Source organism: Thunnus thynnus, chromosome 2, assembly GCF_963924715.1.
Source record: "Thunnus thynnus chromosome 2, fThuThy2.1, whole genome shotgun sequence".
Classification (NCBI taxonomy): Eukaryota; Metazoa; Chordata; class Actinopteri; order Scombriformes; family Scombridae; genus Thunnus; species Thunnus thynnus.
In genome coordinates this window covers 17089608-17159522 of record NC_089518.1, presented here as the reverse complement: position 1 = coordinate 17159522, position 69915 = coordinate 17089608, and the positions used below count along the sequence as shown (strand labels likewise).

The following is a 69915-nucleotide window of genomic DNA, read 5'->3' as shown; positions in this document are numbered from 1 at the left end:
TGTTCCATGTCCTCCTTCCTCACTACATTGAACAATATCTTATAAAGCAAGAATGTCAAGAAAATTATTTTAAAATGAGTTTACAATGACTAAATATGAAGGAGAGACTGAAATCATTTGAGCGGAGGAGCTTGAGGGTGTGGACAACGAAAGGGATTGGGCGTGGGTTTAAGGGTTTTTGACCTAAAACAAGATACTGTGCTGAACCTGCTGTCTTGAATATTAAATGTCAAGCCCTTGACTTCTTTGGAATAACTTCTTGCATTTTAGTCATCCTGCATTAGCTGAATGACTGCAAACAAGCTTAAACACTTCTTGCTATTCATGGATATAACATAATATTTTTAGGCCATTGTTACTGCATGACCTTTAAACACAACACAAACCGCCCCTGACCAACACGACGTTCTGGCACCGTTTAACGATTCATAACACTTCACTCTACATTACAATGCAGACATCAGCTGAGGGTTTTGGATACTACTCAGCTCTGACTGTAATGATAACTTCATGGCCTGTAATTTGACATTCCCATGATGGAATAATGATGACTCACAGGTCACAAATATAATAATATCCACAGGCAAGCAATCAGTATTTTTAAACCCTTGGAATCTCATCTGGACAAGCACTTAAACATTCTGAATAACAAGAGGACAAGAGGAAATTAATCTCTACACAAGTCTGTTGTTTCCACTAAGGCATTACTTGGCTCATTCTACATAGACTTAACAATGCCAGAGGCTATTTCCCAAATTCACCTTTACATTTCACTCTCTGGCTCAGTTTTAACAAACGCTATGATGGATCTGCAGTAAAGGCGTCAACTCATGGCACATTTTAACACCATACAAAAGTGATAAACAGCTTACTCTATCTTGGTAATGATTCAATCAAGGAAAATAAACCACGACCACTGGAGAAACTTCAGATGCTCGTTTATTACCTACAAAGTCTCCCTGAACTATTAGAAGCAGTGATGTTATAAACTCCAATTTGTCTCTGCGTTATTGTCTGTCCCTGCACATAATAAATGCTCCCACTGACATACTCATAACCTAAACACATCTTCTTGTAGATGAAAGAGCCCCTGTGCCATGTCACTGTGCACCCCACTGATACACAAACAGGATCCATCTAGGGCCCCACTCTGTTCTGTCATTACAGCCCCACTGTGTGGCTTTCTGTGAAAAAAAAAAAAAAAAAAAACCCAAGGAAGGCCCCCTTTTTGTCCTGAGGCTGCTGATATGCATCCTGTGTGAGTGTGCACTCTATGACAGACAGATGAGAGCAAAAGTTGGAGGCACACAAAGGGAAAAAGAGAAGTATTTGTACTTTTTCCTTGAGCCACATCCCCAAGTGGATGTTCATCAGCCCTTTAACAACCTCATTGTTTGATCGGAAATAGCAATGTGTGGAGTCCAGAAGTGAATTCACTATAGACCAGCGTGAACGTGTGTTTATGTGTGTGTGAGTGCTCTCCTGAGAGACAAAAGATTAAAGACAGAGGGGTCAACAGGCATGAGGCAGAAGCCGACACACTTGTTGTGTCTGTGCCAGGAAGGACGGCTTCCTGACGCCACGGAGGTGAACTTACAGAAACTCTTAAGTATCTGGGTCGTGTGCTAGTTTGTTAATGTTTATTTGAAAGTGAGCATGAGCTGGAGATCAAAAAGGGTTAAAGAGGGTCATGAATCATGCCCCAGGGGAACCCAGGTGTAAGGCATTGACGCAAAATCATAAAAAAAATGTTCCTAGTATGTTCCAGCTCCATCCCCTGTTGTTTCTCCACAACACGCCACATGTCATCACTTGACCGTTGCTTCATCATTACATCCTATATGGTTACATGCTTTTACCACCCAGCTGCCTCAGTCTAAAAATCACTCAGCCTAACTTAGTATGACTTTAATGAGACATTAAACTGCATGCTGTCTCATAAATTTGTGCTATGTGTTTCCTCCTACCACAAGCAAATCCACAGAAAGCTAAGATAAAAATCCCCCCTCCAATAAATGGTGAAAGGATAAGAAGAGTGTGCACACCGTTACGTTACTGGTGCACACACACAAACACTTCTGAACATACGCAGGGCTCTATCATCTGATCCATTTAAAACACTGTGCTGTGGATTGTAGGGGATTTGTTTGAAGACTGTGTGCTGCCTTGGCACCCACCCCCAGAGGTGAAACGTGACACGGGAGAATCTGGCGTAGCACTTTGCTTTTCAGCCAACCACGGACCAAACCAGGCCAAGCAACAAATAACAGTTAAATGCTGCACTTAAGATTTTCCATTGAAAGAAACACGTGTTTATACATGTGTTTGAGTGACAGCAGCCTAACAGAAGACCAATAGCTATAATCCAATTTTTTCACTTAATGAGCATACAGAAAGTGTGAGCCCGCATGAACAGGATTACATCCTATGTCAAAATTCCAGTACTTGCCCTTTTTGGGAATAAGAACTGTGGACGTAAAATCTCCTGAATCACCACATTTTGCACAAATCCTGGAAACTCATCGACCCTAACCCTGTTATCCCGTACGTACATCCTTTCTTGGCAGAACAGCATACAGCGGAAACACAGGGGAAACAGGAAGAGAATTACATAGATACAATTCAAGGGAGCATCCCAAATGAAAAGAAAGATACATGAAAGACGACATTTTTACGGGGGGGATGGACCTGGAACAAAAAGCTTGTATTGTCAGTCCAAGTATTGCTGTTTCAAAGGTGGAGGGCCCTTACTTCAGTGGTTAAACGAAACACATAAACCTTCTTTATCAGCCCCTGGAGACCAGGAATAAACAAAACACTCCAAAAGACATGCAACAGACAACACACCATGGAGAACCAATACAAACTTTTAAAGAGCTGGCACATTCTGCAACACAGCTGAGCCTCAGATGCACTCATGCATATTTTAATACAGTTTAACAACACACACGCAGGCCAGGACAACGGCATACACCAATCTATGGAGGTGTATTTTCATCTGTATCGGATATGAGCACCTGTTATTATACACTGTTTTGTTGGACTCAGTTTATATGTAATTACTTATCTTTTAATTTCTATTGATATCAGTTTATGTTATTTACGACCCTGAAGAGAAACCAGTATATGAAATAATATACATATACAGTACAATGAAATAAGTTTCTAGCATAAAAGTTTGTACATCTCTTATATTCATAAACTGGAACTGTTATTTACCTGTATTTGAGGTCATGGACAAAGCTGCTGCCAAGCCTCTCTTCAATTGCCCTCTTGGTTTCATCCAGAAGACTTTTGACAGCAGAGTCTCCTACAGCCAGTGTCACAATGCGACCCGCCGGCAGGAACCGAAGCAGCTGGGTGAGCCGTCGACTGTCATTACGGGACTCATGTGTGTCATAGCGTTCAGAGAGCAGCACAGCAGCTGTGTCCTGGTCCACCACCCGCAGGTTGATGCCTCGGCTGAAGTTCCGCTGGAAGGCATAACCCCCTGTTGCCAGACCAGAGGCTGGAACACTTCGTGTCAGCAGAGACCAGGAAACTCTCTCAGTGCCGTGTAGCTCCAGAGTTCCGCCGCTCATGACGCCGATGAACTTGCGGCCCAGGCCAGGTATTTCAGGGACCGCCTTGTCGTCGGAGCGGCCCTCGAGGCCTATGGTGGCAAGAGAACGGTAGCGACATTTGGGCGCACCGATGTGAAGGGCTCCACCAGCTTCTATAAGAATGTGTCGTGTTTTCAATGTTATGTTTTTGGAGCCGTCAGCATTGTCTGCAAAAACTAGTCGACCTATGAGGGGTCAGAGGGAGACAAACATGAGTTCTTGCATGCTGTATGTTACATCCACACACACACATAAACTGTACTTAACCTGTGGAACAATGTCATGTTTAACAAATGAAGTGAATCCATCAATATGACAACTCAAAATGCTACTTAACACTTCATGCGCTTACCTCCTGACTGGATGGTTAGTGAATGGAAGGTGGCCGAAGCCTCTAATCTAAACAAGTCTCCCCTCCTGACAACCACAGCCTTCTCTGGTTGGTGGCCTGGATTCCAGTTACTCAGGGATGGATTGTGGTCCGGACAATTCTCTGGAAAGATGACCAATCAGTAACAAATCAGAGAACCTCATATACTGTACATGTCATTAAACAGCGATATACTGTACATAAATATATAGAGAGAGTATAAGCGGAAACAAACACATACAGCAACAGAGTGAACAGCAAAGGGATCAGGCAGGGCTCTCTGACATGCAAATCGTTTTTTTAAACGATAGCTGATAGGTGGAAAAAATCATAAAAATTTGAATCAGTGCTTTGTAACACTAACCGTCTAAAACGTCTCCATTTGTGAGACTAAGGACAAGAATGAGGGTGAGGAAGAAAGCACCCATCGACACTCCAAAACAGATCAGTGTGTTCTTTCTTTGCTGTAGGCTCTGAGCACGCTCCCGGCGCTGGTTCTCCTCTGACAGGCTGAAAGTGGCTTGTCGCTCCGGTGGCGGACCGTGAGGTTTTAGCGGTGGAGGCGGTGGAGCTTTGGCAGGTGGCGGCGAGCGGACCGGAGCCACTCGCCCGGGAACATAACCCGGAGACCGCTGGTGGTTGCCGTGGGGCGGAGCCACAAAAACTGGGAAGCGGCTAGGGCCATCACTTGTCGGCATGGTATATGTGTCTGCTACCTGAGAGGACAAAAAAATGAAAGAGGGTTAGGGCTAAAGAGAGACAGAAAGTAAGAGTCGAGAAAAAAATAAACATTCATTAACAATGTGTGTTTCAACAATGAGGTCTTTGAGGATGTTTCTTTCTTGGCATCCTCAGACAAATTTGGGATTTGTTGCTGCCAATGAGAAAAAGTGTAAGACTTTCAGTTGTCTCAGTAGTAATCACATCCAAAATGTTTCTTAGACAGTTTTTCAAGTTCTAGGACTTAGGGTTAGTAAAAGTTTTTGAATCATACACAGCATTTGTATTTTCCTACAATGGTGCCATAAGTTGGTAAAATAGGAAAATTAAGTCTTACGGGATGAGACGAGGGAGTGAAGGAAAAAGAGATCAGACTGAAGAGGTCAAAGAGAAGGAAGAAGACACTAAAAGAACACATAAAATGACAGTAAAAACAGTAGGAGGCGAAGAGAGAAAAAAGGACTGATTCTGTGGAAACAGGCAATAAGCCACCAAGCATCTTACTCATGGACTTCCAGGTAACAATGCTGGAAATCAGCCTTAAGTAGACTATTAATCTAATCCTCCAAAAACAGTCAACTTCTCCTTTGACTTCTTTCTCCTTTGGTCTGAACAGAGTGACACAGGGTGCTCTTGACCACAGTAACGAAGGAGCTTGTGAATAATGGATCGCAACATTCCTGAGACTATGTTAACACAGCCAAAACAGATGGCACCAATTACAGTAGGGAAGGAGTGCTGCAGCTCTAGTGTGTGCTGTGCTCCCTGTATATCACACAAATAGAGAAAGTAGTACTAACTGAGCTGCAGCCATGGAGACACACACACACACACACGCGCGTGCACAAAAAGGGTCATATAGACACACACCTGCACATATAAACACACAGAAGTAGAGGAAATGACACTGCAGAAAAAGGGCTTTAATGGCATTTTTCCTTTAAACAAACAGCCTGTACCACTATAGTGACATAACCTCTTGCTACTTTATGTCTTCATAAACAAAACGTCAGCAAGTTCAAGCCATAGGACTTCAACAATGACCCAGTCTTGTTAAAAGTCTTTAGATCACCCGGGTTGGTATCAACGCTTCACACACACGCAGTCCTGTGCCAACCCACAGAAACATGAAAACAAACCATTGTCTTGTCAAGCCAATTAGTCATCATTTTAGCCCAGAGGACAACAAACCTCTTCAACTCATAAACAAAGCAATATACAATCAAGGACTGCTCAACAAGGGCTCAGTCATTTATGTAGGCCACAATATAAGCTTGTGAATTATCCAATTTAGGGCTGAAACTAACCATTCTTGTCATTGTGGACTAATCTGATGATTATTTTCTTGAGTAATTGTTTTGTCTATTACCTTGAAAGTCACAAAACAGTAAGAAATGCCCAGTTTCCCAGAGAGCAGAATGATGTCTTGTTTTGTCCAATGTCTTGTTTTGTTTAGTGCAAACCCCTAAAATATTCAATTTTAAATGATATGAAACAGAAAAGCAGATAATCCTCACACTGGAGTTGCCAGTTTTTCCCCCATTACAATGTCTCTAAACCATTTTTTTTAGTTAAACTAATAATTTTCCATCTTATTCTAAACTGGAATGTCATCAACAAAGGCATGCAACTTACAGCTTCTCCTGGATGTTCTCACAGTCTGTGCCCTACATTGCACAGACTCAGTGCGACCGCTGTGATGGGATGAACCCTCAGGCATCATTTTTTATAACCCTATCTCAGGCTATGTTTTTATTCACATTCCTCACCATAAAAGGGCCAAGCCGCTCCTGCTCCTCTGGTACAAACTGACCTGTCAGACCATAAAGAGTTGTGGACTTACTCACCTTAGGGCTACTCAGCGTCTGGAAATTATACCGATCACCAGGCTGCACAGCACTTCGTGGACATGTAGTATTTCCTAACAATCAGGGAGTCATTACTCCCTCCCTCCCTCTCATATTGTTCTGATTTCAGAGCTACTGAATATCAAACAGATGTGAGGGAAACACTGGAGTCAAAGCGGGACAGACCATCACACATACCTAAGCTGTAAAATCATCATTTAGCTTCTTCAGAAATCGAAATTTGGCAGTGAAATCATCAGGAAGCCATGTGTTCGCTATAGTCATTGAAAAAACTATATGCTGAAGCAGCAGTGTCACAACTGTACTACACACTTACAGTAGTCAGAGTAACTAGTTACTGTAATTGTAATCTGTTAGTTACTGAGAAAAAACATGTAATTAAATTACGGTTACTAATTAAAATATTGTTGATTACAAAGGGGTTTATATGAATATATTCTTTTTGGTAAAAAGCTTATATGTAGAACATAACATTCATTCTGTCGCTTTACATCTTTCCTTGTAATTTTCTTTTTATTAAAATCACTATTTTAGAAGCTATGCAAAGATTTTTGCTCATTTTAAGTCTGTATATGACCTCAGAATTTTCTGTAATAAATAAGAGGTATTGAAAAAGAGTCATTCAGGAACCATTGTCAAAAAATGATGAACAGCACCATCCCTATTGTTAGTTCTGTCACCACTGAGCATGGAGTTGATAGTTGTGGACTTGGTTTGAGGTTATGCTTACATTTTTCCTTTACTGCGGTCAGTTTAATGTTTGTAATCTACATACTTGTGATTTGTTTTGGTGGTTGTGTTTTAAAATCAAAGCATTCCTGTCTTAAATTAAATTATACTGAACCTTTAATAACAGTCTGATAGTCATCATTGTTGAGTACTCTGTGCCTGTATTTAGGACTTTTCAGCTTTAATGCCCAATTTAAAACATTAGTTGTTGTTGTGGAAATGTAATCAGAAAGTAATCAAATATAATAAGTTACTTTACCTTGATGAAGTAATCAAAACATTACTCATTACATTTTTAACAAGGTAACTAGTAATCTGTAACCCATTACAATTCAAAAGTCACCTTCTCATCACTGATAGTAGTGTAGTGAGTACGTTAGCTCACATTAAGCGATATCAAGGTTAAACAGAGGTTAAAAGGTGGGGGGTTTTCATGACTTATGATGATTAATGGGCTTTTTTTGGTCACAGTTCCTCTTTCCACGCGACCTTTTCTTTACTATAAAGAAACACTTGCATATTTGAGAAGCAGTCCATCAGAGAAATGTCACCACAGAAGAGGAACCCTTGGGGATAATGTATAGTATAAGTTAGCTACGCACGAACTGATAACTATATAAGAATTATAGATAAACTATACTGTTTTTCATTTTGTTCATGCAAGCTAGCGTTAAAGTTACATTTTTTCACTTTTGACAGGATAGGTTATGGATGGGACACGTAGTTAGTTAGTTAGCAACAGACTGAAAACAACTTTTAGACACCAGATTAGGGCACAGACAAAACCCTCCCACAAACTTAGACTGTTTTCACTCGCTTAAAAAACCTATTGATAAGCCTTTTCACAAGAAAACAACCCACAAATCAATGGCTTCACCCGGTGAGACCTCTTATCACCTCCAACAGTTGACAGACAGACAGACACAGACACAATGTACACGGTCGTACCGTCGGTGAGACTGTCCTGCTCTTCTCCCGCTCTGTCCATTCGCTCCCTGCCGAGCCGTTAAAAACGTTGACCCGGTGTTGGTGGTGAGACGAATAACTTCTCACCCTCGCAGTTTGCTTTCCGTGTCCCTTTTTTATATACCTGTTCTTCACATGGTGTTTTTTTCTGCTGATGGGCTGTCGTCCGTCCGTCGGTCAGCCCCTCCGGTCCCACCGAGGGGGAGAAGCAGGCGCGGCTTGGAAGAGAGGAAGTGATGATGCGTTCACAGGTTGTCGGAAATAGCGGCAAATGGGACAGATGTAGCCTAAGATAGTGAAGAACACAAAATGATGATGATTATTATTATTAATGGTTGTAGTAGTGGTGGTGGTGGTGGTAGAAGTTGTCAGGGGCATTTCCAGGATGTTATTAAAGTCTGTTACTACAATCCTAAATCCGCCCTCCTAATTCATCCCTCCACCCTCATAAAATGTAATCCTGTTTCCAAACAAAAAGGCTTATTTATGTCTTTGGTTGGCCTAGTGGTCAAATTTAAATATAGCACAATCCTGAGGACATCACAATCCTGAGGACATCAGCACTAATGTCCTGGTAGCTGCAACAGTAGTAGTTGTGGTAGAGGTAGTAGTAGTAATAATTGTTGCCATCAACGTTGTAGTGGTAATGGCTAGTACATCTAGACTACCACTACAATGTGATCTGTTGATGTATTTTTATGTGAATAAATTATGTTGCGGTATACACAGCATGACACCAGAAGCTGCACATGTGATGTGGTGACTGTGGTGAGGGAATCTGTTAGTATTTTGAGAATGGGTACACCACCAACAACACCACTACAGGCCTCTCTTGATAGAAATGAGAGGAGTCCTAGAGTATACTGTTGTATGCCGTTGATTCCCTATCAACACATGACCTCAGAACAGTAATAACCTGTGAAATTAACCGTACAGGCTTAATGTGTGGATGTACCATAACAGAAATGGTATGTTCCTGTACAATGTGCACAAGCTTATTTTATCACTGTAATTCTGTAATTCTTACTCATATTATAAAGCAACTACTGAATTTGTAGTTTGTGGCCTGTGTGTTTTCTATTCTTAGGGATCTGAAGGTGAGACAGGCCCCACTTTTATTATGTGACTTAATATAAGAAGACAGGGATTTCCGAGGAGTCACTGAACGTGTCACCAGGAGCACTTCAGCAGCATGGATTGAGGGGAGGGGCTTAAATCTGAGCCACACTGCCGCCTGCTGGTGTTAAAGAGAAGATCACTAGGGGCAGGTAGCAGAGCCTTTACCTTGATATTGCCAAATTAGCTAAAGCTCTCCCTAGGCTGAATAAAAATGTTTAAGTTTAAATATTAAATACATGTAAGATGACAAACACAGTAACAGTTTTATGAGTGTGAGAAATAGACAGTCATAAACCTCTCCCATACCTTTCACATCTCTCATTTTAATTGGAGTCTCACTGCAGGATTTTCCCCACATCCTTCCTTGTAAGCTCTGTAATCTCCCATTCATCTCCTTATTTAATACTCTTACTGTCCCTGAGCCCAAGCAGCAGGGCTGACCTCTTGACCTGAAGCAGTATCAAGTTAACATTTCTCCCCTTCAATGGAGTCTGCTTTGAAATATCATCTCTTCAATTTGACCTAGGGAAAGTACCCTACTGTGTGCTTCCGAGCCAGAAAAACACACTGTGCAGAATACGCTTCTTTCTACAATGTTATCTAAATGAAGATGGCACAGTGCTATGAACAATAACAGTACCACAGCATACATCTTCAAATATTACCTCCCTCTGACAAATGTAATATGTGATGGAGGGCTGTTGTTTTGGATTTCATTAAATTGCACAGGTGTTTGATAATGTGTCCAAGTAGAATCTTACAATTCAGTGTTAAGGCAAACACTTGGTAATCCCTGTGAGTTAAAACCTGCATCACTCAGGACAGAAGAAGTGTTTTCTTGACAGTAAATATCAACCTACTTTGCTGTAATGTAGCCAAATTCAATCTCTGCCAATATAGAAGCACACTCTTGTCCCAGGATCATCAGCTCTCCTTCATCACAATAAGAGTCAGTCCCCATCATGTCTGCAGGAAGACTCCATTATACTGTATTGTTCAGTCTTGATCACATGTGAGGGCATGTGATTCCTTGTTGTCATGGCACAAGATGACCCTCCATGATCTTCATCTGTAATACAGACCTAAAATTAAGCAGCATAAAAAAAATGTTTCCCCCCAAAATCAAAAGTTCACTCACAAATTGAGTTGCTTCTCAAATACCATTTTTATTTTCTCTATCGACATTTGAATTACTATATTAATATTGTTATTACATATAAGTTCCTTCTGTATTGAAATATGCTGTACAAAAAAATCTAATCAAATCAGAGATGACATTAGTCAAGGTGACCATTATAAAGGTCATCTGAAAAGCCAAAATGATGGCCTACCTTGGTCTAACAGTTGTCATATCAAGAGTTAAAGAACTAGAGTTGAGAGATGATGACAAAAGCTTGTGAAAGACAAATAAAAATAACATCATGTCCAGTACAAATAGTATTTACAAAGTGAAAATGAAAGAAAGAATAACTTTGTTTTTAAGACAGAAATGAGTTGTGAAAAAAAAAGTAGTTTTCCATGACAAAATACAATCACCTGACAAACAACAGCTACCAATCCTGATGGATCTTGGTCAGTTTGACAAACGAGCATTGCTTCCTCTCAACCTGTAAGTAATCAGACCTGAAGGTTTACTGTAGCACCCATTGGCTTATTGGTCAATTGTCACTTAACATTATTAGACCCCTTATGTGAACACAGGCTCAAGTGTAATAAAAGGTATTTAAAATACCTATAGTAAAAGTGATTCATTGAGATTTCTTATGCAATTCTGTCTGTTATATTGGCCAAAAATAAAAGAGAAACTAGCCGTATGTGGCATGCAGTAGCACTTTGACATTTGCTTTTCAGGGTTATGAAAGAAACTTAATGGAGTCATCAGTACAATAAAAGTGCAGCTGGTTAATGCTTTGTTTTGCCTCACTCAGCATTTAAAGGGCAAATCAACAAAACAACAACGGATCCAGAAATACCATGCAGACAGAAAGATCAAGTTAAGACAAAAACAAAAGAGAAACACTCAGCCAGGGATGGAGGCCTTAAAATGCTGAGCAATGTATGCTGACACAACCCGTTGTCCCTGTACACATGTTGTGAGTGGTGTCTGTTCATTCTCAGCTCAAAGATACTAAAGAAAACAAAACTGCTTTTAAATAACTCAAAAACAAAACATTTTTATTTTTATTTTTTCAACTCACTGAACTGAAAACATATTAACACGGACCGCGTTAATCATGTTCACCGTTCAGTCCTGATTGGCATTAGTGGTATAAGTCTTGATCAGAGCACAAACAGTAGTTACATTTTTATCATATAAAAAGATACATCAAGAAAGATCTGATCCAAGTACATAAGCAAGATCTGTAATAATAACTATATTAGATTATTTAACTCAATATCTTCAGACCCAAAAGACAGAAATAACACTGTCAAAACTGGGCTTCAGAACAGTTACTATATCAAGGCGAATACTTGTTATTTTCAGAGAGGGGTCTGATATTGTGTCCATAAAACCGTCCAGCATTTATGGTAGTTTGCCTGAAAACATCAAGTTCATCATCATAAACAGCTTAGTGATACTGATCTTAAAGTAACCACAGTTGAAGGTAAACTCAGAAGTAAGAACTGTGGAAATGTTTTATGTGGCAACGACACCCTCACGTAATTTCTCAACGGTGTAAAGCTTCAGCCCTTCAACTGGCTACATGAGCCGCTGACTGAGCTCCATCTTGCATCATAATCTTGCGGATTGTAACATCAAATTGTAAGACTAAACAAAGAAGTAGAGAGCGGATACAGCTGTCAGAGGTTCGGAGATGTTTCTGGGTCTTATTTGTACAAAGTACACTTCTTTGTGAGTCTAAGTCTCTGTAATATATTATACTAAACATTTGGCAACACTGGCACAGCTAGATAATAAGTCAGTTTGTCTTGAGTTCTTCAGTGACAGCTGATACGTGCAAATATCATGTATAATATATAAAAATATAATAAACAAACAAACAAAAATAAACTCATGGTGACTGCAGTGTGGAGGACCAAACCTGACCTCAAAGTCAGATGGAGTTCAGCTGGGTTGGAGAGAGAGTCTGGTCCACTTTGGTCCAGTCCAGTTTAAAGCAAGGCTGTTTCTCTGAACCTCAAAAGCTTCGAGGGCCGATCAGAGGTCCCCCTTAAGAACAGTGGACCACGTCCTTCTCAAAAGGCAGCAAAAATATGACACACATACTCACACACGCTCTCTCATACACAGGTTGTACATAGTATGTTGTCTACTTTCTCTTGCATTCACACACTGAAGCACTGTGCAACGTGATAAAAAAAAAAAGAAAATCTAATAGCAAAAACAAAACAATGGGTTTCCAAAAGATGGGTGTTTTTTTTTTTTTTAATAAGTTCACAGCTGCAGCATGTGGAGTGGACGGTACTGACAGGCTCTCGTCCTGGGCGAACTGGAGCTCCAAGGAGAGGGGGGAGAGGTGATAATGAGAGAATCCTGCCACCAAAACTTCAGTACTACACAGACAAACACCACCTGCATCACTTCATGAAAAAAAAAGAAAACTGCACCCCCTGTCCATTATCCAGCCTCTCCTGACAAACCAATGCTTTCTTCTCTTCCTCCCTCTCCACCCCTTCCCCCCAGCTCCTCTACAAGTTGACCAGCTCATGTGCGACGAACTGTTTGAGTCTCTCCAGGTACTGTCCATAGAGCTCCACGTCATTGTGTCCGGCCCCCTCCACCCAGAGCGGCTCCACGGGGCGCTGGCAACGTTCGTACAGCGCCAGGCCGTGGGAGAAGTCGATGACCTCGTCCTCTGTACCGTGGATAACCAGCACCGGTGACGTCACCTTCGAAATCTTGTCGATGCTTTGGAGGAGAGAAGGAAACGACGGGTTATGTAGGGAAACACGTGAAGATAAAAGAGGAAAAATAAATGAGTGCTGTAATTATAAACCCCATCAATTAAAATTCACCAAGAACTAGTTCGCCAACTCCCACCAGAGGGAGCTACTGAGTCTATTTTTTTTTATTTTTTTTTAAGGGCTGTGACTCAATAAGAAAAAAAAAACACTTGGAATTGATTTGACATCTAAATTTATGGACCATTTTTACAAGTTTTGTGTGTGTGTGTTTTTTTCCTTGATGCAAGTTCATTCATACAGTGCTGTATTTTAAAAGCATGTGTACTCTGTTTATTTGTGCAGGGAGGCTGTGTGCCTTTCAGCGAATGCAATATGTGATACATTTAGCCTGGCCTTCACACATGCCATCTGTCTGTACAGTGCACTCACTTTGGGAAGGCGTCAAAGCAGTAGGTCTTCTTGGTGTCAGGGAAGGCCACTCTCATGCCAGAGGTGAGCGGGGAGTGGAGGACGACTGCGGCGCTCTCATAGCGAGAAGCCAGGTCCACCGAGGGCACGGTGCCAATGCTCTGACCGTACACGATCACGTTCTCTGGCCGAATGCCATACCTGCGAGAGAGAGACACAGAATGTGTGAATATCACATTTTCGGTGATCAGGAACAAGATGTTTACACTACTAGTATCCACCCATATTTAGATAATCTGTTTGCTCTACCAGACGCTGGCAGGCGTCCAGGTTGGCCTTTTTGATAATGATAAAGAGCAGCTTGGCTGGCAAAATTGAAAGAGGAAAGGTTGAAATGTGATTTTCATAGTAAAAGCACAAACCGGCTGCTCGCTTTAATCACGATGGTCCAGTTCTGCTTTTTACCCATCACATAGTACATTCACACTGTTAATTAGTGTCCAGTCATTCTCTCATTTCCCCTACACGCTGTTCTATAAGCAAACACAAACCTGTGTGCTCACTGAGACTTACTCATTCTCTATTATCGGATGAAACATCCTGCCTGACTCAGTGATTGTACGGCCTCCTGAAACAAGCACAAAGATGCGATACGGGCGAGGTTCTCACTTTTCAAAGCAGTCTAATAGAAGACCCCCCACTGGAGTACCGTGACTCCAAAAGGGGAGGAGGGGAACGAGAGCAAAATGAGCAGAAAGAGAGCAGAAGAGACACTGATACTAGATTGAGAGTGAGGGAGAAACGGAGAGAGAGAGAGGAATAAAAAGGGAAGACATTCCACAGCTGATTATAGAGAACGTGACCCACTCTAGCAAGCAGCTAGTCAGCTGACGACCTGAAACCTAGTCTGAGAACACTGCATCACTGTCTCTACCACTGTACTGCTGGATAGTGTATAGTAAACAGCTACAACCAGCCTGACAAAACCTCTGTACGCTATTATTAAAATTAGGAACACTAACATTACAGGCCTAACATTAAAGCCTCTGCCGCTGCAGTCTTATAATACACAGTGATGAACAATACATGAGCACCTGAAGTCTGACACATCCAACTGAGATGGATTATTATAATTTGGAACAACACACACAACCTATGCAGAAGTACTATGCAGTAATGTAGGCCTGCTACTATAAAGTGCCAAAAGACTTAACATATGCACAGGCACATCGACTTCAGACGGAGTATGGAAATGTACACACGCAGGCGCAGTCTTGCTAACAGATGTCATTAGTAGGAATATAGGACTTGTTTACCGTTGGTGTGTCAGTTGGCCTTCGCAGAGTATAAATAGGGGTGAAAATACTGGCATGGCATGGGAAAGTGTTACCGCAGACGTTTGGGTGATGCTGTGTTAACAGCACCATTAACTCTCAAGGTTGACTGAATATAATACACACAGCTTTCATGGGCTGAAAGCTTATCTCTCATTAAACAAAATAATGTAGCTGTTCGAGGGAGGTGAAGAACAGAGGGGGTGAGGCCAAAATCTCAAGTCTTTTTACAAACTGTTTCAAAAGTGACACCTTTGTCCTTTCTGATGTGGCCCAACAGCATTGAAAAAAAAACTCCCCAAAAAACTGATTCAAACATTTTATTTGCAGATAAATATACCATATACTGTGAAATTTCAAAAAGGTGCCATAGAACAAAGCCTAATTGATGTGAATGCAGAATTCATTTGTAGAGCTTCAAAAGTGTCTAGAAAACAGGCAGAGAGAGGTAGAAACACTTCATCCCAACAATTATCCACTTCCCTGATGACGAGCAGATAATTTCAATCCTACTTTTATATGTTTTTGTGTTAATTTGACAAAAACATATAAAAGTATGAAAGAAAAAGTTACTGACTCCTCTTTGGCTTTTTTGTAAAGTGAAGTCTGAATAACAAGGTTTAGGCTCAGCTAAAAGTAACAGGTAAATTAGGTGCTAACTCAGCTTAAGAACAGGGGACGTTCGATAAAATCCATCTCACTTCCTGCTGTTGGGAGCAGTGAACTCTGCTGAGAGGTAGACAGACAAAGACCAGAACAAGTAAAGCAGTCTGAGAGATGACTGCCATTTTGTTGGTTTAGGCATAGATGTTTCAATATGAACTCCTCCCAGGAGAGATGACAGTAAATTGCTTGGTTAGGGGGCTGTTTGGTTGTTTACTTTCCTTTTACTGCTCACAGGCAGCATTCGATCATTATACATTCAGAGTGTTTAATTTGCTCAACAGAGCACTGTAACGCTCCTGGCTGTCACCTGTTAACAAGAGTCACAGATTGGAGCTCTCGTCACTACAGATTATCACTTGTTTACTGTTATGAATATTTTTATCAGTGTAATGTTATCTGTTATCACCTTTAACTTATGCTTATCTAGTCAATGTTCTTCACTATATCAGGCCACTAAAGCCTGACCAATCCTGAGACACATAAACACCTCACCACATGGATGTCACAACAATATGAGGCTTATGCAGGGAGGGTAAATTGAAACCATTTGACAGGCTGATCCATCAGGTGACATGACATGATTTCCCCAAACATACATTGGCGTGGTTGTCTTATAGCACACAACCGATGTTATTATCCAGAGCAACTGGGCAAGTGGGAGTGTTCAGCTTGAGGACACACATAGAAACTCGATGAATATGACAAGGTCACTCTAAGCACTTTCCCACTGTGTTCTCTTGGCACTGTTGGAAGATCATTGTGGCTTTTTCCTCTCACACATCCAGAGAAGGCCATGCAAAGGAGGAAGACAACTGCAGCACAGATCTACAGCTGCACTCATGTTTAAACGGCACTACGACCAACCCCCCCCCCACCCCCCGGACCGGCTACCACAAGCCTACAATTTGCTCCTTTGCATTTCAGCTTGAATAGACCTCGCCGAGCCATTGCCAGCCATGCTCCATGGTTACACCCCTCCCCCCAAACCTTCATCAATTTAGTCTCCTGACACAAATCCAATCTATTATGCATCACATCCTCCCTCCTTCCCCTATTCTGTCTCTCGCTCCCTCTTGGCTGCCCACCTCTTGCTCCCCGAAGACCAAAAATATTCTCATCCCATAGCACTCACTATGACTAATAGATATTTGAAGATATCCTGAACATATGTACAGGCATTTTGCACAGATTAGTGTACCATCTGCACTACAGCGGGGGATCCTTCACTGAAGCCTTCAATGATCTGTTATTTTGTTTAGCGCCTATTACTCATTTCTTTCCATTCTATGTTTGTCCATTAAGATTTGTCTTAAGAGTGTATTTGTTACTCGATGCTTACACGCATTAAAAAAGCGAGTAAAAGTGAATTTAATATTAAGATATGAGGACAATAATTACAGTATATGATCTGCAAATGCTACTAAGCTCTGTTCCTGTTGTTCTGTGCTAAAGAGGGCAATCAGGTGAGCGATGGCGCTCCACCCAACAGACACTGCAGCCTTTGTCTACAGATATTTCGAGTCGAGTAAAGTACACAATTCATATACATGATGGATTGTCCATGTTTGAGAGAAGTTCTCTTCATCATTGAACACCTGAGTTGAAGGATGGCGTTCTGATTTGGATCAATATGATGATTGACCAGGAAGTGAGTATTCCCCGTTTGTTTTTATTGGCTGCAGTGTGGGAAGACCTTGGTCTGAAAGCTCATTGGAAATCGGTTGCTAGGCTACCACTCAATATTAGACTTGCAGGATTGACTGCTGGCCCGCCTCCATCGCAGAGGGCAAAGAAAATGATACAGTGAAACTCTGTCCAAGACACACACACACACACACACAGACACACACACACAGACACGCACACCTGACACATCCCCCCTGTCAGTATGTGTAATCCGTGGTATGCTGACTCACATTAAGTGAATCATATGACCCACTCCCTGCTCAGGTGAAGGGAGTGCCTCATCCACCGTGCCTCAACAAAAGAACGCGGGAGGAGCGTGTGTGTGTCTGCGTGCCAGGCTGAGCAGCTCTGGATAGACAGTAGTCAAACAGGTGGTTGCCTGCTGTCATATGACTATGGAATAAAGCGAAAGCATCCTACGCAAGTGTGTCAACACTCAAGAGAGGGTGAACTTTCTATCAGCTGAATCATAAGGGGAAAAAAGAGATTGAAAAACAGCAACAGAAGCAGAAAAAAAAAAAAAAAACAAGATCTGGTGTGCTCAAAATGTCAAATAATCAGAAAAAAAAAATACAGAGAGACACAGACAGCACTACAAGCAGAGAGAGAGAGTGAGAGAGAGATGCGAGGGCCTCTCTCTTCTTCAGGCTGTGCGTCTGATCTAACATGAGAGACTTGCACGAGGGGATGTAGGCTGCCGACTAATGCGAGGCCGTGCAGGGAGACCTTTTGATGTGATAAACACAATCTAGTTGATTCATGTTCAGCAAGGTCAAAAGACTGCTCCCTCTATCACACAATTATGAATTTGGTACAGACAGCTGAGTCAAAAAGGCAGATAATACATGATACAAGGGCCCTTATTTTTTTTTTACTAAGCTGTGTAGGTTCTGAATTAAAAGATTAACCACATACAAAAAGAGGCCAAGTGTGGAAGGAAACTAAATATTCAAAGAACAGTTAATGAGGTTACTTTCACATTTTCTGTTAATAAATCCCTCTGAGCTTGTTATTTTGTGTCCATGAATGAGCCATGAGTTTCTTTTTTTTAAAAATTTTGACAATTATCCCTGAATGGTTGATGAAACATCCTTAATTTCATTCTCTCTGTGTTGAGCTGATACTATGTCAGGTGTTTGGAGACTTTAGCAGAGTATCACCAACTAAAAAAGTTTGATGAGTGGCAAACATAAGAAGCTAGTGTTGATAATTCTGACAGCAGGGACATTGATATAGTATATAACTGGAGAGACAGAGCTCTCACGGAAAGATAAAGTGGCACGGACGTGGCAACAAAGGAAAAAGAGACTGTTACTGGTGATTGATGTATCCCAGCCACAAACTTTACATTTATCATTTGGTTAGACCAAAACAAGTATGCAAAATGGACTTTGAGAACAAACTTGTGGTCTTATCTTTATCATTTTCTATTTCTGGGTATGAGTAGGATAAATAAAATGTCCAGAGCAAGATATCCCTGTGCCTGGCCCCATCTCCAAAGTGCCTTGTGTGCCATAAAAGCAGCCATATCATGTCATTACATAATATTGCTGAAAGTCCTTTTTGAACCCTGTGATACTCTGTCAGTTCAATTTATTGCAAGTGTCTATATTGTGGTGTCTCCAATTGCCTGGATTTCTGTCGAGGTACAGTCTAACATCAAGCAGTTTTCTTTTGAGATCTCCGATCACCATCATTCTGACATTTATTCTTCTGAGCTCTCTCACTAAGGACTGAGTGGGATGAGGTTCCCGAAAGTAAACGTCACCACAGGTTGAGATTCAGACTCGGATCAGACATTCACAAATAAGTTGACTTTGCTAAGATGAATCATCTGCAGAAACAAAATCCTAAAACCTCGCATTGCCTCGGTATCTCCTGACCTGATCCTGGACAGTGACATTAAGACTGATAGACGCCTGTATAATTACAACTGTGTAAACACATAACAAGGCATTGCGAACGAGGAACAACGTCTTTACTGTGACAGCCAGAGGGAACTCAGTCTAACTTCGCTGAGGGGCTGATAACCATGAGACCACAAGGCACGGGACATACAGCATGCACACATGTTGAGGCTTCTTCAATATCAAGTTATTTCCCCGTTCCTGGAAGCCTCTTGTTTGATTCTGAAGAGGTATCCCCTGAGATTAACCTACAAAAGGCACCTGATACACAGTCTGAGACTGATGTAGGGCCGATACCTGCTCTGCTTCTTTTGATAAACAGAAGCAGAAGTGCGTGTTATAGCTATTACGAACGCAGAGGCTTCAGTTTCACCCCTGATCTAAGTGTAAAGGTTACGCTTGCCTGAGCAAATTAGGTAGTGCCGTATGGAGCTGGACTATGATCTTAGTGCTGTTATTCAAATTTCACTTACCCAGACAAACAAGACGTGAGTCAGGGGAACTTGTCTCAAACATGCACATGCAAAAATTTTTATCAAAACTATATGCCTAAGCTAACATTAAAACAGCTAACAGTAAGGTTTTGCATTTGCTGTTACCAATGACCTGGCCCGCACACAAATCACCAAGCATAATTTGATAAAGCGGATGTTCTGCACAGCTCAGATTAAATGAGATTTCTAAACTAATATTCTACACTGGTGGTCACGACTATGTGGGTGCAGGAGATTCCTTGGTGTATCCAAAAAAAAAAAAAAAAAAGCTGGAAAAGTAGAATAAAATGAGAAAAAACAAGAGCAGAACACAGTAGCCAAACACACACTGCAGTCCATTTGCATTTGAGAAGTGTGGTGACGTTATGGAAAGAAAAAAAAAAAAAGGAGAAGGGTTTCATGCTGTCCTGAAGGCCTGTCATATGCTTTGGTCTGCTGTCCTTTCAGATCCAACAACTAACTTGAAGCTTTGACAAAACTGTTTGTGTGGCAGCGTGGCGATGAAGCATTAAAACACAAGACGCATTAAGGTTTAAAACGCTGAAGCGAAGGAATGTCCTGGATCCTGCATACAAATGCACGTAGACAATGTCTGATCCCAAGAAAAGCTGGTTCTTCTTCACAGCAGTGGCCTATTTCCTGTATGCAGTACCTTTATGATCAAGAGTTTCCTGTTTAACTTGCCAGCTTCCTTATTTAAAAAGAAGACCAACTGGTATATTCTATAAACTGGAAATAGTGCTGACACAGGAACATTAACATTTTGTTACCAGCGGTCCCATCGATGTTCTCTATCACCACTTTTACATTTCTGCAATGCAACACTTGCATTTACCACAGAGAGAGTTTACACCCACGTCAGCGCTGACACAGGAGGAGCACTCCATGCTACGAGCCTACTTCTCCTTGTGATTGATTCACAGTACTTTGGCTCTTCTTGTCCAGCCTTTTTAATTTGCCTTGAGCTGATATTACCCCCTCTCTCCTCCTCCTCCTAGTCATTTGTTTGTCTTCCAGCAGGAAGTATACAAAAACAACCAGGCCTACTGGATGAACTTTTATTTTCCCCTCATCTACATAAACAAAAGGGCACAAACATGATGGACACATTATTTTCTCTCTCTCTCTCTCTCTCTCTCACACACACACACACACACACACACAGACACACCTTCCACTCCCCATCCAAATCCTGTCCTGTCAGAATAGGTGTGTAGCGCATGTGTCTCGCATACATACAGTACTGTGCACATGTTTTAGGCACTGAAACCAAGTATGCTTTCAAACATAATGCAATGAATAGTTTTTATTTATCAGTTAACTTCATAGGAAGTGTGATAAACTGAAAAAAACCTTTGTCAAGATACTTGGCAGACAGGTTGTCTCTGTTGCTGTTCATGTAACCCCAGACTGACTTGATGGTGTTGAGATTAGGACTCTGTATTCTTCTTGTCACTGCAGAAGTTCTTTATGAGTCTGGCTGTATGTTTGGGGTTGATGTCATGCTGCAGAATTTAAACATCTAAAAGTGCCTTAAATGTCAGCAGAGTACTGTATGTGAATGTATTACGGGTTTGCGGGACCCCCGATATAGATGCCCCTCTAGCAACCAGCTCAGAAGACAAATAGAAATACAAATAGAAAGAGGCAAGTTACAAAGGACAATAGAAGGAGATGACGAGAGTGTGGAAGTCGATACAGCAAAGGTTCTGATACATGTATGGAAGGAAGTGAGGGAGATGGTGTTGGACAGACTGGTGAACTTTGCTGATCCTGTGGTCCTTCCCCCTTATTTGGGAGAAAGGACTAAGGGATTTTTCAAAGACGCAACATCTATCCACCCATGCTGTCTTTTTTGTTGTCATTTCTTTTAATTTTATAGATTTTGGTATATCATGGAGGTAGAATAAGAACATATGTTTTCTATGAGTTTACTCTAAATCCATTTTTTCAACAATATGAATTAAAATGCTGTAGAAATATTCCTTTAGACAGTTGGTATCAGTGGTTAGACGGCAATGTTTAACCACTGATAAGCCCAGGTATCGACTTATTTCATTGTCATTACAGCCCTATAAAAACAGGTTACTTAATGCAGACACCACCAAATTGAAGTACTTAATAGCTGTTCACTACAAAACTAAATACATAACTACAGTAATCTGAAGGTGTGTCAGCTCAAAAATCACAGATACTGATAACCAATCAGCGGAAGACGATAAATGTATCAGTGAACTGATTTTTAGTCTATTCATAGCCTACAGAGCAATAAGATGCAGCGGAGCACCCACTCACACCTACACATGGTCGGCCAGCATAGTCCTAGAAACCACGCTCCCTCGTTATCGCCCACAGGAGCATCATGTCTTGCCTACTAAACTACCATTCTTCGTCATCTCCACCCATGATTTTATCAGGTCCGATCTATTCATCCATCCGCCCAGCTCCTTCTGTAGACTCTTCGCTTCATCTTCTCACTCTCACTTTTCCTGTTTCTCTGTGTTTCTGATTTAGTTCATCTACCTTGCTATCATTTCTCAAGTCTAACGATCAAATGAGCGTGGTTTTTTTCTGATTTTGTATCACATCTGCTTTTATTTCAGCGGTCCCCCATTTAATTTGGCACCGAGTGAAACGTCTTCGTAGCTGTGGACGTGCACAGCTTGAAAAAACAAGAACACTGGCCCATTGTTTTTATTCATAACATCATCTCTTGCTACCGATGCAAAGCTGTCAACCAGAATGACATGAATGGGGAGCTGCTATTAATATGAATCTTTTCTGACTGTTTACACAGCTGACAGTTTAATTTATGGCTTATAAGATGTAGACGAAAAATTACGACAGGCCTGAGTTAACCTGCTACACTATAAAGCCACTGAAATTATTGTAACACATCGTCCGGGAAGGTTTACACAATTTTTATTTTCACCTATTTACATCTGTGTTGAGTTACTTCCTCTTCCCCAATTTTAACAAACTTGATTACATAAAAACTACAATTATGCAATGTATTTGATAAGCGTAACTCAGTTAACGAAGCTTGGTGGTTGTCAAGCCTGATCTACATCACCATTTACGTTTTATCTGACTTCAAGTATTCCTGCTGTCACTGAGTGCCTCACACAGAGGAGCTACACTTGAGAGGCTCATATCTCCACTCCAAAGTAAATCAATATCAGGGTCTATGTGCTTTTCGGTTACTCTAATTTCAGCGCATTTATCTCTACAGATCAATCACTCTACAGGCTTTGCCAACATCTATGTACAAGTTCTCTCATCTCCCCTCCATCCATCCATCCATCCTCATCCTCATCATCATCATCATCTCTTCTTACCGTGACCGGAGTGCCTGCCAGGCGGCGTCGACATCAGCGTACAAGTTCTTCTCTGAGGGCTTCCCAGAACTGGCCCCGTAACCCGAGTAGTCGTAGGAGAAAACGTTGCAGTTGATCCGTGAACCCAGGCCGATGTAGAAGCTACTCATCTGGCCCAAGTCCACTGCGTTTCCGTGGGAGAATAGTAGTGTGTAACGGGCGTTGGGTGAGCAGCGGACAAACATGCAGGCAATCCGGTTCCCTCTCGAGGTGCGCGTCATGAAACACTCGATGGCGTCCTTCTCGCGGGCCGAGTACTGCCAGTCAGCACGCTCTGAGAGGTGAAGCGTCCATCGGCTGCCGCTCTCGTCGCACATGAGGCTGTAAGTAGGCTCTGGTGGCAGGAAGGCCAGCTTTGAGGCTATCTTGCTGGGGCACGGTGGACAGCAGAACAGGCAACATAGCTCGCTGAGGGATAAGTGGTTCATCCTTAAAACACTGCGATAAGAGAGTGAGAATGGTTAAAATAGAGACATAAATCCATGTCACAACTGTAGATATTGCTTTTGAGAGCTGAGAGTGAGTGAGAGAACAGAAATAGTCTTCTCAAAAGAGCATCTGGGCTCTCTAAAACAAGTGAAACACAAATTTGCCACACTAGCAGATTCATCACACGGAAAACACCACAAGAGCAGATGCATGCCACAGCACTCTTGAATGATGTTCTCTCTAAGCATTCACTTGTCTTTTGTAAAGTGAAAAAGCAGGGGTTTTCCGGGACTGCGGACAAAAGCCAGGCTGCTGCCTTTTTTAAAAAACACTATCAATTCCCCTCTCCGGAACGCATGGCCCTCTCCAGCCGGGATAATAAAAAAGATATAGCCCTGACCCTGATGAGTGTTTGTTCCCCGCCTGCCTCGAGGCTCCACAACCACTCAGACAGTATTGACTTAAAAGGGTTTCCCTCTTCTACCCTGCAGCTGGACCCCCACCCAAGGCAAACCTTTAGATATTCCAGGTGTCTTTGAATTGCAGCAGCCAGTACTGGAGATGTCAACAGAGCATCTTTTTGGTGACACCAAAACTGGTTGGTCAAGATGATAAAATGTCCTCCAGGAATGCAACGATTTATTCTCATTCATCATATTTCTTTAGCAACCACTTTGTAATTTGACCTGGCATAACTACACAAGCCTTTTTGAGTAGGGAGAAATGGATCATTATGTCATATTATGACAATGTGCTGTGGATTATATTTCCCACCATCACACATCCATACAAAGCACCTTTTCTCCGTTTTTTAGTCACTAAACTGCTAAAGCTCTTACAAGTTTCATGGGAACTGTGAGTAAACAGCTCATTTTAAATCCTGCCACAGATTCTTGATTAGATTGAGGGCTGGATGTGGCCACTCCAGGACTGTTAAAAGGCATTGCTGTGCAGGTTTGGTTTAATATTAGGAATTGCTGTCCCAAAATTGCTATTCTTTTGCTATAACTGCATTTTGCTACTTTCATTATACCCCCTACAAGCTTCCAAGGTGAAGCTGTAGAAGAGCATCCAAACAGCATGGTGTGTCCACTCAAAGTGGGAATAGTGTGTTTCTGGCCTATACCTGCAAGCGAAATTTCTGGTCTATAGAGCTGTTTTCCACTTTATTTTAGAGTCTTCCACATGCATTCTGGCAAACACTAGTCCAACCATCATGTGAGTTTTTTTCCAACACTGGCTTTCCCCTTTAAGACTATGAATGATTACTGTTGCCTGGTTCTGATCTCATCTATGAAAGTGGTAAATCTAAAGGAGAACTCTTGGTGGCCTCCCTCACCAGTAGTCATGAACAGACACTTTTTAAAACTACCTTTAGCAGACTTACAGCTGTTTCCATCTTTCATAATTGCCAATACTTTGAGAAATATTCAAAGCCTTGAAAATGTTGTGTATCATCCCTGTGAGTGGTATTTTTCAACAACTTCATAATGCATGTTTTTCAATGGAATCGTCCATTGCTTTATGATAAGTGAAAGAAAACTGGCTAACCAGCTTTTAGACCCTCCAGGTACAGGTATATTAAGACTTGTCACATCTCGAGTACACACAGGTGACGTTAATTCAGCTTAATTACCTGCCACTTATGTAAACAACTGGGTGTACCTGAGATAATTTAGAGTGACTGCTTTTTATAGCCACTTGTAATCTATGAATACTACTTCTGCAGGGTGCTGTCACAACCCTAAAGGAGCATACAGCAGTAAAATACATACATTTGCTTCCCATATTTCCCAAAATAGTCCATAATCTCCCAGCCATGGAGACAGAATGGTGCCACGCATCGATTTACTATAAAATGGTGGTGAAGGCAGCAGTGTATTTAAGGAGATCACATTGATTCCAAGCTGGTTTGTTAAGGTTGGATACAGTTTATTTCCAAGTGTGATGAGCCAATAAGTCAGCAATACTAAACATGCAAGTGTGCCTGTGTGTGTGTGTGTTTTTATGAAAACAGAGCAGAAAACTGATCGGTAACATTACCTGGACGGTGGCTGGACGTTTGTTTTGTTTTTCTATCTATTCTGAGCTGACAGTATTGGCAAACGTCGCCGTAGTCAGGTGTTATCTTCGCACCAAGCCAACTAATATATCTCCTTCTCGACGCCAGGAGATTCACAAGGTTATCCTCGGCCAGATTATCCTCTGTTCCGTGTGCTATGCGTTGGCGATGTCACTTGGAGTGTGTGTATCCCTGTTGGCAGCACAGTTGTAAGTTACTATAAGGCTGACTGCTTCGTCCTCCAGGTCCAGACAGCCTCTCAAACTGTCGTTTCTTTTTCTTCCGCTCGGTTTTCTCAACATATGGTCCTGAATGATAACGAGGTCGACTCATTCAAAACGTTAACATCTATATAGCTGCACAGCGACATGGATACATTCAATAAAGGTCTAAAAGAAACTAAATTCTTGTCTCACGTCCGTGGTGGCTTGCCAAAACTGTTCACAGCGGTATCTCTTTGCCTCTGAAACATCACCGCTTTCGTTGTGAAAATATCACTCAGCTTGTTATCTTGGCTTCTGCGGAAGGAGAGGCGGTGATTGGCCGCTTTACGGACCAATAGCGAAGAAGTTGCTGAAACGAGTCGACCAATCGTAAAACGTGTGGATATTTATGGGCGGCCCCTGTCAACTAGCGAATTGAACTAATGATTTTGATTGACGTTTAGGAAAACCAATCAGAGATTACTATTTCGGGACAACGTCCCAATCAGCACCGATCAAGGCGTTTCAATCAGTAACCGGTGACGTCATTGACATAATAACAATTTTATTTACGGTATTTGTTCATGCAGAAGCAGTGTGCGCAATACGTGTATTTTTTATTCTAATGAATTGTTTTTTATTTTTATTTATTTTAACCATCTTTGAGAAAAAGTGGAGGGTTCGTGTTTTGACCTCAATGACGTTTCATCTCTTTCCGGGTTAGCGCTTCTTCTGGCATGGTTGTTCCGAGTCTTCTACCTATGTACCATGTGTAACTAGAAATCAGAAAATAGGATGAGTTCTCAGAAAGGTAATGCATCTCGGTCGCGAGCCCAGAAGCATCAAAACACCGTCGCCTTCAAAAACGACAAATACGGAGCGACTGTGCAAGTAAAGGTGCGTGAACCGCCTTGATGTGATGTGTAGTCAGTCTGCTGAGGCACACGGCTCAACTACGTGACAGCAGTTTTGAAATTAAAGTTACATTGTATATTTCACACAGTTAATAAAGAGCTATTTTTTGTCAGTAGCCATGCTGCCACAACCTGTTGTTTTATCATCATGTTTCTGCTCATGTGATCTCAATTATAGAAAGCAAAATCGAAAATCCACGATGGGCTCTGCCAACACTGTAAAGATATTCTTGAGTGGAAAGTCAAGTACAACAAATACAAGACACTAACACAACCCCGAAAATGGTGAGTACACCTGGGTTTACACCCATTAATTAATTGCAGCTGCACTCCCATTTCTGTTCATGAATATCCCCACTAGGGCTGGGCTATATATTGATATTATTTCAATATCGTGATATGAGACGATATATGGTGTTAGATTTTGGATATTGTGATATGTGAGTGATAAGTGCAGTCTTTTCCTGGTTTTGAAACTATAATACGTAACTATTCTGCATTAAAATGTCTAAAAACAACTAGACCTATGTTATGTATTTTGTTGAGTTGTGTGCTTACATTATCTCAAATGTTTCCAACAATTTTCAAACCCAGAGAAATCAGTAATATTAGGCTAATCAATTGTTTCATTTGGTCGCCTGTCAATGGCGTCATACCCCCTCTACCAAAGAGCATACCTGCACAAGATAATACATCGGTATTATGGTTGCCCACCAGAAGAATAAATAAATTGACATAAATTAACTTTTATTCAGTTTCAAGCCACATTTTTATGATAAACCTTTTAGATCTTTGTCATTTTTAACTGTATCTTTTAACCTGATAAAGGATTTTAGTCATTGGACGTCTGGATCTTAAATTATCAGTGAAACAAGCTGAGAAAACGTTAGCAGCAGCTCGGCTAGCAGCCCGAGTTGTTTTTACCAGTTTTATTCCCAGTGTACGTTTGTTTTGGAGAGATGGAGACCTCTGCGGATTATTCGGCCCACGGTAAAAACCTGCTGAACATCTGTATCTTAAGTTATCAGAGAAGCAAGCTAAGCAAACGTTTACAGCAGCTCGGCTCGCAGCCCCTACCGGACGTCCTGTGTCCACGGAACAGCGTCGGAGATCACTGATTTTTAATGTGAAACTGCTTCATTCAGTGTTTTTACCTGTTTTAATCACCGGACCTGTTTGTTTTGGAGAGGAGGAGACCTCTGCAGATAATTTGGCTCCCGGTAAAAACATCCTGAATGATGGACACTGAAGTAATCCTGGGTAAACTGGTTGTTCAACAATAAAGACAACAACTCCCATGATCCCACGCTACTTCACACCGTCATCACGCTCCGCCTTTTGTTATTGTTTTGATTGAGAGACTCCTAGCGGCAGAAATGACATATTTTGCGTTTAAAGGCTGCATTACAGTAAAGTGATGTAATTTTCTGAACTGATTACTAATGATTATTTATCAAAAATCTCGTTGTGTAAATATTTTGTGAAAGCACAAATAGTCATCCCTACAAGATTTATATCAAGGTATTTGGTCAAAAAATATTGTGATATTTGATTTTATCCATATCAGCCAGCCCCAGCTCCCCACTCATTTGATCTGTCACAGTAAAGAAGAAAGTAATTGCTGCTGAACTGATTAATCATCAAAGCAACATCAACATGGAGTATAATTATGCTAATAAACTAGTTAATGCATTCATTCATTTAAGCAAGTTACAGGTTCACAACAGCCAAGATTTGCAACTTTTCCCGGATTCATACCATCATAAATTATTACATGAAGCTACTGGTCAGGTATAAGACATAAGAAATGTTACAGTATACTTTGAACTCCCAACAAAGAGGCAGACTTTGATTAAAAGACGCCACTGTAAATTTAAACCAGACTCATGCATGAATTTCCCTGCGACATACAGTACAGGTCAGAAGTTTGGACACACTTTCTCATTCAACTGAGGTGCCCGAACAATATGTTTAGGTGTGTCCATCAGTTGTGTACGTGCAGTGAAGTGTTGCTTCTTGGATTTGTTATTTCTGTTTTTATTTTGTGGGAAACAAACAACAGAGAGCTGCCTGTTTGTAGTTTGTCTCTGGTATGCAAATTGATGTGTGCTTGCATATTTTCATATTTCAGTGTCAAGTGTTCTCAGAAGAGTGTGAAGGATGCGTATCACATCATCTGTAAGCCCTGTTCTCTTCAGCTCGACATCTGCTGCAAGTGTGGAAAGAAAGAGGACATTGTTATTCCGTAAGCGCTGCTGTATTATTAAAAATATGTGTGTGCAAATGAATGTTAAGTCATTTTGCGTTCTGACCTTGCACACATTTTCACCTTTTCTGCTTACTGTTGAGGAAATCTTTCTCTGCTTAGTGTGGCCACGCTGTTCTTCTAATCGTATATGAATTAAATGATTCACAATGGTACATGTGTTCATTTTCTATAGGTTGGGTGGAAATATTATTATTTTTATTATGAAGTAAAAAGAAAAAAAGATTGTAATTTTCCTGACTGACTAGCACAAACAGTTAATTTTATTGCAAGTCTGCCATCTTGTGGACATGAGACACATTACAACATTTTTTATTTATTTATTTATTTATTTTAAATTGACTTTGGACTGATTGACAGCATTTTATCTTCAGTCTTTACATCTTCATTTAATTCCCCTCTCACATATTGTATGCATTTATTCTCATTATTTATTTATCTGCCTGATGACAAGATAACAGAACATAAATGTTTTTTTTCTTGTCTCTTGTAAGAGCACAAAAAAAGATAGCCGTTGACACCACCTCATGTTGTTTTTATGTCACTTTGCAGAGTTAACTCACACCTGGACAACACAGAGAAGGAAGAAGATGGAGAACAGAAAAGGAAAGGACGTGGACAAGGAAAGAAGGACGCGGATAACTTGGACAGTGATGATGATTATGATGATGATGATTTTGGTGACCTTGGAGATGATGATGAAGACTTTGACAGTGACTCAGGACCAAAGAAAACACAGAAGAACAAGTCTGCTGTACTTCCAGATGTGTCCCAAGTTAAGATTAAAGACTAAAGACAAAGAAAGGCTAATGTGCCAAGTGGACTTTTTCTGTTGTTTTTACATACAGTGTATACAAAAGAAGTTTGTGGTTCGTGATGTGACCATTCTCAAATGAACTAAAGCAAATTAACAACATTGCTGGATGATAAGTTAATGTCAACAACAGCTGAGCAAACAGAAGCTCCCAGATGATTCAGAAAGCTTTTGAATGATTGTACATCCTTTTTTTTATTTGAGTTGTCAAGCCTGTCAAGTGATGAATGGGCTGTATAATGTACTGTACATTCTCCAGTCCGTTCACAAGCAATACCAGTTAGATATATATATTCAGTATTTGAATGTACTGTAATAAAAACCTGCACGCTGTGTACATTCATTTAGATACATTTACCCAAGCTATTTATTCTTTTGACAATAATTGAACCAACAGAAGCCTTAAAGTCTTTTTTTAATTCTGATAAAGACAGTCATTTCAAAATGTTAGTCTGTTTGCACTGTTAATGGCTGCAGATCAATTAATCTACTCCGGTCTTTTCTCTCTAATGTTTGCTGTCCCTGATCTGAGAAGCACCTGCATATTACTGGAAGATACGGGGAGAACCCCTTTTAACTTAGAAGCAATCAAGTATCAGTGTCACTAAAAGGAAGAAGTGGAGGATTTGTAAAGAGTAGAAGTGAAGAAGAACAAGGAAGGAACAAGTGAAGACATTAGAACTGACAGTGAAATATTGACCACACTAACAGCAGCTCTACAGCAGCATATTTATTGTGGTAGATGAGATTTTCTGACATATGAAGTTTTTGGATCAACTAAATGTTGCAAAATATCACTATTTTAGGCCTGTCGCCCACCCCTTTTCCCTTTTGTCATTGCCTCTACACTAAACATAACTAAATTCAGTAAAAATATCAACTGATTTTCCTCAGAATAACTCATAAAGCTAATAACTGCATTTTTGGAGTAGGCTATATCTTGAATTCCTTCCTTAATATTAAAACTGGTGTGTAAAGCTGATATGTAATTTCCAGACAATGTACATCAAATATGGGCACAGTTCTGATTGTTGACTGTTGGTGTAGAAGTCTTTGAAAGTTCATTAAAAATCTGCTATATTTGTTCAAATTTCACCAAAATTTCTGCACACCATCTATAACCTACACATGTATTGTTTTCTCATCCCATCTGCACACTACTGCATGGCTGAGAGATTTTTCTGTTTGGTGCTGGAACAGTGTGTAATCCCAAATCTTTAGGGAAACCTTTTTGGCAGAAAGTTATCTTTGGACATGTGTAAGTTCTCGTTTTTCTTCATCCTCAGCCACCCTTGACACTTCCTGTCACTTGATAAGTTATTCACAGAAATGAGTCTTACATGTGTGCTGGTGTCAACCAAGATGAGTATGAGTTGTCATTCATCACATGGTTGATAAATTTAAAAGAATGTGACAATATTTCAGTCCTTACTCCCTCATATGTGGCATCAGGACATATGAATGGATTAATTTTTGAGTTCAGTGCCTGGTGTGATCCTCACATGTCTCCGCTCTCCTTTTACACTCATGACTTAACGCCGACCTGATATTGACCTGGTTTTGGAAATCCCCTAGTTTTTTCCAAGTAACAAGTTTACTTAAGTATCTGTTATTTTGAGTCAAAATTATCCAGATACCTATTCAACCTGCGGTCTGGAACAGACCCAATGAGTAATAACAAAACTAAAAGCCCAGTGGTGTTTGCTACATTAATGACACACCAACAATAAACTTACATCCTGTTACCAATGTTGATATAGCATCTAGCTTAGGTCCTATATAACAGTACTGCAATATATCTTACATTCATGAAGGTTATAGTGCTCAGTTTGTGTTGAAACTGTTTTAGTGAGGTGTGAACTTGGTTGGGTTCATTACAGAATGCTAAATATGGAAAAATATTTGACATGTAAAAAATCATCAGTGAAAAAAGACAATATAAAAAGAGAAATTAAGGATAAATTTGGTGGTTTTGCATTTTCCAGTCCTAATTTGTGGTTAGCAAACAGTTTTCAAGGTGAATTAGAGCATTTAAAGTAATATTATGAACATGACAAAAGACAATGATGGAATTATATGGGAAGAGAAATTTCATCTGTGGTTTGTGAAGGTATTATGTTAAATGTTTTCTAACCCCACTATACTGTGTGTTTTATTACTATACTGTGTCACTGCTGTGTCCTGCCCGTTGTTACCTTAAGATATAATATAAATCTAACCCAAACATTGAGAGGATATTCTCAGTGTTATTACCAATATAATACTTACCTCTGCACTTACCCCTATTATTACACTGTTCCCTCCTTGATTACTGTGTTATTATGAAGAAGTAAGGTGCCAGTTATGTCTACTGGGAAAGTCCCGGAACTATGACAACATTTCCCAAACGTGAAGTGACGCACGTGAGAAACTGACTAAAAGGAACACATAACAAACCAAAGAGAAACCCAGAAGAGACGTGCGTGTGCTGCCTGCCACGTATCCTTAAATGGCTCAGACTTCTAGCGGCGTTTGCGTCACATAGTAATTTCAAAATTCAAGTTCATTCACAAGAGGAAGTGCTCATATGCGCATGTTTCGACGTTAACCTGCCGTTGGCACTCCGAAAGACAGATGGTACATATTGTGCTTTAAGGTAATTTATTCATAGCCTATGCTGCTTAAATGCATTTTGAGGGCTAAAAGAATTAAATAAATATAATAAGTTGCTGCACAGTAAAGAAGTCGCAGATCCACTTGAACTTGAACCTTCTCTAAACTACTTATGAAATGATAGATGAGCTCTTTGATTAATTTTGGAGACACCACGGTTTTCTCTGCCCTCATTTTATCTGAGATTTAAGCAAGAGTGATGCGGAGTCACACTTTATTTATTTAATCTACAAAAAAGAAACGTTTGAAACATTTGCGCGTTTGGTGTCTCTGCACCTGGCCTGATGTTATTTCCCACCAAATAGCAACAGCTATTAAGTTTCTTGGTGCCCGAGGGGCAGCACCTTGACTGACACGTAATTTATGCTAATTGGTCACTATGATTGATTATTAAACCGACACAGTTCAAAGGCGCAGACAGTTCTCAACTGCCCAGCTGATACATCCGCATTTGAACACAAGCTGTAAGACAAAAGCAAAACCTTGACACGTTTCCAAGTACACCGCTGACGTGCGTTGATACAGGGAGAAGGCTACTTATCTTCTTAACCGATCCTGCAAAACCCTTACACACACCCCATATTTCTGCGCGCTCCCATTGGCTGTTGATTGTCATTTCAGTCAAGTGGATCATTGCGTCCCCCTGTGTCGTGGTGATCACAGTTCCCAGAAAACAAAACCCCGGTACGCTGTTGCTGCGACAGGTCTAACAGCCCGACTCCGACCTGATCTGGTGAAGGGATGGCAAACTCTAACAGACCCTCCACGACTACTGCGCACATCTTCAGAGGAACATTTATCCACGCGACCCAGCAAACAGCGGTGCAGATCCTGGAAGATGCGCTCCTGGGAGTGGATACGGAGGGAAAGGTTTGACTCTAAAATATCTAAAAACAAATCTAATAACGGGTTTTGGTATGATTGAGAAGTTGGCTGTTTAAAAAAACGTGGGCTCATCTACATATGCCTTTGGCTATAGTTTGATAAACATTTATAGATGTAGTTATTCCAAACGTTGCGCACTAACAATTTGGTATAAAAGACGTCAGAGTTGATCAAATGTGTGAATCAGTTTCATAATATCCTGTCTCCAACAGCTGTTGCTTTCACATTTTGGCCAACACTACGCCCTTTAACACAAACCTATCATTACAATCTTAAGTAGCCTCTTAAAATACAACAAGGGGGATTAAAATTCATAAAAACGTCGTTAAGCCATCCAAAGAAAAATTGTATTGGCTCCATACTCATACACAAGGAAGTCATAGACTGGTTATTAATGAATTAATTAATGATGTAGTGGATAGAGATATGAAAAGAACTGTGCATCAACACCCTCAGAGACATGCACACAAAAAGGTTTTATAACATTACATAAGGAAGACACCCAACTTGCTACAGAAGTTGTTCGTTTAGATAAAAATTAGATACAAGTACACATGTATGATGTTTTCAGCTCTCACAGCTTATTCTTTTTTTTTTTTTTTTTTTACATCCAAACACTCATCCACACACTGTAGTTGTAGTTTATTCATACAGCCTAACCATTAATTGATTTCCTTTCTGCCATTAGATTGCTTTCATTCGGAAAGGCGAAGAGCTAGACAAAGTGTCTCAGGCTTTTGGATTCAGCCCATCTGAAGTCACTCAGCTGACACAACAGTAAGTAGAATGTATAAATTATTTACTGGATATAATTTTCATTTACAGGGCTTGATACTTGTTGACTTCAATAAGTCAAAGACCTGTATTTTCTGCATCAACAATGATATTATATCTGTTACTCTACTATAAAATATCAGCATGCATCACTTTTTAATTTTTTTTTTTACAGTGGATCATTTAGAACAATTTAGGACATAAAAACAATATATTTTAACCATTTTCATGGCTTGCTGCACTGCAGTGAGTTCTTCATGCCAGGGATGGTGGACACCCACATCCATGCACCCCAGTACAGCTACATTGGCACAGCCCTGGACATGCCGTTACTGGAGTGGCTCAATACATACACCTTTCCGATGGAGTCACGCTTCAAGGACATGGACTTTGCCAGAAAAGTTTACAATCAAGTAGTGGTGAGTTTGCCAGCATTATGCCTTTTGAATTAAATACATACAGTTAGCCAAAACGGAGTCCTGTGGCACACTGCGAGAGGTTTGCTATGTTTATGATGGTAAACTATAGCTGATGGCATTACAAGCTGCCTCAGGAACAACTGGGAAAGTGAAAAATTCAATGACACAGCCTATTATTACACAGCCTGTGATTTGAGAACAATTCAGTGGCTTAACAACACATAGAGAAGAGAAAAAAATGTTGTCTTAATCCTGTAAAATGATCCCTGTGCTTTACAGAGAAGGACGCTGAGAAACGGAACAACCACTGCATGTTACTTTGCAACCATACATACAGATGCTTCTCTCCTGCTGGGCGACATTGCACGTAAGAAGTCCCACAATCAAAACACACACACACACACACACACACACACACACACACACACATTTTGATCCAATCATTTATATTGTTATTATTATTATTATTATTAGTGTATATTACAATGAACAGTGGATTGATTTGAAGTTGCCAGTTTGTATTAGTAACTAGTAAAAAGTGGGAGCTGCTCCTATGATAAACAGAAGAAAATACTAGTAATGTAAGTGTGTTCTGTAAATGTTATCTTTGTCAATAGAAACAGAGAGAGAGTCCTCAGTCAGCACTTGTGCCTTGTCTGTATACTCATTATTATAATCAAATCAGCAGCTCAATATATGATTCATGGGTCCATTTACTTTGTTTGACTGTGGTGCAGAATTTCCTGTAGGCTACTAACAGCGCTCCAATCAGCTGATATGTTTTTCTACCCTCTGTGGCTGTTTCCCTTTGCAGCTGGGTCAGAAACAGTCTTATTTTGTTCACCTTTATGCCTCGTCCTCATCACCTTGGTGTCATGTTACATATTACTGAGCACTCACATAAATACGTAACAATATAACCACACTGAATTGCACACTGGCTTTGGAAGCTTTACGCAGTCTTTTTGTGTGTTTAGGGTCATTGAACCTTCACCTTCATCCTGTTCTGAGCGGCTGTTTCATTTTGCTGAAAATCGTGGTTTTTCAGTGTGTGTGTTTGTGTGTGCGCATGGGTATATGTTAACTTTTTATTGTAAAAGACATCACAGTGAGAAGTAGAGAAACCTAGAAGAAGGCTGGTTTTCTGTAGTTCTAGTTCTAGCTCTAATACATGTATTTAAAATTTTCTCATGCAACAATCTTGTAAGGTCCAAAGTCTAAGGTCCTGGAGAAGTCTGATTTAAACGCACATGTTCTGCTGTACTTGACTGGAACTGTTTAATGACCTGCTGATCATGTTCAATATCTGTAACACCATACTGGTTGCAGCAGAATGCTATATATAGTACATAACTCACCATTCGTTTCATGGAGTTATGTTATAACTGGTGGACGTCACCCTCACATGCTCCCCCTACCAAGCAAAATCTGACATGAAATTCATATAAATATGACCAATGTATAGAATTAATGATAACTAGAAAAGGCTACATTTTCTGAATAACATTTAAGTGAACTCTTATGGGCTCTGCTGAAAAGCCCCAAAACACTTAAAATAGTTGAAATACCAAAACAGTTGAAGTCATAGTTCAAGTGGTATTCAAAATAGCAACACTGAAAGAAGCTGAAATAGCAGAGAAAATGTAAGACCTACAAAAGTTGAAGTCTAGTTGAAGTGTATGAAATTGAAGTGTTCATGTGCTCATGTATTATTAACCACCAAATCAGATATATTGGAGGCTTCAGAAGTGACGTAAATGTTGACATGAATGCTATTTACAAGTTGAAAATGATTAATTATCAAAATTTTGATATGACATGATCATAAGTTGAAGTTGGGCAGAACTACATTGGCAAACCTAATAATATGGTTATTTAACTCATAGTGTCATCATCTCAGCATTTTGGGTGACAATAAAATAATTTGAGTTGAGTCAAATGATATAAACCAGGATATCTTCTGTCTTACAGTAACACAGCCGTCTGATCTTTTGTTTGTTTGTTAACTCAGCATTTATTTATTTATTTTTTGGTACAAATAACAAACGTTCGCTATGGATTCAACAAGACACCAGAAACGTTCCACTGGGACACGGGACACAGACCTCTTTTACAGAGGCCATTTTGATATGTTACAGCAGGAAAAGTGCAGGTATAACTAATAGTGTGAATTAGTACTGCATTCCACTTAGGCTTGTGGTAGTGAAGTCCTCATGGAACAGACATTAGTTCCACCTGGGGTTTTTCTGCTACAACATGACACAGCATTTCTGCAGTGAAAAATGTCATTATCACATGTTGACTTCATCATGTAGTTCATGCTGAGCTCTCCTGCTCTTCCTCATCCCAAAACTGCTCTATAATGTGTGTCAATTAGTTGGTTCCTCTGGAAATTAGAAGATTAATCTCCATTAAACTGCAAATACCACTGAAATGAAAATTACTTTAAGGCAGCATCATTGAAAGCCTTCTTATAGAGAGGTCCTTTGTCAGTATTTCAAGATTTTTGGAGACATTTCAGATGATATTGAGTTTATGTCTATATTCTTCCCTAAAGCTCCTACACCTCCACCTCCACACAGGTGTTTTCACTTATTTTGTCTGATTAGAGCTCTTCTCAGGACTACAGTGTACTTGATTGTTTGTTGCATCTGTTAGGACAGGTCAGTTTATACATTACCATCCTTATTATCTCTTCTCAACTTTGTCTAATCTGCTAGAATAACGCCAGGCTGTCTCGCAGATTAATCTGGCCCTGCACTACAGGATCCCCCTGTTGTAATCAACTGTTATTTGCATAACTGTCATACCATGTTCAAACTCGTATAACACACACATTTTTCCTGTTATATATTTAGTCAATCAGGAACTGAAACCCCAAACTGTAGCCTGCATGACTTACATATCTATAATTCTCTTCCTTTCTGCACAAGCAAAAACTTGGGCAGAGGTATACCTAACACAATTACAACAAGTATATTTGTGAAAGGACTACATGTAAATTAAAACATGTAAACATTTTAATGCACTGGTTCTTGAGCTCTGGCATATACATATAAGTCTCATGTAAGGAGGCCCAGATGTACAGTTTTACTTGTCTACATTTAGCTTTAAGTATAGGCTTGCATATTTGACAGGATAGAAATAAAAACATTATCTTAACTCTGCACTGGGGATGGAGGTTAAAGAGTTACAGAGTTTAAATGATAGGTTTTATTGTGCATGTCTGTAAGAGTCTGTGCATGCGCTTGTGCAATATGTATCTAGCTAGCTGTATTTCATGTATAGTATGTGTGTCTGCGTGTGATTTCATACAACATAACAAGGATTAGGGCTTGTGAGTGACAGCAAGTTTAACTCTGACATGCAAAAGACCTGAAATGCTTTATTATGCTACAGACATGTGGACAAGGAAATAATAAAAAGCCTAAAAGCTTATAGCACCTGGTATTTCAAGGCAGTCTCCCATCCAATTATTAACCAGGCTGGACTCTTAGACTGTTGGACGTGGCATTATGTCAGTAAGCAATTAACACTGCCACACACAGATCTTTTATAGATACTCTAAACACTATTGACATAGTTCTGCACTTCGTCAGCCTCATTAGAGTTAGCATGTATAATTTAGAGCTCTCAAATATTTGTCACCTCCGGGGCAATCTAAGCTGCGATATCATAAACTGGTTGGGACTATTGGGTATGTTGTTCTTGTGGACAAAACTTATTGTTGAATGTATAACAAGAAGTGTAAAAGCTTGCAGCACCTAGAATGTCCAAGAAGTCTCCTATTCAAGTACTAACCTGGCCAGACTCTGCTTAGCATCTGAGATCAGAGGAGATGGGATGTGTTCAAATAGGTGTTACTTACTACATACTGGGCATTATGAAACATAGAGAAGAGGAACTCTTCTGTTAAGTGTTACAGAGAAAAGAAGGTGTGAGTGCAAAGCTCTTGTTGGGTTTGGACTGTCGTTCCTCTTCTTAAGTTGGGACAGTTGTTGCTCTTGTGAAAGAAACACATTGTTGAATGTATAACAAAAAGCCCCAAATGTTGAAAGCACACAGTATTCTCAGGCAGTCTCCCATGCAAATACTAACCAGACTAGACCCTGCATAGCATCTGAGCTCAAACAAGGTCAGGCATGCTCAGGGTTTTATGGCCATAAGCGATTGGCACTGCCACACACAGAAATATAGTACTCCACTTTATAACCCTCTTTAGAATTAATCTTTAGATTTTATAGCTCTTGAATATGTGTCCTAGATACTCCAAGCATATATAAACATGATATTGTATACTAAAGGTCACAGTCTTGTTATCCTTATTTTTCTTGTAGATAAGTTTGGACAGCGTGCCTTGGTGGGCAAGGTGTGTATGGACATTAACGATTTTGTGAAACATTACAAAGAGTCCTCTCAGGAGTCTCATGAGGAAACCCGTCGGTGAGTATCAACCGTGTAATTTCCATGTATTGTAGATCTGTAGGTATCAGTGTGCTGAAAGGATATGAGTCTTAATTTTGCCCTTTGAAAGGATATGATGGAGATATGAGTCTTATTTTTGTTTAATGTATCAGTACAATACTGGGCCTTTTACTTGAGTGAGAACATGCTGAATACTGAAGACGTTTTCAGTGAGGAGAAATTCCCAGAGGCAACAACTTTAGTTACGCTGAATTTATTCAATGTGTCTCAGAGAAAAGGCAGAGGCGGGCAAGTTTCCGTTGAGTGCTTAAAGCCACTGCATCTAGTAGAATATGTCATAGATAGCGACAAAAACAACAGATATGTGACATATAGTTGGGATGTACAGTATGGTACCATGATGTAAGGTAACAGTTCATCTGTAGGCTCCCTTTTTAAACATGTATGTGCACATCACAGAGAATGTGCACCTGATCCTGAAGTAATATTTGCCTCATATGCCTGTTTTTGTTGCTAAAACTATGAGTGTATCCATTTTATAGAGAGAAATATCTCTGCAACCACAATCCCCTGCAGATGTTGTGAATGTGGCAGACCTAGATGAATTATAACTATTATTTTTTCCCCTCAAGGTTCATTGCAGAGCTCTTGGAAAAGAAGGTAAGATTCTATGATATGATCAATTCAATAAGCATGGCAATAACAGAAAATGTAAGAAATATCCAAAGGATGTTGTTTTGTTTACACATTCCTGTGTCTCCTCCCTCTTGGTTTTTTGGCAGTACCCTCTGGTGAAGCCAGTGGTGACTCCCCGCTTTGCTCTATCCTGCACAGGAGCCTTGCTCGGAGAGTTGGGAGAAATCGCTAAGAATAACAACCTGCACATTCAGGTGAGCTCACTGTAGCAACCAAACCAGGCTATGTCCACAGGGGACAGTTGCCATAGAGACCACTTAGTGTTGGACCTGTGGGGTTTTTCAAAGAATGAAATTAATACACAGGCGTACAATTTTCAAAAACAGAAAGCTGACATGAAAGAATTTAAATGAAGTGTTGTAGAATAGCATTTGACATAAGTTATCCTGTTACAGCTTTTCACAAAGGCGGCGCCTCAGATTCTGTGAGAGTTACAGTCAGGTGTCTGACATATGATAGTGTGTTTGTCTATTTCCAGAGTCACATCAGTGAAAACGTGGAGGAAGTGAAGCTTGTTAAGGATCTGTTCCGGGATTCAAAGTCCTACACAGAAGTCTACCACAAATTCAACCTGCTCACTGACAAGGTGAGACATTTTTGTAGAAAAACATCAATGTTGAAATAAATGCCGAACATGGTCGATATTATTCATGATGGTGATGATTCACAGACAGTGATGGCCCATGGCTGCCACCTCAGCGATGAAGAGTTGGTCTTGTTCAGAGAGACAGGAGCCTCTTTGTCTCACTGCCCCAACTCCAACATCTCGTAAGTCCCGCCTGTTTGGCCAAATGCCTTGAACTAAAGTTCAGGAAGCTTTGTAGAACACAGATTTTTCCAATTGAATAGCACCTAATATGTATAGCATATTTAAATGCCTGAATGCAAAAATCAGCAGTTGAACATTTATAAACAGATGAGACTTTATTGATCCATGTATAATTAGTCATCTCTCTTCATCTACCCAGGTTGTGCAGTGGTTTGTTGAATGTCAGAAATGTCCTGAACCTCAAAGTGAAGCTGGGACTGGGAACAGGTGGGAGCAGAGCAGCTATTTTATTGTTTTAGTGAGTGTAGTCAGCTGAATGTTTTGGCACGTCGGTCAGCTGACCATCAGCTGATCACCTCATTTGTATTTTGTTGGTTTAAATATCTGACTGAAAGTAAAAAACAAACAAACAAACAAAATGTCTCAAGGCAGGAAAAATCTGAAAATTTGAAATGGACATGTATGCTTGTGATTGCTCGTGTTAGTTTGACTCATCTGATGTGTTTGTGGTCCTGCATCAGACGTGGCGGGCGGCTACTCGGCCTCTATGCTGGATGCTGTGAGGAAAGCTGTGGAAACATCCAAACTCTTGACCATCCAGGACCCAAAACATGACACGCTCACCTTTGAGGAGGTGTTCAGGCTGGCCACGCTGGGAGGCAGCCAAGGTAAGACGCAAAACCAGCTGTCACTCAGAAACAGAGGGAGCATTATGTAGAAGTGACAGTTGTCAGACAAATTCTACACCAACAGTAAATTTTCTCGCTCAAGTGTCTGTATTAAAGACATGAAGTCACTCTGTATGAGAGTGCAGCAGTGGAAATGCCTGATTTAATACACCAGCAGCTCTGGGAAAAAGACATTTTTAATGATGACTGATGCAATTTTACAGGAGGGTAAAGAACATAACAGTTTCTTTGAATATATGTTGTTTCTCTAGCTTTGTCCCTGGATAACCAAACAGGAAACTTTGAAGTAGGCAAAGACTTTGATGCCCTGAGGGTGAATGTATCTATTCCTGATGGACCCATCGACCTGGTCCAGCCTGAGGGACCAAAGGTTGGTAGTAGGGCACTGTCTGAATCTATTGGGTGGCATAAACAAGCACATTTACACATAAATCAAATAAAGCAAAAAAAAAAAATCCTCATCACTCTCATTTCAGATTCTGTTGGAAAAGTTCTTGAATATGGGTGAGTGTCAAATTCAGATTATTTCAGACTTTTCAGACTCAGGAGTGCAGCCTACCATTTACTTTATGTTTGTCTCTGCTTCTTCCTCTCTTACAGGTGACGACCGGAATATAGTGGAGGTGTATGTGGCTGGAAAGAAGGTGGTACCATTCACAGAGTTAACAGAAGAGTAAACCTGTTGATCCTGCACACACCTTTACTTATCTAAACTCCCCAGTTTGAAGAGGACTTTAGATTGTAAAACGAGACACAATATGTACTGCATAACGATGATTAGCTTGAAACACTGCTGCACATTTATCCTTTGTTGCTAAAACAAATAAGTGGGAAATTAATCATCAACATAAATACTTTAGCGCTAAATTCAGAGGACAGCAAAGGCAACATGCTTTTAATGATATTTAATGAAGCTCAGCTCAAATTCATGCTGTCTTTCACATCTTTTAATACAATTACAGGGCTTTTAAAAAGGAAATAAGGGACTTATTAGGTTCTGTGAACATTGCACTTTTTCTGTAAATGCAGATGTGCTTGAAATTGTTTACTTAACTTAAGAAATGGAACATTTTCTCTATCAAGGAACACTTTATTCAAAATCACCAAATTTGCTGCAATGGCTTGATAATTAACAAGCCACTTTTAAGTTCTCTTTGTTCATGTACATGTTGTTGTAGACTTTTTTTTTAACCTATTGTTCTATTTACTTATACAGGTTTCCGTAGAAACTTACAAATATACAAATACAAGTAGCTTCTGTGATGTGAAGTTAAGAAAAATAAATTCTACCACGTCATTATCAAACTGCTTCACTGTAAGAAATTTAAAAAGGACAATTGTCCATAGACTTGATTGGCATAGTAACATACAGAAGGACTTTGTACTGGTGACATAAAGTAGCTCAGTTCTAAATGTAGCCGCAGTGCCTGACTTGATTATCTACAGTGGCACATTGATCCCGTTCTCATGCTTGCGTAGCTAGAAAATGCTATATGATCAGAAGACTGCAATGGACTTGCCTTATAATCATAAATCCATTTTTACACTTTACACTCCATTCAAATGCCTCGGTTTAGGTGCTTAAAATACAAAGGTTGATTCTTTTACAGTATTTTATAGTATTCTCTTGACTTCAGTACAACACATTCAGTTTTTTATGCAGTACAGTTTCCTTGAGAATGAAGAGGTCAGTGTGGTGAAACCAGACACTCATGGTATCATTCCAGTGGTATGACTGTTCTCTGTACGGACTGAAATGATATGTTTATCTAACATTTAGCCACACAAACCCTTGCCTTATTCACTTCAAATCTGCACCTTGATTTGACTCAGTGGAAAGTGATGCTGCACTTAACCTGGTGCCTTATTATCAGAATCAGCTGCTATTGTAATATTTTTTCGCACTAATCTTTAATTAATAATTAATGACAGTGAAAATGTTTTTTTTTACCACTGAGATCTTTGATTTTATAGACTGTACAAAATTACAAACATTACAAATTGTCTTATGAATGTTGGGAAATGAAGGGAAATTAAATGGATTGATTGCTGATTATGTGTTTGTCTTGATAAATTAGACTGTATTTAAGATAAGTTTACTTTTCTACTGATTATAGCCAATTTATACGACAGCATATCCTGTAATAGTACATTTTTTATACGTTAAAGGTACTTTTTGTACTCTTTGGTGTTTCATGTTATGTGAGATTGAAATAAAGAATACTACCAAGTCTGTTTTTTTTATGTTGTTCAAATTTCATCAGCTGTTATTTACGCAGCAGGTATTTATGAGTGATCATTGTTATGCAATTGTCCATCGTTAGGGGTTACAGGTTTGAGTGATACTGGGTCAAAACGAAGCCTTGAGGTCACACTGTAATTCTTAATCTCTCCTCGAGACGTCAGCTGTCTGTGATGTTTTGGTGAAAGCAGAAACCTCTCCGACAAAGAGTAGATCAGCATTGCTATGGTAAGCCAAAGCCAGAGAGGACCCTTCAAGACAACACAGATAGATGGAATGTGTAGCCAAAATGTGTTGACAATGACCTAAAGCTCAATGCAACGTGACTTAAGATGTCAAGGGTAAAGTGCAGTCCTTTGTTTAGAAACGAGTGAACCAATTAGACTAATTTTTCATATTGTAGGCTGATCTGCTTGGGTTAAAGACTAACACTCAGACTTTCAGAAGATAGAACGGGAAGAGACAGCATCCGAGTTACACCAGCTTGGATGTTCGCTGTTTACGGTTCTCCTTGATCAAGTAACTTCAATAAACATTCTCAGCATTAAGACATCAAAGGCTCGTGTGTGCTTCTCTCCACTGAAGTGTCGACCATCGCTCAGAAATATCCACAACAATCATCACCCAGGATGTAGGCAAAAGATATGAATTGACCCTGCAACCCACTAACAGACCAGTCAACAGCTCTGTTAATAGATTATGTTCACCACCTGCGCCAGACAGCTGAAACATGAGGATGTCTATTGTCATGTCCTACTGACAGCAAAGCATCTGCTCCGTCTCAGATAGAGCCTGTGCACTGAGAAGAGATAACACAGTCACAGCCACTAGAGGGGAGCACTGAGCTTCAAATTCATCACATATCTCATACCTCCAGTTACCAAGATTACCCAAAAATATATTTCCCACGATTCCAATGTCCAGCCATGCAGACAGTTTTCTGATGAAGTATCAATATCAAGTATCCTTATTAAAGATTTATAAAAATGTAACCAATAGTCAGTAATAAGAACATTTAAGTTGCCATGGTGTGTGATTCTGAGATTAATTTTATGTGAGCACCACAAGCACAGTTCAGCTTTTTATGATGCATAAAAAGTTTTCCTCCACAGAACTAATGCTTACAGTGTTCCGAGAGTTATTCAACATGTCAAATCTGTGGAGTGGAGGAAGGATGTAGATACATGTCCAACATAGGAAGAAGCATGGTTAACCACTAGATTATTATGAACTTGTCCTGGAAGAAGTTTATCAGGTTTTTCATCATTCCATAGATAAAATACTGCTATATGCCAGACCAAAATCTGGCAATTGTTTAAAATAAACAGATTATTTATAGCCTAGTTTTCACATTTTTTGGAATAATCCTACACATTTCTCTAATCTATCACCTTCAATCAACTTTATTGATAAAGATAGTAACCCAGGTTAGAGATCAATGGTAGTTTCAGTAAAAATCTATTTATAATAACATTATAATATAACTAGGAACTTTAAGGAGCTTCAAACAAAAACTGTGGATTGCAATTGTAAAACAAACGTATAATATGGAAAGATCAACTCTCTAATTGAGACTCAGTATTGATACATTGGTTAATTAGCCTATAAGTAAACCTTTCATACATACAGTGAACACGCATCATTATGTATGAGATTGTGTATTGCCCCTGGAGACATAGACTGTTATTTTTTGTTTTTGTTTTTATTTTAATGTTATAAACATAATCCGAAGCTATCGGCATGGCTTGATACCAGTAGAGGTAAGTGAGAAAATATGGTTTCACTTAGCGTTAAGCACACTTTCTGTTAAAGGGAATAATTGAAAATATAAATAAATAAATAAATCAGGTTGATAGTTATTTTTAAACATGACCTATTGTCTACATAAGAAAATGGGAATTTTTTTTTGCCTGCCTATGTTCTCACCATGGTGCTTACAGGTATGTTTTGAAGCCGCATATCTGCCTTGAACATAACTCCGATTCAGGCTTAAGTGATTTTTTTGCCCTCAGTTCGGTCTCTCTTTGAGACACTACCCCCCAGGCCGCCGCTTCATCAATCAATGTCACTCACTTCATGAAGTGTAAATTGGTTATGTGTGGTTAGGATTAAGACCGTGGCTGGGGTTCAAGGCTGTGTGTTTTGATTTATTGGCTACAACTTGAGAGAAAGTTGTGCCTGAAAGACTAAACTCAGGGCTATAGTCCAACTAGCCTACAGTCAGGAAGTGCTGTTGAGAGTCACGCAGTGGAAAGATTGTCGCACAATTTCATTTGCTCCCAGCATTTATTCCCTTTTTGGGCGTCAAGAAACTTCCAGCGCCATTAAACCTGGCAGGTAAGGGTTAAAGCAACAGAAAGTCTTCTTCGATATGACACTGTACGCCTGACAGTTTACCTCTGTCTCTCTATCCATTCATTTGATGATGTTGTTTTGATATTGGCATTAATACTAATCAACTCGGAATAGTAAACATTAGTGAGGGTAGCTACACAATTTAGTGTCTCACAGTTTAATATCTCTTCTTAAATTTAACAAAAATTAATGAAGTAAAAATCAAGCACAATCTACTAGCCTAACTGTTTATATCTGAACCTTCTTCCAACACAAGTAAAACATGTACACACTGCCTTGTTTAACTTACTTTTTTGTGACATTGCTGATGAAAACGATGAAAACATTTGAGTATATGTGCCAAAAATAAAATATGCCAAAACCTTAATATCAGTATATAAATCACATAATACCTTTCCTCCCTGTCCTATGTAACAAAGCAATCTATAGTTTTGTCATATAACTACCGGTTGTAACCAGCCCAACCAAAAAGTTATTTTACTTTAGTTTTAGAGGCATGAAGAGGTGAAATCATACAGTAATTTGTTAGAAAACTTGCAAATTTTAGAAGAAAGTCAGAAATATGCTCTTTATGGTTCCTATCCTCCTAATAATCTCATGAGCCCCAGACTGGGAACTACTGGTCTACACGGGTGAATATACAGTATGTTCTCTTTGCCCTCCAGCAGCAAAGAGACGCCACCCCATCACACTGATCCAGCACCCACTTCAGCACTGAAACCAGCCATTGCTGTCCAGTGATGCCCTTGTTTCGGGCCTCGGGTGAGCGTGGGGTGAAGGCTCGGCCCAGACGAAGGAGGACGAGGAAGACGGAGTGGGCGGGGAGTTACGGGAAGACAGATGAAGATGGCTCTGTCCCCTCATTGACAAGGCTGTGTCTGCTGAGCCTCGCAGACAACATGAAGGAAGTGTGGGTGAAAGATTATGCTGACAAATACTTGGATCATTACTCATTCAGGCACATCATGGGGCCTTTCAACTTACTGCGTGAGTGAGGGTTTGTTCAACACTCAACCAGATAGTTAGAAAACAATCATCTGCCTGCTCCCACTACCACTGTCAGGCACCAACATACAGGTGTTACTGTGAATAGTTGAAGTGACTGCATGTGTTGTCCCTCCCTTACAGGTAACATGTCCATCAATGAAGTGAATTTTAGCAAATGCCATATACTGATTAACTGGTATCCACTGGTACACACTGTATTGCCTAAATAATTAATGAAAATGAAAGTGAGCTTATAATTTGTAATGTACTTTCCAATGTGTTCATTTTGTCTACAGATTAAATGATTTACAGAGTGATTGACTACTTCTTATCCCGCTACAACATCTCCCCATCTGTCTCTTTTTCTACTCTTTATCTCTCCCTATAGCGGGTGAGCTGGTCGAAGAGCTGACATGGTTGCTGTGTACCAGGAAGCAGTTGTCCAGAGCAGCCCTCCATCTCCTGCTGGTCCCCCAGCTACGAGGTCTGTCTCTGGAAAGGTGTCCTGGTCTGGCCACCTCCGCTGTCTGTGGCTACATTACTGCGCGTTGCCAGGTCAGACAGAAACTAGTCTCCAGTGCCATGTGTGTTTATAGATGTGATGTAGATAGTAGAAATGGTTCTGTTTCTGTTGATCTCTTGAGTTCAGCGTGTATTTCTTTAATGTCTTGATGTGTCAAGTCAAGTCAACTTTATCTGTATAGCCCGATATGACAAATAACAAATTTGCCTCAGGAGTCTCTACAATCTGTATAGCAATACAACATCATCTGTCCTTAGACCCTGGATGTGTCCTTCTTTTCGTCTCAGGCTCTGCACAGTCTGGACCTATCAGGAGCCCAGCAGCTGCCTTCAAAGATCCTGTCTGAAACCCTCCGCCATCTACCTGCCCTGCGCTCACTTTCCCTGGCTGGTACGTCCTGTGACAGATGTGTCATCAGGACCATCACCCACCACTGCCCTTTGCTGCGCCATCTAGATGTATCCCGCTGTAATTTCCTTTCCCCCGCTGCACTGCTTCCTCTTGGAGGTGGGCCCTTCTGTTCCTTCTCTAGCAGTCCTTCATCTTTTTGCTGCACCTCTACATCTAAATCCTCTAATTCCCCTTCCTGCTCTGACCCCTCTTCCTCCGTTTCCACACCTTTGTCTCCTCTCCCCCTCGGTAGTCTACTGGCTCTTCATATTGGGTTTGGGGAACAGGAGGGAGATGCTGTGGCGGCTGCAGCCTACCTGCTCCTCTCCCTGCCCTGCCTGGAGAGAGTGGCCATGGACGGCCTTTCTGGGGCATGCTGTCTCATCCAGCACGGAGAGTTTGGACAGACAGATGAGTTCACCGATAGAGAAGGAGTTCCCAGGCTGGGCGAGGTGTGGAGGGAGAGGAGGCACAGGCAGGGCATGGATAGTTGGAGGAACAAGAGGGAAGGAGCAGCAGATGATGAGGATGAAGATGAGGGGGAGAGCATATTGTGGGAGGGGTGTAGTAGTGAGAGCGAGGAGGATGCAAGCAGAGACAAAAGGCCAAGCTGCTGTCAGAACCAAGCAGAGGGAAAAAGGAGAGGAAGAGTTTTGTCACAGTCAGGTGACGAACGTCTGACCCTGCGCCTGAGGGAAGTCAAGGGCTTAACTTTTGACTCTCTGGACAGTTTAGGCCATTTATGTCCAGACATCTATTCCTTATCTGTCAATGGTGATGATAATGAGGACACTAGAGGAAGAAGCCAGGGGTCTCTGTTAGCCACAGGCCTCTACACCTGGTCAGGCCAGCTGCGGAGCCTCTCAGTACACTACCCAGGCCCTCTGGTGGATCTCCTTCCTGCCTTGCAAGTTGCAGGCTCCTCCCTGGTCTCTCTCACCCTGGAGGGGGTGAAAACCAGCCCTCACACCCCTCTACTGGAGGTCGTCCAGGCCTGTCCCAAACTCAGAGACCTGCTCATCTCCGCTGAGCCTCCCACCACACCACAGGAAGAAGAGGAAGAGGAAAATGAGCGGGATGATCAGGATCTTCCACGCCTGCCTAACCTCTGCTCTTTCACACTCAAGTAAGTCTACTGTTGATGATACAGTGTGGATTAAATTGGACCTTTCGCATGAAAGGATGCTGTGCACAGGACATTGTGACACTTTAACAATAACCTGTTTTAACCTATTAATCTTCTTTCATTCATCAATTCATCTTCTTTGTGTCTCCCATTTCGCTACAGTTTCTCTTATGAGCACAGCCAAATGAAGCCTGTCATGTCCTGGATGTCCCTGAGGAGAACGCTCAGGTGTCTCCTGACTGGTTCTCCTTTACTGGAGAAGCTCTCACTGGTGTCCTTGCCATGCCCTCTGAACTGCATTTTACAGGATGTACTGCGCGTAGTCGACTTGGACCTGAATCACTGTCTTCCCATGCCGCTTGGACGGGTACAACATCTTAACCTGCCACGGACAGATGTGAAGATGATAACTGTGAAAAGCATAATGCAACGGAGCAAGAGACTTAAGTATGTTGATGTGAGTTACTGCTGGCAAATCAGTCAGCTTGAGTGGTTAGACAGCAAGAAGTTCAGTAAAGTCCAAGTTGTCTGGGTGTAGTGAAGAGACTGGCAGGCTCTGATACAGGAGCAACACTGCTGAAGGTGGATAAAGTATTCAAATAAAAATACAGTGCATGTTGTTTACAGAGTCAATTGTTTTAGTGTCTACGAGTTTATGACTACAACACTATAAATTTGGTTATTTTTGTAACTAAACTCCCAGACAGATCGATCTTTCTGCCTGGTATTGCGATGACAGTTTGTCCCATGTGGGACTTATTCCTACAGTGCCTTGAATGAATGGTATTGTGTTTTAAAAAACATCTTTTGATGATCAGGTGGTTCTGAGGTTATGGTTCGGTGTATAAACAGACAATATGTAATTTGTGAGCGAGTACACCATTTCTAATGTAGAAAGCTGTTTGTATATTGGTTACATTTACTCTATATAACAGTTCAACTAATGAAGTACACTATTAGTATTACAAGAAATGATAAGAAATAAGTCTATATATTTATTTTGTTTTGTTATCAAAGTTTGTATTTCAGAACTGATATGCACTGAACAGAAGATACATTGATTATTTCCCCTTTTTCTTGTACTTTTGTAATTTGCAATAAAGGAGGGGAAAACGTTTTTCCTTGACTGTTAACACTCTTTGGCTCAGTAGATATTAAAAGGGAGAAGGACCATACAGGACAACATCATATCTGAGGTTGGGCACTCTTAACGGAATAAAAGTAAATTTAATAGGCAAGCAACAAATTCAGATTTGCCTTATTGGCATGAACATAATGAAATACATTCTTACCAAAGCATACTGTTATGTGACATGAAGTCACATTAAGTAAGCGTGTATGAAAAAAAGACAATAGCAACAATGACATTTTGCATAATAATACACTATACATACACTACACTACATTACATTACAGCTACATTACTAATAAAGGATAAATACATAATCTCTGTTTGTGGAGGGCAGTATTACGCTTTTCAGGTTACAGACTAACGGAAATTCATTAGTAGAAGAAGAATGTTGGGCGGTTTTGGATGTACCCATGTTGTTACTAGTTATCCGGGAAACGCGGAGACAAAAATCAAACACACCATCGGGACAACCACGTCACTCACCGGAGACTTGCTGCCACATACTCTCGCAACATTAGCCAGCGGTTAGCATCTGGCAGCTCACAAATGTCCATTTTACCGCAGAGGAGGGGACTTTTACGTTTTTGTTAGTAAGTATCAGTTCAGTTAAAGGCAGCGTACGTATAAGTGTACTTTGTTGACGCTGACGAGTTGTGAAAATATGTCAAATCCTTGTCTTTTAGCTGTCTTCCACTGCCAAACATACGATATTCACTCTCCTCAGACGCAAAGGAGACTACCGTTAGCTAACCCTGTCTGCTATATTTTTTAACAATATCATTTCTTAGCCATCATTGAAATCAGTTTAATTACCATTGACAATTTAGATATGTTTAAATCCCCCCTTTAAGCACGAATATAACAACGAAGTGTACCGTGTATGTCCACCAGTCAGACCACGATATCGTTAGGCCTTTCTCATACGAGAGCTAACAAGCAAATGTTAGCCGAGTGACGTTAAAATGTCCAATATTTTCCCCTAACAGGTCATGGTGGTAAGGAATGAAAACGGGATGGAGCCGTGGATTATACAAAACCTCCCTCCTTCAGCTGACTGATTGATGATTCATATTAAATAAACCAATAAGTTGAAGACAATCTGCATCATGGGAAGGTTGGTTTGTTGTCATGTGTGGGGGGGATGCAGTTCATGAACCTTGTCATATCTTTGACATCTTAGGCACACTTTGCTCAGGCTCTCCTCTCTTCTATCTGTTGACAGGATCAGCTTCTCGTGCCTTTTCCCCGCCTCATGGCATTTCAGCCTGTCGTCCCAGGTTCTTCCTCGGCTCCTGATACCTTCCCTCAGACAGCTGCTCTTCATCGGCCTGGTGCTCTGCCTCATAGGACTCCTCTACCTGCTGCTTGTCACTGGAAAGGGGCACGCCAGCTGGATCAGAAAAGAAAACCACTTTCACAGGTAAACTAATAGCTGTTACCTAAGTGCTTGTGTTATTATTGACACAGGCACTATTATCTTAATGTGAACAATACTTTGCTCTTCAAAAGGCACTTGGCGAGGGTGACTGATGTGGATGCAACAGATACAAGCAACCCCAACCTGAACTATGGCCTGGTGGTGGACTGTGGCAGCAGCGGCTCCAGGGTGTTTGTGTACTGCTGGCCCCGGCATAATGGTAATCCCCATGAACTCTTGGATATCCGGCAAATGAGAGATCAACATCGCAAACCAGTGGTCATGAAGATAAAGCCGGGTAAGATATGCAGTGCTTGGCTTCCCATAATCACAATAAAAGATCATTTAAATAATAGCTTGATTATGAGCATTAAATACTGAATAATTGGTACTGTTTGTTATAAGACCTAAGTATAAAATGAGAAACGATTATCATATAGTTCTGTTAGTATAAGAGCTCTTTTCTTTATGTTTTTGTTTTTAGGAATTTCTGAATTGGCTAAAACGCCTGAGAAGGCCAGTGATTATATCTATCCACTGCTGAGCTTTGCAGCACAACACATCCCCAAAAATAAGCACCAAGAAACACCCTTGTACATCCTGTGCACAGCTGGAATGAGAATCCTTCCTGAAAGGTACAATATGGTCCAATGAGCATCATCTCATACTACATCCAGAAGCCTTGGATATAAATATAGCTGCATGAAATATTCATACCCGAAGTTTAAACAGCATAACACTTGAAAGAGAAAACTATTAATGTTTAATATGCTATACATTTTATAAAGTGTCTGTGTTTGTTTATCTCAGTCAACAGGAAGCTCTTCTAGAGGATCTGCGAACAGACATCCCAGTCCACTTCAACTTCCTCTTCTCAGATTCCCACGTAGAAGTGATTTCTGGAAAACAGGAAGGTAAATGAAAAGGAATAATAAGAATATACAGACATTATGTTCAACTAAAATGTATTGCAGTTGCAGCCTTATTGTATTTTTAATGCCCTTTTAGAATATCTTGATCATGTAATAACATATTTGATAAAAATTAATTTAAAATTTGCAGTTGTAGTATTCTCCTATGTGTTGTAGACATCATTTTTAATTGAAAAGCAGTGCAGCAATGAAGATGATGATAAAAATATATATAATAAAATGTTAAAATTTGTTGTCTTGGGTTTTAGGTGTCTATGCATGGATTGGAATAAACTTTGTCCTGGGGAGGTTTAACCATGTGCACAATGGTAAGGACACTTGAAAGTAATATTTCAACAATTGAAAAAGTTAATTTTTGTTAAGTTTTTCAGACATTCAATAACTGATGTGTTACATGTTAACCAGCCTCCATAAAAGTGCTATTTTGGGGGCCTTTCCAAGGGAGACAAATCTGTAGTAAAACAGTCATCACATAATGTCTTCTGTCAATCTTTCAAGATGGTGAAGCTGTAGTAGAGGTTAATGTCCCAGGCAGCGATCAGCAGGAGGCGATGGTGAGGAAAAGAACAGCTGGCGTCCTGGACATGGGTGGGGTCTCCACACAGATCGCATACGAAGTGCCCAAAACTGTAAGCTTTGCTTCTCCACAGCAGGTTATTATCCACAACCAATTCTGTTTTTGTGCTGCCTTTGTTTTTTGTCACTCACCCTTTGTTCTTCTCCCTCTTCCAAACCTCTCTCATTCCCTGGTTAAACCTGTATGCACCATTTTTGTCCCGTGGAGACGATCTGCTCTCCATTCATCACTATTGAAGGCATACTGTAAGCCTGCTGCATGAGTCCATAGCAGGATTTAGGACTGAGAACATTATGTCTTTTATATAGACAGTTGAATGTAATGGAAATGATCCCTGTCAAGAATTAGTGATGGATGTACCGCAGGTGCCATATAAGCTGCTCTCCCTTTTTGCTCTCATTGTTTTTCCATTACGCCATGTGATATCTAATTGAATTTTCATCTTGTTAGATAGTTCCAGCTTCTGCCTTTTGAAATATATTAGACTAGACATTCCATTATTGAACTCTGAGCTTATGTGGCCTTAAACATAGGTCACCTGCTTTGATGATTAAAATATGTGACGCATGTCAGCGCTGCTTAACGCATATTGATAAATAAACAAGGCTATAATTTTAAGGTGTCATTTTTCCCTGGCTGATGTTTTTTTTTGTCTTTTAGGAGGAAGTTGCAAAGAATTTACTGGCAGAATTCAACTTGGGGTGTGACGCACATCGCACAGAGCATGTTTATCGTGTTTACGTGTCCACCTTCCTGGGTTTCGGAGGAAATGCAGCACGCCAAAGATACGAGGAGAGCATCATCAGAAATACTGCCACTCGAAATAAGTGAGAGCCACAGATAGATCTAATAGCTTGATTTCATTTTTTTTTTTAAATGTTTCCAACCGGTCAGAACACACTATTGGGTGTATTTACACCGTGTTTCTAATTTCACCAGGCTCTTAGGTCAGCATATCGGTGAGACAGCAGAGTCTCCCCTCCTGGATCCTTGTCTACCCACAGACCTACAGGATGAGATTGGTCCGTCTACGCAGAAGCTGTATCTGCGAGGCACAGGGGACTTTGACCAGTGTCGACAGATTCTGCAGCCGTTCCTCAACCGCACCAATGAGACTCAAACCTCTTTGAGTGGGATCTACCAGCCAGCCATCGACTACAGCAACAGCCAGTTCTATGGCTTCTCTGAGTTCTACTACTGCACAGAGGATGTGCTGCGCATGGGCGGAGATTATAATGTTTCTAAATATTCCCAGGCCGCCAAGGTAAATCTTACAGTGAACAATCTGGCACCTTATGAAATCTCTTTGCGTCAATGAGTAACTTTTGATCTCTAAATTTTTCAGAATGATTTAGCCTCAGTTAAAAAAATGCATCACAGCTGTTTAGAAACACCAAGTCTGAAAGTCAAAGTCCACTAAAGTGCAGCCAAATGTTGCCTGTCAAAAGGCTTGACATCACATCATCATCACAGTTTTGTCAAAAGTAACTTTTAGTCCAACATGTGAATGTGTGAATACATTTTAACTGGACGAATTGAGCTCTGACTTGCCTTTGAATTCAATTAGTATTTTGCTAGTTTTGAAATAATGATATCTGGAAGCAACATTGTACTATTTGTTGATGTCTTAATGCTTGAAACCTTCCTGATGTTTCCAGAGCTACTGTGCTACCCAGTGGAAGACTCTGAGGGAACGCTTTGACTCTGGCTTGTATGCCTCACATGCTGATCTTCACAGACTCAAGTAAGTCTTGGCTGATCAAACTTCTTGTAAATCTCATTTAACCATGTGAGCATACTGTAAAAAAAAAAAAAAGATGGTTGTTTATCAATGGTTTTATGTTTATGTCTGCAGGTACCAGTGTTTTAAATCAGCATGGATGTATGAAGTATTGCACTCAGGCTTCTCTTTCCCAACCAATTACAAAAACCTGAAGACTGCCCTTCTGGTGTACGATAAGGAGGTCCAGTGGACTCTCGGAGCTATTCTTTACAGAACACGGTTTTTGCCTTTGAGGTGAGTTAGATTTTCTTTCACAGGTCACCTGTCCATAGTGTATCACTTTACTAATCCAGCTGAAAATGATCATTTTAAGTCTCATCTAGCTCATTTTATTTTCCAAATGCAAGTGGAGGAATCATTTATTAACCTTCAGAGTTTTATTTGACAACAGTACACTTTAATTTTGAGAATGAATGGAGAGCTGAAACCATCATCGCTACTTAGAATTGGCTGGCAGAGGGCATAGTGCTAAGGCTTATAGAGTCAGAAACTTTTAACTTAAAACGTATCCCACTTATGTAATTAAACTCTGTCAATGGCAGACTATCCACACTCTGACATGAGAGATCACTAGCTTCTGTTAAATTCCAGTATCATTTAAAGTTCATAGTTTAAAGCCCAGCAAATGGGATTTATGTGTTTATTTGGATCTTTTTTTAGCTCAAGGCTAATCTCCCAAGAGTCCATCTTAAAATTGCAATAAAACATTTTCAGAATACTATAGGCCTACAGCACACATACACATCATATACTCTAGACATATGAGGTCACTAATATGAGCTGTCCATGACACAGTGGTCTGTATTTTGATTCCCAATAATTTAACTTCAGTGACCTCTTCAATTTGAATATTTTAATAAATTTAACTTTGGTGGATAATTGCTGTTAAGTTTGTGAATCTGCTATTGCTGTAATTGTTGCGTCATCTGCAAACATACTAGCATTTGAATTAGCTAAAGCTAAAGGAAGATCATTCATATCAATAATAAACAACAACAGTCTGAGGTAACTCCCTTGTGGGATGAAACAGGTAAGCATGTGTGGTGAAGAGGAGGAACCATTCATGTAAATAGATTGCTTTCTTTTACTTAAGTAGTATGTCAACCAGTTAATTGGCTGTTTATTAAAACCATAATGAGTTATTTTATTTTTTTAAGCACTATTGTATGGTCAATCAAATCAAAAGGGACACAAATTTTCCTTGATCGAGGGCAGTCGTCTGTCATAGTTCACAGTCACAGTAGAATTTTTAGGGTATGTATGCTGAGACAAGGTTAAAAGATTGTTTTCAGTGTATTTCCACATATTATCATTCACAACTCTTTCCAGGATTTTACTTGGTGATCAGAGCAGGCTGATTGGATGGCTGTTACATGCAGTCAAAGTGGTTTTAGCATTTTGGAACAGGACATATTTTTGCATGTTTCTACTCTGTAGGAAACTTTCCTTGTTGCAGAGATGGTTTGAATAAGTACTTAATAGGTCTTACAATGAATGGAACAGAAAGTTTCAATAATTTGTTATATGAGGTTAGGATTTCCTCTATTTCATCTGGTGATATCTCTGGTAAACACAACTTTTTCCCAACATAATCTATCTATGGCTTCTATCAATAATTCTTTTAAGACATGATCTTTGAAAATCAAACTTATAGTCAAGGTGATTTATTAATGACCTACAGAAAAACATAAATACATCAACATTGTATCTATGTGCATTTGTATTAAGCCTGCATTCTGGGAGTGCAGTGTTATAGTGGGGTTATATGGTACATGAGCTCTTTAAGAGATCATGGTGCCTGACCATTAAGGGCTTTGTAGTTGAGGAGAAGGATTTTAAATTCTATTCTGGATTTTACAGGAAGCCAATGCAGCGAAACTAAAATGGGAGAAATATGATCTCCTTTTCTAATTTTTCTCAGTACTTGTACAGCTGCATTCTGGACCAGCTGGAGAGTCTTTAGAGACTTGTTAGGGCAGTCTGTGAATAAGGAATTACAATAATCTAGCCTAGAAGTGACAAATGCATGGACTAGTCTTTCTTCATCTTTTTGAGACAGGATGTTCCTGATTTTTGCAATATTACGTAAGTGAAAAAAGACCTTGAAATTTGTTTTATGTGGGAGTTGAAGGACATATCCTGATCCAGGTATTACATGCCATCTCTTGTGGTCATCTAGAATTTATAGAACCGTAGTTGCATTCATAGATCTCGTTTTACAGGTTTGAGCTGAAGGACTTGTTTAGATGAAAGCTCGAGATAAATAAAAAAACAAGAACTGAAAAATCTTTTTTTTTCTTCCAGGGACATCCAACAGGAAAGCCTGAAAGGAATACACTCTCACTGGCGGCACAGCTTCTCCTTTGTCAACAACCACTACTTATTCCTGGCGTGTTTCTTCATCGTGTTGTTGTCTATTATGCTGTACTTACTGCGTCTTCGCCGGATCCATCGGCGGACAGCGCAGCGCTGCACCCCCTCCTCTGTACCGTGGTTGGAAGAAGGCCTTGCCTCACCCACAATCCCTATCAACCTCTAAACTTTGTAGAACGTAACATCTGGACAGCTGTTTTCTCATAGGCCCTCTGCTTAATCAGTGAGCCTTTTGAAGGCTGCTGTCCTGAAAACGGGGTTTTGGTAAAGTTCACTTAACAGGAAGATGGTACTGAAACTTGGACAAATAAGGAAGATCTTATGTGAGTCTTCAGGCTTAACTGAGCCATGAGAATATTTGTATTTAAGTTATTTTGTTAAATAATGAAAATGTCTTTCTCAAAATCATGTTCTTGCTTGCCACATACTCCTTTGTCATATTCAAATGGCAGCTGCCTCCAGGTGTCTTCAGTTTTATTTCTACTTCTACACGACTTCTCTCAATACATAATCTTTCATGCCAAAATAAATACAGTGTGTAGTAGGTCGTCTGTACTTTGAATTTCACAAAGTTGGACAAATCAATCACAGAGGCTATTTTTATTTTGTTTTGTATTTACATGTGGGCATTTGCCTTTCTGTATGCCTTTTTTAGGTGCATGATCACATTTTTAAAAAAAATTGTTGTTAAATGATATAAGCACTCGCAGTTTCTACAGAAACATCAAATGCAATACGATTTATAATTAGAGAAAGGAGCACTAATGCAGTTGAGAGTGAGAATGCACAGTACTGCCCAGCTGGATTGGTCTGGTTTTTTCGTGCGCGTGTGTGTGTGTGTGTGTGTGTGCGCGTCTTTCCCAAATTGTTCTGCCTCATATTCATATTGCGAGACAAGTAGCCTTTAATAGCTATAATAGTGCAATACGTGTCTTGTCACTGTTGGGAAATCCTATAAAACACATCCTGCTCTAACGTCTAGAGTATCAATCTCTCAAAGCCCTGCTGAAATGCTTTTGTTGGACTCTCTGACGATTAAGTTGGAAACCGTTGCATATATTTACGTTGGGCTTCATTTTCAGAAGCTGTCATATCACTGCTGTGAGGGGATTGTAATAAATGAGAGCACATGCCCCATTATTTATATAAAAACAGTGTAGTGCAATGTTTTCACTGATGAATGCGAAATAAGAAATAAATGTTGTCACATTGCAATACAGTAAATAAAGGTTTTATGGTTTAATTGTCTGAGGTTTTTTTTTTTTCCTGAGGCGATTAGACTCAACAAATTGGTGACTGTTCTGAAGCATAACGTCTACACCAACCACTTCTTACGTCACTGCTGAGAAGCCAGAGCTTATCCCAATCACATTTTAATCTTTGGGTAATTGAGATTAGTGCTGCCTGCCAGTATCTATCAAAAGCAGTAATCTGCAATTAGCCCAGCACAGGTACTGTAGGCTGTTTGATTGTGTGTTACAGCTGTGCAGAAACATTGTGACAGATGTTTCGTTAGACCACTGCCTGTCCTGGTTTTCACGTGTAGATTCACTTGTGTATTTATGACAAATATGCAGTAAATAGTGGTCAGCTGATTATTGATGATTTTATAAACCAATGAAAGCACATCAAGTAGAAACAGCAACTCCAAGTGCTCTGTGTGAGGGCGGTGTTTAATACTTGATGTACTCTGCATGTGGGACACAACAGACCATCCTGTGTGGTCTCTCCACTAGGTGGTATTAGTAGCCTTCATTCATTGAATTGATTGTCCATTATAAATCTAGATATTGTTGCGTTTAGGGATTGGAACTTGACTTGGAAGATATATATATATAGATATTATAAACATGCTCACCTCTCCTTTTAATACAAAAAGTTTGATTATAACTGAAATAATTGCTTGTTGTGGCACAACTTAGACTGAATATCATGGTCTATTTCACACCCAAATGGCAGAATATGATCCTTGGACATAACATTAAAGGACAGCATTTTAATAATTATACCTTTTACTTTGTCAAATATTGTTTGGTTAAGTGGTGTGTCGTACACTATGCCTCTGTACCAGTACAATGTTTAGGCAGCTCTGATTTTAGTTTCCTCACTGAACATGTAAATACAAGTTGTAATGACACGGCTCAAACAAGTTGCTCCGTAAGACTTCACGCTTATATGCTGAGTCACTGACATATCACATTGCTACACTGACACACCTACAGTGACACCGCAGTGTGCTTGAGGTGTAGAGCTTATGTTTCAGCCAATGGTGAGTGACACAGGATAGTTAAAAGTTCAAGTCCCAGTCATTTGCCTATGTAGATCATTAATGCTTTGTTTATTACTTCGATTATGTTATTCTATCAATGTAATAAACAGCGGATCAAATATTGTAAGCAGAAGGTAAATAGTAAATAGGAAGAAATAAGTGGATACATTTCTGAGTGAGAGCAGATCAACAGAGAAGCACTGAGTCTGGTGTGTGTTTAGGTTCTCGGTTAATCAGATGATACCCTGAACACAAAATGAAACCCAAATAGATCTCAAGGTGAAATTTAAACATCTGGCCTGCAACAAGAGACAACATGACACTGCCAAAAACATATTATGAATTATTAAGAATAAGAGATGTGATGGAAAAATGCAGAGACATTTAGTCTAATTAAGATGATCGGTCTCTTGGAGGCTCCTAGAACTAATTTAATTGAATAAGTAATTAATTAGAACCTGTATGGTGTTAGTATCTAATGAACATGTGCACATACTTCATATCCAGGAGCTGAAACTGAAGCATGGATGTGATGCACCTCTTTATTAAGAGACTTCTGTATTGGCTCCAGGCTGTTTCAAATGACTATTCACATGATGTGAAGAAGGGACAATGTTTGCCGACCAGTGTATTGAAACAAGGTTTGTGTAAACTAAAAGCTTAAAACTTATTTCTTTATGTTGTTTAAGGGTCTGATACAATTTTTTAAATTTTTTTTTTTTTTTTTTAAATTTAGACAGTAAGACCTTACAGTGCACCACAATGTGGTTTTGATCTGTGGTTCCTCTGTGGTTTGTTAAAATAATTATCTTGATGAACTTTCTTGCAAATTATTTACAAACCCCAATAAACCAAAGAAGTGCCAGCAAAAGCCCAAGTCTAAGCACCTGTCACTGGAACATTTTACCACTGCTACCACAGAAGCTGCTGAATGTTTTTCCATTGATTTGAAACTTAGTATGATTAAAGTACAAAACTTAAAGATTATAAGCTAAAGAACCTCAGTTCAGGCGGCACTGACTGCTACAAAAAACATGCACATTACAGTTATAACACCTTGTCTATAAAAGCTGTGTATAGACAAATAAATAAGTAATAAAACAATTATTTAAAAGTAATCATTCTGTCCTGTGTGTCTTTGTGTGTGTCTGTGTGTGTGTGTGTGTGTGTGTGTGTGTGTGTGTGTGTGTGCAGTCCTTTTACTTTTCAAGATTCAAGATTTCTTTACTGTCATTTCTCAGTGCTCACATACTGTATATTGAAATGAAATTCTGTTTCTCTCAGACCAAAAACAGAGCATTTGCAGAATAAACGAGTTAAACAAACTTCTACAAATATAAGATTACTAAAAATATACTTAACAAATATATTAAGAAAGTTTCAGAAACTCACAGGAATTATATAAATACACACATACTTAAATCTTAAATCAAATAAATCGATTAAACAAATTTAGTATTGCTACTTTTGCTGAAACAGCCTCTGAAATAGGATCTGAATATTCTTTCCACCACTGTGTAAAATCATATTAAACGAGGAGAAACTAAAAAATAGACATATGACCTTTTATGAAAATGAAAAGCTGCATGATCCCTCCCTGTATTCTCTACAGTATCAATGAACAGATGCTGTCAGATAAATGGACCAAGCCTACTTATCTATTCAGCCCGGACTGTGCGATTACACTTTTTGTCAAACCCATTCAAAAAGTATGAAAAGATACAGAGACAGGCGGGGATGCACGAAAACTGTAACAGGCGGCAGGACTCTGAAGTGTCAGAAGGAATCCACCACGGAAACTTTTCATTGGCCGCCTGAAACCGAGAGCCCGCCCTATCTCCCAGTATCTGGGATGTGATTGGCTCATATTCGTAAAGAGGTATATACGTCACATGGGCGCTGGGACTCCCAGTAAAGTGTAGTGGTGATGTTGTGGTGATCCACGCTGCCGACACCTCTCTTCAGCGTTATCTCGTGCAAGTACACCGGCCTGGGAGAGCTCACCACGCATGGAGTTTGAGCTCGACCCGTGTGGTGGCAACACTGGAGATGTCGCAGATCAACGACAAAGACAATGAGCCTTTCAACAGTGACGGCAGTGACTACGAGAGCTTGCCACCTCATGTCTCAGTGATGACCCACATGACAGCAGGAGCCGTTGCTGGCATACTGGAGCACACGGTGATGTACCCGGTGGACTCTGTCAAGGTAACGCACCCAGAGGGCAGCTCGGCACTAAATCACACTTGTTTTTGCCACCAGGGCTCATTCATTAAACTAGCTTACAATTCACTGCTAACTCTGCAGACGACCTGGCTATCGCTTGCTAACAAACGTTAGCTGTAAAATGTTCAAGCTGCCTATCATTAGTTAGCTTCGGTGTTAGCTCATTTAACAGCACGGCAGTCTGCTTCCTTTAGGTACATTGAGCAAACTAGTTAAACAGGCTAGCACACATTAAATCTGAAGTAAAAAACCCGGTTAGCTTAACTAAGCAGTCAGTATTATCACTTTTTTCGTTTTCGTCTTGATATAACTATTAACTTTGCTAACATACTGTAGCTTGTTGAACGAGTGTAACCTTAATTGACTCAAAGTCATTAGCAAGGGTAGTGCAAAGTTATGAGCACTTGGATCATGAGCTCATTTTGCTTTGTGTGTAAAGCAGTTTTTTCCTGAGAGTGTCAGGATGTTTTTCGCTCAGTGGAGCAAAACCACTAATCCTTGCTTTGCCTATTACTGAAGCAGGGTTACGTTGAGTGAAGGTCAAGTACCTGGATTAGTCATAAAATATGTCAAACTGTCTTGAAATGCAAAACTCTACTTATCAACACAACCCTTATTTTAACGCTTCTAAGGCAAATGATAAAGTTAATGACGCTTTATGTTGTTGTTAAACTCTTCTGTGTAGATACAAAGTAGACTTCTATGTATTGACCAACAACATGATGAAACTGTGACCTTTTTGGGGATCTTAGTTTGGTTGTCTGTTTGCAGGAGAGAAACCACAAATGCAACACATATTATAGAGAACCTCTTTCTTACGTCACAAAAGAAATGTTTTGGGCTGCAACGTAATCCTTGAATCTATCCATTATTATATTAATTCATCGTTTAGTCTGTTCAACATCAGAAAATTGTGGGGAAAAAAGGCCCATCACAATTTCCCAGAGCCCCTGATGACATCTTCAAATTGTTTGTTTGGCTGACCAACAGTATATAATCCAGAGATATCCCATTAAAATTTACATCCTCTCCACATTTGAGAAGCTTGAATCAGAAAATGTTTCTCATTTTTTCATTACATAACTTACAATACAATACAATGAACTTAACAAATTAGTTTTCTGTCAATTGACTAAACTAATACAGTATATAAATGTTATGTGGTGGTTACTTACAGGGAAGAAAATAATGTATATCATGTAAAATCATTATTGTCTTCTGATTTCAGTTACATTCACATTAATAAGAAAGATGATTAAGTCGGTCAGATCTGACCTTTTGAATGATTGCCAGTCATGGCTTTTTAGCTTTGGGCAAATCTGAACAAGTGAAGGTCAAAACTGGTTTTACGTCTAAGTTTGTAATTAAATCTCAAATGACTGAGATGAGGCTCTGATAAATGATTGCTTAAATGCAGTGGCAGTCACAGAGGTTCACAGGTGATGATACATTTCTATCATCTTTTATCGCACGAGTTCACTCTAATGAGTAACATCCTAGTTTATTTATTTATTTTTTTAAGTCGCAGTTCTCTAAATGTAAATTCTGGCCTGTGTTAAGCTTGTTAAATCCTGGCATGTGTCTGCAAGGCAAATTGCTAACTGTTAGTTCGATTGTGAACTTTGCCCCCTGCAATCCTCTCTCTTCTGCTCAGCTATTGTTTTCCAACAATGTAGTGTTGTCTTGGTAATTTGGCTTGCTGCACAACCCCTAACAATAATCATGATGTGGCACAGACAACTTTAATTAACATACTGCAATGAAAATGTCAGCACATCCTCTTTTCTACAGCGTGATGCTCTGGACATCTTGAGAAATTAACTCATGGGCCTTTATTACACAAACCATTGTTAACATTTCCTCTTGAGGTTTTTTTTTAAGTTTTCACAAGCACCATGGACCTGTAGGTGCCCCTTCAGTTTGATCCGTCAGTGTCTGGTTCCCCAGAATCAGTTTTGAAATTCCAGTGAGTTTAAAGTGATGAAAGAAGTCATTGTTCCTGTTTTATAAATGTTATATTACGTTTTCCTTTTCCAGATGGAGTCTTTAGTGCCAAGTAAAAACATAAATAAATTGTACAGTTAGTGAAACATTTAACCACAAGTGTGTGTTTGATGAGGGAATGAATTGGTGTCTCTAATCAGCTTCAGATGAGATGAGCAGAATTTGTTTGTCTCAATGAGGCTTGGTGTGTTTGTTTTGTATTTCAAAGTTCATTAGATTGTGGTAACAGTCCTCTGAAGATATAGAAGGAGACACCAGGGGTGAGCCTGTGCTAATAGTAGGAGGGGGATCTTATCGGTATTGTGCACACTTGAAATCAGCCTCATGCAGTGAGGGGTGTGTGTCTGAAACTGCTCTTCCATAGTATTGATTAGTGAACCGCCCAGAACTATCAAAGCTGAAATACTACAAATGATAGGACACAGTCATCTAATCTGCGTGCTTGTGCTACAGTCAGTCCTGAAACTACTGGACTTTGTTTTTCACTGTACTTCAACTCTTGTCTCCACAGTTTCTCATAGTCTTATGTTAGGTTGGCAGCTAATATAAATCTTTCACATCAAAAATGTAACCCAACTGGATTAAGTAAGGCCTATACAGATATCAGTATTTGAGAGTTAAAAACCTGGTAATGATATATCAGCTCTGTTTTTACAGTTGAAAAATGAACTCATCTAAGACCAAACAAGCAATGTTGGCTTTTTTAAAACAATTTAAACCTTTCACCAAACTTAGCCAAATTTTAGTTGCCTAACCTTTATTGTAACTTGACCATTTGTTCACTTCAATGATTTATTTTATTGTTGTTTGCATGCTCTGGCCTTTGGTTACTGGAGAAGTGCCGATGTTGTGTCTTAAGTGCACAAGATATCTTTTATCATCAGGTATTCAGAAAGTTATCACTTAAAAAAACAGTCCCAGTGGAAATGTAGTAGATTTCTTTGTCCTCAGCATAATTCACCATTCAGGTTATCTATAGAATAAACTAATATTGTTGAACAGTTTAATCTACTGAGGACTTGATTGATAAAGTAGGCTCAAATATAAAATCACACTTTTGCCTCTGTCTCCAACAAAACAACGTAGTTTGTGAAGCATAAATTCAGACACAGAAACTCAACCATTCTACCAAGTTTTGTGTGCCCCAAGTTCCCAAATCTGAATCAAACGGAAATGTAATTGATACTTTATTGTTAACGTGAAGGAAGGAAACGCATGGGAACATGCTGAGGAAGATAGACTTGGCCTATCTCCTGGGCCAGCTCCAGATCTCCTCGCAAATAAAAACATGCTTTGTGCTGTCCGGATAACTTGGCATGGTGGAGTAAAACAAAGAGCTGCCTCCCACACCAGCCTTGGGAGAGACACACATCACTCAGACAGGACCTCGCCGCTGCCAAGAGCGCTTACTGTCAGAACAATGTGTCAGCATCACAGGGAACAATACATCAAGAAATCATGATTTGGCCCGCACCAGGTGCCCACTTTAAACCACTCACAGTCACGCATTCATGCTGAACAGGGACTTTAAAAGCTGGATAACTGTTATCAAATCTACCCCAAGTGGAGTAAATTATAAGAAATGACCTTAATATGTGCCTTTATTTTTCCAGACAAGGATGCAGAGTCTGCAGCCGGACCCGAATGCTCAGTACAGAGGTGTGATTGAAGCTCTGAAAAGGATTATCCAGACTGAGGGGTTCTTCAGACCGCTGAGAGGCCTCAACATCACCATGATCGGCGCGGGTCCCGCTCATGCGCTCTACTTCGCCTGCTACGAACGGGTCAAACGCTCCCTAAGTGACGTCATTCAGAGCGGAGGCAACAGCCATTTAGCCAATGGTACGAGTTTCCACGTCTCAACCACAAATCACTTGATTGTCACACTAGGCTAAGAAGTGCAGCCTGGAGGAGTGTAGTTAGGATAAGCCATGTTAATGCCATATCCTGTTTACAATAGTTAGGATAAAGCCAGATCCCAGACATGAATAATCCAAACATGCTATCTGGGATTTCTTGGTACAAATTAGAGTTTTCTTGCATGTAGACACCATGTTATGACTGGTGTATAAAAAAAAAAGTTAATTCACACAACCTCAGTCAAGATAAGGCTGATTCTGGTAACAAATTCAATTGATTACACAGTCAGTGAGTTAACAAAATCTTTTTTGTTTTTACAGGTATGGCAGGTAGTGTGGCCACTGTTCTCCATGATGCAGTCATGAACCCAGCTGAAGGTAAGAAAAACAAATGACAAAATCAGATTTTATTTATTTTTTATTATTTTATTTTATTTTTTGGCCAAAGAAGCCCTTTGTCTTTAATTTTCTGAGATGTTTCTTCTTACACTTACTCATAGCTACCATTATATTAATTATGCTATTCTACTGTACTGACCAGTGATGTATAAATCTTTCACATCAAAAATGTAACCCAACTGGATTAAGTAAGGGCTATACCAATATACCAAAGACCAAACAAGCAATGTTGGCTTTTTTAAAACATTTAAAACTTTCCCCAAACTTAGACAAATTTTAGTTGCCTAACCTTTATTGTAACTTGACCATTTGTTCATTTCAATGATTTATTTTATTGTTGTTTGCATGCTCTGGCCTTTGGTTACTGGAGATGTTGTGTCTTAAGTGCACAAGATATCTTTTATCATCAGGTATTCAGCAGGGTGTGATAATTAATTAATTTTGTTATAAGAATTAGAAAAATTTCAGCATTACTCAAAAATTGTTTTCTTTTTGCCTTCTTTAGTTTAATTTATATTAAACTGTATTTTTATTATATTTCTGTTATTATTCTATTTAGAAATACTTCTACTGTTTTATTATTATTTCTATTAATTCACTTTATACTGGAAATAATAAAACATATAAAACATAAGTTTATAAAAATATATACATTGTTGGGGAAAACAAATCATTTAATGGTCATGTTAAGTCATTTTCTTTACATGCAGTGTATAAAATGTATGTAATAAAACACACTAACGCTGTTCCTGTTTTCTTGGCTCAGTGGTGAAGCAGAGGATGCAAATGTATAACTCGCCATATCGGGGGCTTTTGGACTGCGTTCGGACAGTGACGCGCACCGAGGGCATCGGGGCCTTCTACCGCAGCTACAGCACACAGCTGACCATGAACATCCCCTTCCAGGCCGTTCACTTCATCACCTACGAGCTGATGCAGGAACAGTTAAACCCCCACAGACTTTATCACCCCGGCACCCACATAGTGTCAGGAGCAGCAGCAGGAGCTGTTTCCGCAGCCATCACCACTCCACTTGACGTTTGTAAAACTCTGCTTAACACGCAGGAGAACGTTGCACTCAACTCCATGAACATCAGTGGCCATTTATCAGGAATGGCGAATGCCTTCAGGACAGTGTACCGGCTCGGTGGCTTTGGAGCCTTCTTCAAAGGGATCCAAGCTCGGGTTATATACCAGATGCCCTCCACCGCCATTGCCTGGTCAGTGTACGAGTTTTTCAAGTACTTCCTGACGAAGCAGCAGATGGAACAAGAGCAAAGACCCGGCTCCCTGTAATGGAAACCTCACCTGATGAAAGAAGGCTCCAACTTGAGGCAGCGTAGGCTCACTGTGTGCTGTTTGAGGAAATAACATCTGTCATTATCTCAAAGGGAAGTCACCGTGGTGGAGGTGCGACAGAGAATGGCACTCCTTATTGTTCACTTAGGTCAATCTATGTGGGTTTTCAAGTTAGGATGATGTTGCATAACCAGAATATGCGACAGAGATGGCTATTCTTAAAGGACAGATAACATGTAGAATAGCTGAACAGTAGTCTTTTTCCTCCTCCACCCCACAAACACATCAACCACAACTATCCAGTATCTTTTCTACATGTGGTGACCTTATAATTAAGTTGTCTTGAATGATGTTTATAGTTCTTAATATTGGAACTTTTTATTTATTTGGTTAGCTTTCTGAGGCTTGTATTTTATGGATGCGGAAGAAACACAATGCTGTTTGCTTGTTTTATTTCACTGTGTATTTATAAAGAACTATTTCGACACATTCCTTACTTTCACTCCACGGCGAAAGGATCAGTTGCGCCTTCCAAGTGCCTCATAAATATTAAAGGCTGCTTCACCTTTGTCTCTTTTGCACTGTGACTTTCGACAGAGCAAATCCTTATTATCATATTTTTGTTTGGTCCAAGCTGTATCCAAAAAGCTTCTTAAGATTCTGTGATGGGATTAAATATGATAGTTGATGATAGTTGGTCTTCATGTTATAACTGGTCAAATTTGTCAAATCTATGCACACAAAAGTGGTGATTTGCAAAATTTTCAGTTAGTATCCCTGTCACCAATTGCTCAAATGCCAGTCTGCAGCAATTCTGTCTTTTTTCTTTTTTTTTTGTTACTGCTTTAAGTGCAAAACACCCTTGTTTTCTTGAGAGAACTGCAGTCTCTCTCAGTATTAAGGTTTTTAGGCCGTAACGGTCCAGTCATTTGCCTTGTTGAAGTGCAGCACTACCACGCTGTCGAATCACGCACAATAATTGTCTCATTTAAAGAACCTTACCTGTCGCAGAAAGAAGGCAGCTTGTTTATATGTGTTCACACAAACATGAATACATATTTTGTGGGTGACTCTTTCTGAGAAACTCCATTACACAGATTTGAGTGTTTCTCCAGTAAGGCTGTTATTTTGGATGGTGGCCTTGTCTCAACCTTTACATACATTTGTACTGGTGTGATGTTTCGCTTTTGAGTGACTTATTTTAACTACAGTATGTGTGTCATATTGACCTTGAACCTAAAGGTTGTAGATTGTATATAAAATATTTTCAGAGTGTAAGATTTGCTGATACAGCGCAGACTTTTCGTGATCCATCAAATTGTTAGTTTTGTTTGGAAACCGTCTTTGTTACCATGAGACCGTGAGTATAAAACCTAATCAAATCAGCTGGTGAGCAGGCAAAACTATTTCTTTTTTTCCGCTCATCCTGTTGTACTTACACATTTCCTGTGTGCTCACTGCTCTCTTTAGCGTCTTGACTATTTTCCACTCGGTAGTCAAGACATTCCTTCAGATATTGATGTAATCCAGCAGGCAGCCAGATTTATTTGTTTTTAATTACAGAGTTTTTCTTCCTCTGGCAAAGTTCAGAGAGTTCGTCAGACTCCAGCGGTCTCACAAACCCTTTAGAAGCAGATTCATTATTCTTGTACAGTAGGGTAATTGTTAATATACCAAAGACATGCATTGTATTATTCTATGCATCTTACTTTGAACCTGTAATGATGTGTGTGCCTGCCTGCTGTGAATTGTCATTTTTTCCCCTTACAGTTTCCATTCAGTATAGCCTTACATTCTCTCTATTCTCATTTAGGTCTAGAAGCTTATTATCTATGTTTGGACTGTGTTGAAAGTCTTTCTGCCTCAGCATTGTTTAAAAGGTGAAACATCCTGCAAAAACGTCTCATCGACTACTAAAATACTTGAGCAAAGGCAGTAAAAGTGGAAGTTTTATGTTGTAAGTTTTCACTATATTTGGAAACGTTAAAGATTGCATTTTGATCTAATTTTTATTGTTCAATCTGTCTTTTTAGACTATATAAAATATTTATATAAGCTATAGTTGCACATGCAATGTAGATTTCACATGAATGGATGAAAAGTTTTGTCTGCTTGAATATAATCGTGGCAACTTTAATCAGCATGGATTCACACAAATTAGCTAATCATGTTGTAAAATGAAGCCAGTAAGACTTGATTTTTTTTTTTTTTTTGCAGTATACTTGCAACCCTCCTTTTGAGGTGTCATAATTCATAATTCTCAAACCATGTTGTGTCCAAGTACTTTTTTATCATGTTGTAGTAGTGTTATGATTGTGCTCATTTTCTAGTACATGCTTACATTTTAAAGGAGATAGCAGAGCTGATATACTATGTGGGGAATTTCCCAAATGTAAATATTTTAATGCTATGTACGCACAAATGATTGAAATGGGAGTTGGGATGATTTTCGCTGAGTGCCATCTCCAGACGAGGAGTGCTTGGCAGTCGCACCATGCAAATATGAAATAATTGTGATGATGCTGCTACAGTAATGTAACACTGGAGCTGAAATAAACATGCAAGTGAGAAAGGCTGTGTTTTTGTTTCTGAACTAAATCAATATTTGCTGTCCTCAGTCAGAGCCTTTTAAGAATTTGGGGAAAATGCTTGTTTGCGTTGACTCTGAACCAACAAGAATATCGTTTGGTTCAAAGAATACATTTTCTATGCTAGATCAGTAACAGTTGCAGCAGGATCATAAAAAAAACACCACCGCTGCTAGAGTGGCTAAAAAGAAATGAAGGAGTGGTTGATGAAACAAGCTCAAGGAAAATATTCATACTGTATACTTTCATCATGATTGCTGAAAGTAAAAGTTTCACTCTAGTCCTGCACATTGTGGACGAGGCTGTCATCATCACTTCAGTGAT

The 69915-nt window shown here is 39.9% G+C and overlaps 7 protein-coding genes across 12 annotated transcripts in view; 5 read left to right on the top strand and 2 right to left on the bottom strand.

Annotated features, from left to right (window-relative positions):
• Positions 1-8471, bottom strand: part of cemip2 (cell migration inducing hyaluronidase 2) — a 29633-nt gene extending 21162 nt beyond the window's left edge. The window contains exons 1-4 of the mRNA XM_067607091.1: positions 8238-8471; positions 4337-4688; positions 3955-4095; positions 3220-3787 (exon numbers count right to left, since the gene is read on the bottom strand). Of these exons, the coding sequence (XP_067463192.1) occupies positions 3220-3787; positions 3955-4095; positions 4337-4670 (1043 nt within the window). The 5' untranslated portion in view covers positions 4671-4688; positions 8238-8471. The remainder of the gene's footprint in view (positions 1-3219; positions 3788-3954; positions 4096-4336; positions 4689-8237) is intronic.
• A 2044-nt stretch (positions 8472-10515) lies between these two features.
• abhd17b (abhydrolase domain containing 17B, depalmitoylase) lies at positions 10516-26140 on the bottom strand. Its single transcript, XM_067607075.1, has 4 exons — positions 25586-26140; positions 23075-23551; positions 13671-13850; positions 10516-13245 (listed from the first exon to the last, which is right to left on the bottom strand). The coding sequence occupies exons 2-4, from the start codon at positions 23539-23541 to the stop codon at positions 13026-13028; spliced, it is 867 nt and encodes a 288-aa protein (XP_067463176.1). The 5' UTR covers positions 23542-23551; positions 25586-26140; the 3' UTR covers positions 10516-13025.
• A 341-nt stretch (positions 26141-26481) lies between these two features.
• Positions 26482-30150, top strand: c2h9orf85 (chromosome 2 C9orf85 homolog). Its single transcript, XM_067607083.1, has 4 exons — positions 26482-26704; positions 26900-27006; positions 28853-28966; positions 29540-30150. The coding sequence occupies exons 1-4, from the start codon at positions 26603-26605 to the stop codon at positions 29778-29780; spliced, it is 564 nt and encodes a 187-aa protein (XP_067463184.1). The 5' UTR covers positions 26482-26602; the 3' UTR covers positions 29781-30150.
• Positions 30151-32353: 2203 nt separating this feature from the next.
• Positions 32354-43340, top strand: gda (guanine deaminase). Of its 2 annotated transcripts, XM_067607068.1 has the most exons (15): positions 32354-32436; positions 33075-33323; positions 34027-34115; positions 34360-34531; positions 34811-34898; positions 38869-38974; positions 39589-39616; positions 39739-39846; positions 40131-40238; positions 40323-40420; positions 40621-40688; positions 40943-41089; positions 41362-41480; positions 41587-41614; positions 41711-43340. In XM_067607068.1, exons 2-15 carry the CDS (start codon positions 33195-33197, stop codon positions 41785-41787), a joined length of 1365 nt encoding a protein of 454 aa, XP_067463169.1. In that variant the 5' UTR covers positions 32354-32436; positions 33075-33194; the 3' UTR covers positions 41788-43340. The 2 variants fall into 2 exon arrangements, with proteins under 2 accessions (XP_067463169.1, XP_067463168.1); XM_067607067.1 differs by lacking the exon at positions 32354-32436 and having other exon boundaries at positions 32521-33323.
• A 1708-nt stretch (positions 43341-45048) lies between these two features.
• On the top strand, positions 45049-49868 carry si:ch211-214j8.12 (uncharacterized protein LOC100000539 homolog). Of its 4 annotated transcripts, none has more exons than XM_067607066.1 (5): positions 45049-45112; positions 46376-46694; positions 47083-47249; positions 47505-48733; positions 48896-49868. In XM_067607066.1, the coding sequence occupies exons 2-5, from the start codon at positions 46448-46450 to the stop codon at positions 49269-49271; spliced, it is 2019 nt and encodes a 672-aa protein (XP_067463167.1). In that variant the 5' UTR covers positions 45049-45112; positions 46376-46447; the 3' UTR covers positions 49272-49868. The 4 variants fall into 4 exon arrangements, with proteins under 4 accessions (XP_067463167.1, XP_067463165.1, XP_067463164.1 ...); XM_067607064.1 differs by having other exon boundaries at positions 45065-45112; positions 46373-46694; XM_067607063.1 differs by lacking the exon at positions 45049-45112 and adding an exon at positions 45564-45689 and having other exon boundaries at positions 46373-46694.
• A 442-nt stretch (positions 49869-50310) lies between these two features.
• Positions 50311-58190, top strand: entpd4 (ectonucleoside triphosphate diphosphohydrolase 4). 2 transcript variants are annotated; one of them, XM_067607062.1, is made up of 13 exons: positions 50311-50455; positions 50852-50979; positions 51088-51285; positions 51375-51580; positions 51767-51917; positions 52093-52196; positions 52463-52522; positions 52713-52843; positions 53452-53618; positions 53731-54055; positions 54450-54535; positions 54647-54808; positions 56879-58190. In XM_067607062.1, the coding sequence occupies exons 2-13, from the start codon at positions 50972-50974 to the stop codon at positions 57111-57113; spliced, it is 1833 nt and encodes a 610-aa protein (XP_067463163.1). In that variant the 5' UTR covers positions 50311-50455; positions 50852-50971; the 3' UTR covers positions 57114-58190. The 2 variants fall into 2 exon arrangements, with proteins under 2 accessions (XP_067463163.1, XP_067463162.1); XM_067607061.1 differs by having other exon boundaries at positions 52713-52867.
• Positions 58191-61117: 2927 nt separating this feature from the next.
• On the top strand, positions 61118-69575 carry slc25a37 (solute carrier family 25 member 37). Its single transcript, XM_067607056.1, has 4 exons — positions 61118-61424; positions 65060-65288; positions 65627-65683; positions 66471-69575. The coding sequence occupies exons 1-4, from the start codon at positions 61266-61268 to the stop codon at positions 66998-67000; spliced, it is 975 nt and encodes a 324-aa protein (XP_067463157.1). The 5' UTR covers positions 61118-61265; the 3' UTR covers positions 67001-69575.
• The last annotated feature ends 340 nt before the right edge of the window (positions 69576-69915 follow it).

Bases quoted from the DNA above. Each gene is read 5' to 3' on its own strand.
- slc25a37 (XM_067607056.1), top strand. From the start codon at position 61,266: ATGTCGCAGATCAACGACAAAGACAATGAGCCTTTCAACAGTGACGGC. The intron at 65,289-65,626 runs GTACGAGTTTCC...TTGTTTTTACAG, and splicing joins CAACAGCCATTTAGCCAATG to GTATGGCAGGTAGTGTGGCC. The intron at 65,684-66,470 runs GTAAGAAAAACA...TTCTTGGCTCAG, and splicing joins AGTCATGAACCCAGCTGAAG to TGGTGAAGCAGAGGATGCAA.
- abhd17b (XM_067607075.1), bottom strand. From the start codon at position 23,541: ATGAACCACTTATCCCTCAGCGAGCTATGTTGCCTGTTCTGCTGTCCA. The intron at 13,851-23,074 runs GTAAGAAGAGAT...TCTCTCTCGCAG, and splicing joins TGGCAGGCACTCCGGTCACG to GTATGGCATTCGGCCAGAGA. The intron at 13,246-13,670 runs GTGAGTGCACTG...TCTCCTCCAAAG, and splicing joins TGCTTTGACGCCTTCCCAAA to CATCGACAAGATTTCGAAGG.
- entpd4 (XM_067607061.1), top strand. The intron at 51,581-51,766 runs GTAAGATATGCA...TTTTGTTTTTAG, and splicing joins GGTCATGAAGATAAAGCCGG to GAATTTCTGAATTGGCTAAA. The intron at 54,536-54,646 runs GTAAGTCTTGGC...TTATGTCTGCAG, and splicing joins GCTGATCTTCACAGACTCAA to GTACCAGTGTTTTAAATCAG.
- gda (XM_067607068.1), top strand. From the start codon at position 33,195: ATGGCAAACTCTAACAGACCCTCCACGACTACTGCGCACATCTTCAGA. The intron at 38,975-39,588 runs GTGAGTATCAAC...TTTCCCCTCAAG, and splicing joins TCTCATGAGGAAACCCGTCG to GTTCATTGCAGAGCTCTTGG. The intron at 40,239-40,322 runs GTGAGACATTTT...GATGATTCACAG, and splicing joins TCAACCTGCTCACTGACAAG to ACAGTGATGGCCCATGGCTG.
- si:ch211-214j8.12 (XM_067607066.1), top strand. From the start codon at position 46,448: ATGCCCTTGTTTCGGGCCTCGGGTGAGCGTGGGGTGAAGGCTCGGCCC. The intron at 46,695-47,082 runs GTGAGTGAGGGT...CTCTCCCTATAG, and splicing joins GGGGCCTTTCAACTTACTGC to CGGGTGAGCTGGTCGAAGAG. The intron at 48,734-48,895 runs GTAAGTCTACTG...ATTTCGCTACAG, and splicing joins CTCTGCTCTTTCACACTCAA to TTTCTCTTATGAGCACAGCC.
- c2h9orf85 (XM_067607083.1), top strand. From the start codon at position 26,603: ATGAGTTCTCAGAAAGGTAATGCATCTCGGTCGCGAGCCCAGAAGCAT. The intron at 26,705-26,899 runs GTGCGTGAACCG...TCTCAATTATAG, and splicing joins GAGCGACTGTGCAAGTAAAG to AAAGCAAAATCGAAAATCCA. The intron at 28,967-29,539 runs GTAAGCGCTGCT...GTCACTTTGCAG, and splicing joins AAAGAGGACATTGTTATTCC to AGTTAACTCACACCTGGACA.